Source organism: Gossypium hirsutum, chromosome A13 (genome assembly GCF_007990345.1).
Source record: "Gossypium hirsutum isolate 1008001.06 chromosome A13, Gossypium_hirsutum_v2.1, whole genome shotgun sequence".
Lineage (NCBI taxonomy): Eukaryota > Viridiplantae > Streptophyta > Magnoliopsida > Malvales > Malvaceae > Gossypium > Gossypium hirsutum.
This window is the reverse complement of record NC_053436.1, coordinates 1559265-1631353: the sequence shown is the minus strand read 5'-3', so window position 1 is coordinate 1631353 and position 72089 is coordinate 1559265. Positions and strand designations below refer to the sequence as shown.

The 72089-nt window shown below is 32.1% G+C and overlaps 5 protein-coding genes, 1 long non-coding RNA gene and 2 pseudogenes across 13 annotated transcripts in view; 4 read left to right on the top strand and 4 right to left on the bottom strand.

Moving 5' to 3' along the window:
* LOC107933310 (xanthoxin dehydrogenase) overlaps window positions 1-1782 on the top strand; it is a 2545-nt gene extending 763 nt beyond the window's left edge. The window contains exon 2 of one of the 2 annotated variants that reach the window (XM_016865487.2): window positions 813-1782. In XM_016865487.2, coding sequence (XP_016720976.1) covers window positions 813-1611 — 799 coding nt within the window. In that variant the 3' untranslated portion in view covers window positions 1612-1782. Of the gene's footprint in view, window positions 1-803 lie in introns of both variants that reach the window. The other variant, XM_016865486.2, reaches the window with a different exon arrangement.
* A 684-nt stretch (window positions 1783-2466) lies between these two features.
* On the top strand, window positions 2467-8953 carry LOC107933257 (crossover junction endonuclease MUS81). Of its 5 annotated transcripts, none has more exons than XM_016865431.2 (16): window positions 2467-2900; window positions 3096-3190; window positions 3288-3366; window positions 3830-3916; window positions 4006-4131; window positions 4265-4496; window positions 4737-4869; window positions 4975-5075; window positions 5524-5657; window positions 5756-5813; window positions 6059-6217; window positions 6845-6924; window positions 7112-7183; window positions 7350-7395; window positions 8014-8100; window positions 8522-8953. In XM_016865431.2, the coding sequence occupies exons 1-16, from the start codon at window positions 2707-2709 to the stop codon at window positions 8621-8623; spliced, it is 1785 nt and encodes a 594-aa protein (XP_016720920.1). In that variant the 5' UTR covers window positions 2467-2706; the 3' UTR covers window positions 8624-8953. The 5 variants fall into 5 exon arrangements, with proteins under 5 accessions (XP_016720920.1, XP_040940357.1, XP_016720919.1 ...); XM_041084423.1 differs by having other exon boundaries at window positions 2468-2900; window positions 3096-3184; XM_016865430.2 differs by lacking the exon at window positions 7350-7395 and adding an exon at window positions 7292-7349 and having other exon boundaries at window positions 2468-2900.
* Window positions 8954-9901: 948 nt separating this feature from the next.
* LOC107933266 (probable inactive purple acid phosphatase 27) lies at window positions 9902-24616 on the bottom strand (annotated as a pseudogene).
* Window positions 24617-28705: 4089 nt separating this feature from the next.
* Window positions 28706-29506, bottom strand: LOC121203263 (uncharacterized). Its single transcript, XR_005907347.1, has 2 exons — window positions 29013-29506; window positions 28706-28938 (listed from the first exon to the last, which is right to left on the bottom strand). It is a non-coding gene; the product is annotated as an uncharacterized lncRNA (long non-coding RNA).
* Window positions 29507-37856: 8350 nt separating this feature from the next.
* Window positions 37857-44902, bottom strand: LOC107933267 (probable inactive purple acid phosphatase 1). Of its 3 annotated transcripts, none has more exons than XM_016865442.2 (13): window positions 44417-44902; window positions 43864-43951; window positions 42854-43126; window positions 42156-42279; window positions 41953-42070; window positions 41690-41822; window positions 39666-39853; window positions 39390-39576; window positions 39230-39297; window positions 38986-39064; window positions 38700-38888; window positions 38538-38618; window positions 37857-38116 (listed from the first exon to the last, which is right to left on the bottom strand). In XM_016865442.2, the coding sequence occupies exons 1-13, from the start codon at window positions 44743-44745 to the stop codon at window positions 38060-38062; spliced, it is 1914 nt and encodes a 637-aa protein (XP_016720931.2). In that variant the 5' UTR covers window positions 44746-44902; the 3' UTR covers window positions 37857-38059. The 3 variants fall into 3 exon arrangements, with proteins under 3 accessions (XP_016720931.2, XP_040940355.1, XP_040940356.1); XM_041084421.1 differs by having other exon boundaries at window positions 42171-42279; window positions 44417-44804; XM_041084422.1 differs by lacking the exon at window positions 38538-38618 and having other exon boundaries at window positions 44417-44808.
* A 7455-nt stretch (window positions 44903-52357) lies between these two features.
* Window positions 52358-54290, top strand: LOC107933255 (scarecrow-like protein 3; annotated as a pseudogene).
* On the bottom strand, window positions 53208-54975 carry LOC107933256 (dirigent protein 22). The gene has a single exon (XM_041084420.1). It carries the CDS (start codon window positions 54951-54953, stop codon window positions 54393-54395), a length of 561 nt encoding a protein of 186 aa, XP_040940354.1. The 5' UTR covers window positions 54954-54975; the 3' UTR covers window positions 53208-54392.
* A 4768-nt stretch (window positions 54976-59743) lies between these two features.
* Window positions 59744-65121, top strand: LOC107933305 (glycosyltransferase-like KOBITO 1). Its single transcript, XM_016865479.2, has 11 exons — window positions 59744-60215; window positions 60573-60722; window positions 60870-60922; window positions 61234-61342; window positions 61471-61605; window positions 61748-61792; window positions 61903-62090; window positions 62414-62555; window positions 63604-63650; window positions 63757-63844; window positions 64552-65121. The coding sequence occupies exons 1-11, from the start codon at window positions 59835-59837 to the stop codon at window positions 64831-64833; spliced, it is 1620 nt and encodes a 539-aa protein (XP_016720968.1). The 5' UTR covers window positions 59744-59834; the 3' UTR covers window positions 64834-65121.
* Window positions 65122-72089: the final 6968 nt, after the last annotated feature.

Here is a 72089-nt window from a genome sequence, read left to right as displayed (position 1 = left end):
TAATAACAAATTTAGCCCTTGATGTTTACATATGTTGTTAATTCAGTCTTGATTTTAAAAAATTTAACAACTTTACTCTCAACATTTACGTATTTACAAAAATATTATGCAATAAGTTTGTTAATATCATGACCACATTGATAGGATGTGTAAATTATGGAAGCTAAAATTGTTATTATAACAATCGAATTTATGTAAAATTGACAGAAAAACATTTATATTATCATTAATTGTTCTTAGTTGCTCAATTTTGAAATTGTCAAATTGCTCCAAATTTTTTAGAGGGACCAACTTGCTCAATATAGACATTGAGAGGGATCGGAGAGATCTTTTTACTGAAAAATTTTATCTCTTTCATCCTTTTTTTTTAATTTATTAGGAATTGCTACTCATATTTTACAAAAACGATGAAGTTAGTCTAGTGATTGGTAAACACTTGAACGGTTGATTTTTACTAATCTTTTACATATAAATGGTTGAATTGCAAATTTCTAGATAGAGACGAATTGTCTTTTTGAGGCTAGAAATGAATAAAAGATTTGAGGAGTAAAGTGTATTTTTGCAATTAACTAATTTGTAATTTTCTAAAAATTAAAGGGATTAATAGATAATTTTCTATTTTTCGGGGCCGACAGTCTGCCCCTCTCCTTCACCCCTGGTCGTCTAGACTAATAATTTAGCGAGAAGGTTTAATAGTAATACCCAATTGAACTAATTTCTTATATTTCATAAAATACAAAGAATAAATTCTGAAAATTTGAAAGAGTAAACTTCCCAATTTTTGTATGTTTGGTCCCTTTGAGATTTGACAGATTAGTGGGGAAAGTGGCATTGGTCACTGGTGGAGCAACCGGCATTGGTGAGAGCATTGTGCGTCTATTTCACAAGCATGGTGCCAAAGTCTGCATTGTTGATGTGCAAGACAACCTTGGCCTCCAAGTTTGTCAATCCCTTGGCAACGGCCCCAACGTTTGTTTTTTCCATTGCGACGTGACGATAGAAGAACAAGTTCGGGCCGCGGTCGACTACGCAGTTGAAAAGTTTGGTACACTCGATATCATGGTCAACAATGCCGGGTTATCAGGTCCACCGTATAACGATATCCGCAACTATGACTTATCTGATTTCGAGAAAGTAATGAATGTGAATGTAAAAGGTGTTTTCCTTGGAATGAAACATGCTGCTAGAATTATGATCCCACATGAAAAGGGTTCAATCATTTCAACCTGTAGTGTTTCAGGTGTCATCGGTGGCCTAGGACCTCATGCATATACAGGCTCTAAACATGCTGTTTTAGGCCTTACTAGGAATGTTGCATCTGAGTTAGGCAAATACGGGATACGAGTGAATTGTGTTTCTCCGTATGCCGTCGCAACCGAATTGGCCTTTGCTCACTTGCACGAGGACGAAAGAACTGAAGATGTACGAACCGGTTTTCGTGCTTTCATCGGGAAAAACGCGAACCTGAATGGGGTGGATTTGACTGTGGAGCATGTGGCTAATGCTGTGCTGTTCTTAGCAAGTGATGATGCAGGGTATATAAGTGGAGACAATCTTATGGTTGATGGTGGGTTTACATCTTCCAATCACTCATTGCGTGTCTTCAGATGAGGATTGATGAAAATATGAACCAAAATGAGGCTCATTAGCTTTGGTTCAACTATTACCAGATTGTATTTCCCTTCTATTTTCTCCTGTCACTGGTATGTAATTTGTAACAAAAAACTTCTAATATAATTTTAATTATATCTATATATAAAATATCATATGCTTTAATACAAATATCCAAGATTTTAAAATTACACTTTCCAATTCTTGCAATGAGGTGACATTCTAAAATTGCGTAATATCATCTCTTATTTTTTTTTAAAAATATCTTTTATATTTATTGTTTTTGGATTTTATATCAAAATATTAAATTATTATGTGATGGTGTGGCACAATATGAGTGTCACAATTATCACATCTGGACATAAACCAAGTTTAGGACTGATAAGGGTAAAAAAGTTTAGGGATCAAGTTTGAAAAAATTACAAAATTTAAGAGCTAAATGTTGTTTTATCCCATTTTTAAATATAAAAATCACAAATTTCATAGTCGAACCAAACTGTGCATATTGGTCCGAAATAAGGGATTATGTTTTTAAAAATAATAATTTATTCAATTAAACCAAATTAGTATTGGCCGATTAGACTATTGGTTTAGTTCTAAAAATCTTGTAAGCAACTTAACATAATTTTTTTAATATTTACTTTATATTATCTTTTATCCAAATTTCGTATTATATAAATTTTTTATCAGATACTATTTAACACGAGTTTAAACTGTATTATCCATTACTCGCTCCAATCCATTACTCGCTCCAATAGTATATAAAAGATTACTATATATAAAATAAAGATAAATTAAAATAAATTGGATCAAAATCGAGCTTTTGAGTATGGAAAAATCTCAACCTCATTTTAAGCATAATTTTTTCTTAAACCCAATTCTCAAATTTAATATTTTTCTTAAGCCCAAGCTGATGTTCATTTTTTCAACTACAACGCCGATCGAATAGCCCAGAAATAAGGTGGCGCGATTTTCTGCTCACTTTCAAATCTCTCATATCCCACGCAATCCCCAATTCGAAAAACCTAATAAAATTCTCAAATTTCCCAGAAAAAACACTCATACACAACTGAGGAAAAGAAACCCAGAAAAGAGATGGAGAGAAATAGGCGAGTACTGTGTCCAGAGAATGAGGAATTAGTAAATTACTTGCTGCAAAAGAGGCAAGAGCTGGCCGATAAACCCAAAGGAATAAAAGAAAACACTGACTTGACTCTTTCAAAGGCTTACAACAACATTTGCAATGCTCAGCATCCCATCAAAACACTCAAAGATCTCAATGACATCAAGTATGCATACTCGTTTTCTTTTTCGTCTTCTTTTTTTCATATGATCATTTGCAGTTTTTTAAAGGAATTAAAGTTGATTTCTTTGGGTTGTTTCTTTTTTCCTGGTGTGGGTTTTGGGTGTTTTTCAAAATCAGTACTTGAAATAGTTGGTTTGGTTATTTCTTCACGGTAACCCTTATTCTTTTTTGTGGATAGAGGTGTTGGGAAATGGATTATAGTGCTTATGCGTGGCTATTTCGATAGTGGTTCAGGAAGTTCAGAACCAGAAGAGATAACCAGAAAGGGTACATGTAATTCTGCATTTTTTTTTTCTTCTTTTAGTGTTTTGGTCCTCTTGAATTGTTCAATTTTCTTCCTTTTTTCGGTTCTCATTTGATGCATGTTTAGGTAAAAAAAATAAAGGAAACAGACGTTATTTGCCCCAAAAGAACTCAGTGGCATATGCGTTGTTGATTACATTATACAGGTATTTATTTGGTAAAAGTATTAGGGAGGCCCCTAGTTAGATTGTATTGTACTTTCTCTACTAAAAAAATGTGCAAATTAGTTGCTGCTTTAAATCAAAGAGCAAATAGATCCTTTTTGTTAAAAAATTTCATCCATTTATATTTTTAAAACCTGGCGTGAGTGACTGAATAACAAAAAAGTGACACTTGGCGTGCCCCGTGTACCTTGTGTCTTTTGTTGATGTATAGAGACTAGTTTTTAACAGTAGAAATGAAATTTAACAGTTTGGTCCTTGATTTAGTGTATGAGGATTAATTTGCCCATTTTCTGAGTAGAAGGGGCAAAATACAATCTGACTTCTAGTACATGGGCCTTTGTGGTACTTTTACCATATTTATGTTTACCTTTATGTTAAATGGTTCTGCCTCATGTTTTTTACTATATAGATTTTGACTTATGGGATGGATATGCCTTGTCATTAGGGAGACTGCAGATGGGAATGAATTTATGCATAAGCAAGATCTTATTGATGCTGCCGAAGCAAGTGGGCTTTCACGAGCGCCAATTGCGTATGTTTATTTGAAATTTTGCTTCTCAATACTTTTAGCAATTTTGGAGCTTGATTGGTGGTTTAAAAACTGGATTTATATGTTCTTAGGCCAGAGAAAGGAAAAGGGAAGCCCAGCCAATTCGGAAGTTCTCCTAGGGACTGGTATAGTGGATGGAGCTGCATGTCAATACTGATAAAGAAGGGATTGGTTGTGAAATCAAGTTGTCCAGCAAAGTACGAATTTTTATTTTTTGTCGTTCTGAATGATGCATGAGCCTTTTTGCTTTTAACATATTCTAAACTCTGTTTGGTTGGCCACATGTGATTGTTTTGCTTCTTGTATTAAATGCAAACTTCCTTTTTGCAGATATATGCTAACGCCAGAAGGCAAGGAAGCAGCACGTGAATGTCTCATGAAATCTAAAATGGAAGATCCCCTTGAAAATTTGGTTGATGTGGAAAGGCTTTCTCAACCAGACACACAGGATGCATTTGTTCAGGACTTATGTCATTCTGATTCGGATATAGAAGAGATAAATGAAAGAGCTGCTTTTAAGAGGAAAACATCCATTGATATTCCACTTGATTGTCTTGAAAGGGTATCTGCCAACTCAGATGCTTGTAGATTCTGATTGAAATTCAGTTGATTTACTAAGACTTACAGTTATCATTTCAAGTGTCAGTGTCTTAGACCATTAAGCATCATTAGTTATCTGTGGAAATTAATGCAAATGGAAATCTATGTTCACTCCTTGTGCTCCTGAACTTCCTAGCGTGTACATGAATTCTGTTCTCATAGAGTTTTTGTCCCCCCTGATCTTTTGATTTCCATTTTGTAGTGTACTCGCATGGGGTACTCAAAGGAACAAGTTTTGTCTGCTTTTGCTGAGGTCTCTGAAACTTCCAAGAACAAGGAGATTTCTTCACTTTGGCCAGCGGTCTTGTGTCGCCTTCGAGAAGATCAAGTTTACGGTTAGCTGTTGGCCAATTGAATATTACTTGATAAATAACATAGTGATAATCAATTTCATCTTTGTAAATTGTGGAACATGTTATGATTCTTCTTTAAATGCTCAGGGCAAGAAGCTCATAATGGAGTGCAAAGTTCTTGGATGCAATCAAGTAAAAATGGTGGAGATATGCCGAACTTGTGTACGATGAGAGCCTGTTCTTCCTCTGTATGTGAATTACAATTCATTTCTCTTGCATCTGTTTCTCAGATATGTTATGATGAGGTCTCAAACACTGAGCAAAATTTGTCCTAGAAGGAACAATACTGAAAAATGGGAGAGTAAAAAGAAAATTATTTTGATTAGATAGGTTGCTTGTAATAAGTAGTTCTTCCTTATAATGTGCAAGAGCTGAATGATGATAGTTTCCCATAAAAGATCCACTCAAATTCAAAGAGTTCAGACTGTGTTAAGATGCATGTGCTTTTTAATTTTTGCATGCTTAGCAAGTAATATTAAAGGAAAGGAAAGATAAAAATGAGGTGCTACTAGTAGCAAATGATTGCTTGCTCTCGAAATTTCTTAATGTCGATATAGTTTGTTCTTCTGTAGTTCCAGTTACTGTGTTCCCTGTCATCGTGAGTTCTCTTTATAACTTGCTTGATTATCTATGCAGAGACCAAGTTCAGATAGTCTGAAAGCAGATATGAATGTCTTAAGTGTTCCACCTCTGAGCTTCGGGGAGAAATTCGAGGATACATATGAAGTAATCTTAATATTAGATGATCGAGAGCAATTTACCAGTCAAGGGTTAGTACGCCATATCATTGTCTTTTTAGTGGATGTGAACTTACAAGTTTCAACTTCTTGGGGAAGTGAGTGATGTTAATGTCTCTTGTGGTTAACAGTGCGCGCTCCAAGAAAATGTTAGAGAAGATTTGCTCAGAATTCAAAATTAAAATAGATGTGAGCTTTTATTTCCTTTTTATATCCCTTACTTTCATCTTAATTTTGTAATAAATTGAAGTGAGCAATTCGATGTTAATATTTAAAATTATGCATGTGAGTATTTTTGTTATTAAAAAGCCCGAGTTCTACTAGAATTCTCGATAAACTATTCCTTGCAGTTGAGATATGAATTCTTGTTTATTTGCCAGTTTCACTACATGATATATTAAAATACAGTTATTTACGCAGTGGCTGTTCTCCAGGTTAGAAGGTTGCCTATTGGAGATGGAATTTGGATAGCTCGCCATAAACATCTTTCCAGTGAATATGTTCTAGACTTTATTGTTGAGAGGAAGAAAGTTGCTGATTTACGGTCTTCAATACGGGATAACCGCTACAAGGACCAAAAACTAAGGCTTCTGGTATTCATACTTAAATTCAATATTTCATGATTTCTGTTCTTATAATTAATGGTGATGTTTCTTGCTTGAATTTCACCAATTAGAAATGTTCATGTTAAATACATGTAGATTTGTTTTGGTTTGGATTTATCATCGGGTTCCATCTTTATCGGCTCGTGTAGTATGTTTCTTTATGTTGTGCAAATTTCTTGACATATTGTTGTTCTAGCAACATGGTGCATGTCTACCACATGGTCTTTTTTCATCCAAGTATTGAAACTTTTAAATTATTTAAGGGTTACTAGTTAGACTAGCCTTTTATGGGCTAAATTGAATAAATAAGAAAATGTGGATAAAAATAAGAAAGTATTAAGTGATTATTGATTCCTCAAATTTTCTTTTCACCCTTGGTTTTCAACATAGAGAATTTTTAATATTGTGGTTGTTTGTGCTTATGATATTCACAACAATTCATAGCTACAAATTTACATAGTCCAGTTTCTCCTTTTCTTGTTTAGGCTTTGTGTTTCTAGTTTCGAATACATATATATATATATATATAGACATACATATGAAGTTGCTGTGAGTTTCGGTTTCAACTTAAAAAAAATGCCATCATGACATTTTTTTCCCTTTGCATTTTCTAAGAGATCTGGACTAAAGAAGCTGATATTTCTTGTGGAAGGTGATCCGAATACTTCAGAAGCTGCTGAAAGCATCAAAACAGCGTAAGATTTTTCTCTAGATGTATGCTTTTAGGGATCACTTTATTCTCTTTTGCATCACAAAGGAACTATTTCCATCTTGTTATTCTCTTTGACAACAGAGATCATGCACCAACTAGAAGCCGAATGCTCGGGTGCCAAAGGCTTATATTTCTTGCCTTACACTTTTCTTATTAATTCATTAATTCAGGTGCTTCACAACAGAGATCCTGGAGGGGTTTGATGTTCAGAGAACAAGCGGTTTACTTGATACCCTGAGGAAGTATGCATATCTTACTCGAGCAATAGCTCAATATTATAAGCTGCATCTGCCTGAGGACCATTCTAAATTGTCTGGGGTCTGTCCTCCCTTTAATGAATTTATCAAAAGGTGCCAAGAGCTGGATAAAATGACAGTCAGTGATGTATTTTCCATTCAACTTATGCAGGTATATCTGTTCTTTCATTGACGAACGTTCATTGTTTAGTAATAATGTAAGTCTGGTCATACAACATTCAGGAACTAGCATCATCTTCTCTAATATGGTTATGTTATTCAGCAATAGATTCTGATAATCCTCTTTAGGATGTTGATCTTATGGGTAGTATTAACATCAAAGACCTGGTTTCGTTGTTCAGTTTGGATATGTAGGATTTATATGCTAACCCTGAACCTAGTTCATTTGTGGGCTTAAATAATTATGCTGATGTATCACTTGAATAGGTAAAAGTACCATGGAAGCTCTTGTATTAGGAGTCAGATTGCATTTTGCCTTCTCTAAAAAAAATAGGCAAATTGATCCCTGTACATTAAATCAAAAATCAAATTGGCCCTTTTTGTTAAAAATTTCATCCATTTGTACTGCTAAAGCTTGGTGTGGCTGATTGAATATTCAGATAATGACATGTTGCATGCCACATATACATCAAGTTGATGTATAAGGACTAGTTTTTAATAGTAAAATAGGATGAATTTTTTATCAGAAGAACTAATTTGCTTTTTGATCTAACGTACAAGGGCCCCCATGATACTTTTATCCACTTGAATACACTTTTAAGTACATAAAATATCGATGAAAGATCTTGTTGACATTTTGAATAATTTATTTGCAGGTACCCCAGGTGACTGAGGAGGTTGCCATAGCTGTTGTCGATTTGTATCCAACACTAGTATCACTTGCCAATGCGTACTCTCTTCTTGTGAGTGCCCTTTTTTTGTTTTTGTTTTTATTAAAATGGCTTAATACCTTTTTTGGCTTCTATACTATAGCTAAATTATCACTTTGTACCTCTACTATTAGAGCTAAGAAAACTGCATAAGAGTGACTTCAGTTAGTAGTTTAAAAAGTGGAATTAAGAGAGATTGTTTGGTGCTAGTAGGGTTATAAATGTTAATCAATCATTTAGTGTTGTAAAACACTAGGGGTAACACAGTGGTCTACTTCAGCATTTGGTTTTTTTTGATTGGTTATAGGTCAGTTTTTCAAACTTAACCAACCTGTACTTTAACTGAATAAACCAATAAAATCGGTTAAGATGGTTAAATCGGTTATAACTGATTTTTGTATTTGTTATCTTTTGAGATTCACTGACATTGGTCCATTATTTGTGGTATGGAAAGGAGGGTGATGTATGTGCACAAGAGGAAATGCTTAGGAAGCAAAGTAACAACAAGGTGAGCTCTGTTGCTAGTAAGAATATTTTTCGGTTTATTTGGTGCTGAATGTATTATGTTGTATATTGTAAATCTAAATAAGTTTAGGCTTTTCTTGAATTTCAAAGTGTACAAAATAAGGTTAGTCCTCCATTAATTACTTTGTTGCCATTGCTAAACTGTGTTATGTTAAGTCTCCATTAATCCTGAAATGATTGAACCGAAATTAATTGCTTCGGTTTGGGTTCTTGGTTGGGGTTTTGTTCCAAGGGTTACTAGAAAATGACATTCCTTCTATGTTTCGGGCATGGTTTTTGGAATAAGATCAGATTAGTTGGTTGGACCGAGAAATGATTAGGATATATCGGTCTGGAATAAGAGGTTGGGTCGGTTGACTTATGAACTGATGGATGAATTGATTTTTTTTTTTTTGAGTTTTAGTTGAACTACTCAGAATCAGTAAATTGATAATTTGATCAGTTCAATTCACTCATGCAAACTTTGGTTGTCTTAAACAATTTTTGCCCGTTTCTCTTATAAAAGAAATTGAAAATAATATTTATATTAATTATATTAACAGAGGACATGTAATACAGATTTTAAATAAATGGATATAAGATTAAAATTGAATTAAATAAAGTAATACAAAATATGGAATCGAGTTATAATTTTAGACATGAGAAGAGTTTAAATATGATAAACATGAAAAATAATATAAAAACAAAATAAATATATGAACATATCAAAATTAATATTAAATAAATTAATGTGTAAAATTCCATAAACTTATAATTTTTAGAACTATCATCACGAGGAGTATGTAATATTAAACAATTTTTTTATTTAAATTGAATTATTCTAATAAATATGTAAAATATCTAATGAATTAAGTGATTACATGAGAGTCATATAAAATACAAAATTTCCTCTAATTTAATTAGACAAATTATTGACAATATGAAAGGAAATTAGAGATAATTACCCAAATGTATTATGACACAATTACCCAAATGTATTAATATATACATAAAAACAAATTAATAATAACTTGATTAAAATAACATTTCAATCACTAAATTTTCAAAAGTAACAAATCAGTTATTAACGTTTATGAAAAGTAACAAATCAATTACTAACGTTTTTAGAAAGTAACAAATCAATTACTAACATTTTTGGAAAGTAACAAATCAGTCACTCAAACCTATTTTTTGTTGGAGCTGACGGAATAGTTGATGTGGCCCATTAAGGTGTCACATTGGACATGATCGGATGCCCATTTAATAGGTAATTAATTTCCACTATGTGATCCAAAAAAGAATTAACTTAATGTACCAAAAAAATTTGTTCAGGAGAAGGAAAACGATTGAAATTTTTCGGGAATTGTTGAAGAGATTGAAAATATTCGAAATTGGGGAATTATTGTGCAAATTTTCAACATTGTCGGAATGGTTAATAGAAGAGAACCAATCGAAGGTGTTCCATCGATTGTAACGAGTAAGTTTATTTCGAATTTGAGTTATTTTTGGGTTTAAGGACATAATTTAGGTTTGGTATAGGATTTAATAATAATGTTTCTAATTTGGGTTCATCGTTTTTCGGTTTTAGGGGGATTTGGGTTTAAGATTTTTTGGATTTGTTAGTTCAAATATGTTGGATTCTCCCAAGCCTAACATGGGGTTATGCTTTTATTCTATCAATTGTTTAATTTCTTGGGAACTGCCATGGGTTTATGTTTTTTTGGTGTAAGCTATTAGAATTGGAATTTGTTTAAAAAATTATTAAGGGCCGTAAGCTGTTCGAATTTAATGGGAATGAAACATGTTGTCTTGGTATCCTTTGTTTTGTATGATGAAACAGATTGTGGATGCATGCAAAATTTAGATAGTGCATTGTGTATGTTTGTATTGTATATTTTGCACATGTGTTACTTAGTTATTGTCTGTCATGTGCATGACAGAACTGATTATATTTGTATTAAATTGTTTGGCACGTGAACCTAAGTTGTGGATGCTTGCCAAATAATAGATAGTGATTGGATATTATTTGCCATTAGTGTGTACGAAAAAGCCAAAGACCCCATTGCCTTTATTGTGACTTCTAATGTTAAATTTAAATTTGTTTGACAAGTTTAGTTGATGATGAATTTAATGAGAGTGAAAGAGAAGAAGAACTAAGTGATTTTGATGGATTTGATTGTGCAATAAGTGATTATGTGTTTAATAATGCTGGAATGAATCTATGAAATAGGGTTAGAGTTAATTTAAATGGCTTAAACATGGATGATGTACAATTAGGAGAACTATCTGATAGTGCTAAATCTGAAACATTAAATAATGTACATGAATCTGAAATTTTTAAAAGTTTAGTGATTGAAATATTATTTAAAACTGTGGTATAAAATGGGAGTTTTTGTACCTATTCTTTTTTCTTTCTTTTCTATTCAACTATGACATTTGAAGACCTAACTTCTTTTTTTTCCCTTTAGAAATCCTCAAGGTTTCTTTAGTTTCACATTCTAGTCCTAGAATTCAGCTATTTCATACTATCTGATTTCAAAGTATTTTGCTTTTGGTGATGCGAAAGCTATCCATTACTGTTCTTGTTGAATTCACAAATTGCAAAAGGTGAAGAAATTTATAAATTAGCACCAACCAACAAACAAATAAATAAATGTGTGCTAATATTTAGGTGAATATACTTGAGAGTTTCCTCTATTATAGGAATCTGATTAAATTAGTCCCTCTGCTATTAAATGGATAAAGTGAATCTATGTACTAGTAGAAAAAACCGAATAAGGTCAAATTTAAATAGAGTTAACATTTATTGTTTAATATAATTAATATTTTTAAAATTTTTATGGTTCTGTAAATATTAATTTGATCTAGTCCCTATAATACAAGGACCTTCCAGATATTTTAACCGTAATATTTATGTACCTGTAGCATTAGATCATCCCTTGTTGCATGTGCTCTAACATAACCATATTCACTAATCCTTTTCATACTCCATCCAGCTGCCTGTTCATCAAATATCAATTGCACACCATTATTTTCTTTGGATTTCTAAATCCTCAATGGTCAAATTATGAACTTGGACCTTCTAAATTCCTAAAAATAAAAATATAGGGATTAAATTCTAAATTTGGGAGGATTCAATTTTATGAAATTAAAGTAGAAGATTAAATTCTAAATTTTGAATTAAATTCTAGGGTAAACTACTAAAATAGTCATTTTTGTTTATCTTAGGCTACATTTTAGTCACTTATGTTTGAAATGTTACATTTTAGTTAACATTTTAGTCACTGAGCCGTTAATTACCATTAACGGTTTAACGGTAAGCTGATGTGGCACGTTAAATCATTATTTCAAACAAAAAATTTGGGTTAATTTATATAATCGGTCTTATATTTTTTCGTTTTGAGCCATTTAATTTTTTTTGTTTTATGTTATTTTAACTTTCCTTTTTTTTCTTCTTTATTTTCCATTCTCTTTTGCTTCTCCTTCCTTCTCCATTTTTGTAACGTACTTTTCTATTCAATTTGTTAAAATTAGTCCCTATACTTTTGGTTTTTTTGAACAATTTAATTTTTTCGAGTGAGCCGAGCTTGTGGACTGGTTTTAACAAATGGAAAATATAAAAAAAAACTACGTTAAAAGAAATGTAGAAGAGAGGAAAATAGAGGGAAAAGCAAAAGAGAATGGAAAAAAAAGGAAAGTTAAAAAAGCATAAAATAAAAAAATTAAATTGCTCAAAATGAAAAAAAATTAAATTGCTCAAAATGAAAAAAAATAAGGACCAATTTTATAATTTAACCTAAAATTTTCATAAAAAATGATGATTTAACATACCATATAAACTTTCCATTATACCATTAATGACAATTAACGGCTCTGTTATAACACGATAAGTAAGTGATTAGAATGTAAACTGAGACAAACAAAAATGACTATTTTGATAATTTACCCTAAATTTTATTAGTGCAGATAAGGTTGATTAAAGACCTACAAAGCTTGGGAATTTTTCAAGACTGTATCCAGCCATTCCAACAATAGCATGTACTGGTGCTTTATAGTTACCATTATCATGTGTCTGTCCCATTTTCGTCTTTCCTCGGCATTGCCCAACATTCAGACTTGAAAATCGAACATGTCCTCTCATAGTTATGAACATGTCCGAAAAGAACCAGATCCACCTAGTTCATTCTTCCTCATCATTCACTGCCTAACCTAATAATAAACCAAATTCACAAGAACTTACCTTGTTAGCCAGCAGGACCGGTTCTACGACATTACGGAAAGTAGCATCGACAGTGATTAGACTATTATAGCTGCTATACATTGGCCTGTGCCTGCATTTTGAAAATATCGTTAGCAAATCATTGAATTTGATCGATGAAGGTGTTTTTGATCGGACTGTAACTCACCTGTAAAGATTAACCAAGGTGTTTTCGATCGATCAACTGATTCCATGTCCTTCCTCATCCATTTGTACTATGAAAAATTTTGAAACCATGTCAATTACATGTATATATATACATATAAATGATTGCAATATCATTACCAACCTGTTCAGAATTTTGGGTCCAATCATGTTCTGTTGAAATGACAGTGAAGTGAACACTGCCATGTTCTATGGCATACCATGGCTTATCCTTTGCTGCGGTTGGCATCGGGAAATAAGTCTCGATTCTCCACCGGAGTCCGGAGTCACATAACGAGATCCTGAACCTGCATAATCCCTGAAATACGCGATGTTTAACTTCATCGATATGGTGCTACTACAATAATATATCACAATTAAATTAATTTGGTCAATTTCAAAATTTAAAATTTCATAACTCACCAAACAATAACAATTAAATTTATTTATCATATATAATATATTATTTTCATATATTACTCACTGTTGCGCGGAAGCGTGTGAAAGAGTAAAATTATTGTACTGAAAAATCACACTAAGTTCAATTCCCAGGAAAGAGAGGTGGATCACGAGGATCGCTTACATACCAGATCTTTCCTAGCCAGAATATCCCTCTATCGTAATTTAATAGCACAATAAATCACTACAATGACACTTGCAAAATATGCAGAACAAAAATAAAGAACACTAGAATTTTAACGAGGTTCAGCAAATTTTGCCTACGTCCTCGGGCACTACCAAATATATTTCACTCCAAAAATACAAGTGAAAGTTTACAAATAGGGAGAGAGAACAATTGCCTTAAGTAGAGAATGGCAAGTGTGGGATGAAGAAAGTAAGAAATGGTTAGGCCTATTTATAGTTGAGGTTTAAGGATCAACTTGCAATGTCCCTATACAATTAGGGACCAAAATTGCAATTATCCCATGCCAACTTTTAACCCAACTTGCCAACCAATCTTACTTTCTACTTTCGGTGCCTTTCGGTGCCAACTTTCTGCCACTATTCATCTTTGAAAAGTCAAAGATTGTAGGTATCCAATAATCTCCACCTTGAAGATTTGATTAGGATAATCTTATCTTCACACAATTCTTTCTACCTTTAACAACAATACTTGATAGTGCCTTCTTCAACTGTTAAACTTGCAGGATATTGATCAAGTTCAAACAATGTACGAACTTGGCTGTTGTTACCACCTTGGTCATCATATCTGCGGGATTATCTGCAGTCTTGATCTTCTGAAGACGAATTTTCCCCTCATCAATAATTTCCTGCACAAAATGGAATCGTACGTCGATATGCTTTGTACGTGCATGATAGACGTGATTCTTTGCTAAATGAATAGCACTTTGACTATCACAATACACGTCAATATGCTCCTGAACCAATCCCAAGGTTTTAACCATACCTTGTAACCAAATAGCTTCCTTTACAGCCTCTGTTACAGCCATGTATTCGGCTTCTGTGGTTGACAACGCAACTGTAGACTGTATTGTAGACCTCCAACTTATTGGTCCTCCAGCAAGTGTAAACACATAACCGGTGGTTGACCTTCGTTTGTCCAAATCACCAGCATAGTCAGAATCAACGTACCCAATAACATCTTTACCAAGTGTAATATCCTGCTCGAACAGTAATCCAACGTTCACGGTCTTCAGAATATACCGTAGAATCCATTTCACAGCTTGCTAATGTCCTTTTCCAGGATTATGCATATACCTGCTCACTATACTAACTGCCTGTGAAATGTCAGGTCTTGTACACACCATTGCATACATCAAGCTACCCACTGCATTAGCATACGGAACTTGTAACATTTGTTCTCGTTCCGTATTCGTCGAAGGAGATAGTTGTGCAGAAAGCTTGAAATGAGAAGCCAACGGGGTACTTACAGGTTTGGTCTGCTCGTTCATGCCAAACTGTTGTAGTACTTTCTTCAAATACTGCTTCTGAGACAAGCTAACTCTGCCATGAGCTCTATCTCTACATATTTCCATGCCAAGAATCTTCTTAGCTTCACCTAGATCTTTCATTTCAAACTCGAGATTGAGTTGAGTCTTCAATCTCTCAATCTCAACTTTGCTCTTAGATGCTATCAGCATATCATCAACATATAAGAGCAAGTATATGAAAGTTCCTTCTTGTAGCTTCTGAAAATATACGCAATGATCAAATTTACTTCTTGTGTACCTTTGCCCTTTCATGAACTGATCAAATCGCTTGTACCACTGCCTCGGAGATTGTTTCAATCCATAAAGCGACTTTGTCAGTTTGCAAACCCAATTTTCTTTATCAGCAACATTGAATCCATCAGGCTGAGTCATATAGATTTCCTCTTCCAAATCACCGTGTAAAAATGCTGTCTTCACATCAAGCTGAACTAGTTCAAGATCGTATTGCGCAACCAAGGGTAGCAAAATTCGAATAGACGAATGCTTCACAACTGGAGAAAACACTTCATTGTAGTCTATTCCTTCTTTCTGAGCGTATACCCATTTGCATCCAATTGCCTTCTTTCCCTTGGGCAGTCTCACCAACTCCCAAGTCCTATTTTTATGAAGAGATTGCATTTCTTCATTCATAGCTTGCTTCCACTTTACACCATCAGAGTTACTTATTGCTTCTGTGTAAGTGGAAGGAACATCATCATCTGCAATTGGAAGTGCATAGGCCACCATATCATCAAAGCGAGCAGGCTTACGAATCTCTCTTCTTGGCCTCCTATATGCAATTGAATCTTGTTGCTGTAGAAGTTCTTGGGTCGAAACTTCTTCATCATTTGTTCTTTCAATATTAGCTGGATCATCATTAACCTTTTCAAACTCCACCTGCTGCAAAGTACTACTGGTTTTGTCATCCTTTTGTGAATCCTCGTTCTTCATCATGGTTGATTCATCAAAAGTTACATCTCTACTGAAAACAATCTTCCTTGTATCAGGACACCAGAGACGGTATCCTTTTACACCACCAGTTATACCCATGAATAATGCTTTCTTTGCTCTTGGGTCTAACTTAGATTCTTTTACATGATAATATGCAGTGGAACCAAAAACATGTAAAGAATCATAATCAGTAGCAGGTTTACCAGTCCACATCTCCATAGGAGTTTTTCCATTTATTGCAGCTGATGGCAATCGGTTAATTAGATGGCACGCATATGTAACTGCCTCAGCCCAAAATTCCTTGCCCAATCCAGCATTGGACAACATACATCAAACTTTCTCTAGTATAGTCCGATTCATGCGTTCTGCCACCCCATTCTGCTGTGGTGTATCTCGAACAGTGAAGTGTCGCACAATGCCCTCATCTTGACATACTTGTAGAAATAGATCATTTTTGTACTCAGTACCATTATCTGATCGAAGTCGTTTGACCTTTCGACCTGTCTGAGTCTCCACCATCTTCTTCCACTTCAGAAATGCATCCAAAACTTCATTTTTTCTTTTCATTAGATACACCCATACTTTTCTTGAATAATCATCAAGAAAAGTGACAAAATAGTGCATACCTCCCAAAGAAGCCACTTTGGTAGGTCCCCACACATCACTGTGAACATAGTCCAGAATTCCTTTCGTATTGTGAATTGCTGAACCAAATTTTACCCTCGTCTGCTTGCCCAGAACACAATGTTCACAGAATTCCAATTTGCAAGAATTTGCACCTTTCAACAAGCCTTGCTTCGCCAAAGTCTGCAAAGCTTTTTCACCAGCATGTCCCAATCGCCTATGCCATAACCTGGTAGCCTCTGAATCTGCATCTTTCGCAGAAGCTGTTGATGTTGATCCAATAACTGTACTTCCATTTAAATAGTACAAGTTATTTCTTCTAGTGCCTTTCATCACCGTCAATACCCCAGCTACTACCTTTAGTAATCCATCTCTCAAAGTGATTGTGAGCCCTTTAGATTCTAGGGCCCCTAATGAGATGAGATTTTTCTTCAAGCTAGGTACATAGCGAACATCTGTCAGAACTTGGATTGAGCCGTCATGGTTCTTCAATTTGATTGTACCTACACCCATTGTCTTACAGGCACTATCATTGCCCATAAAAACAACTCCACCTTCTAGTTCTTCAAGACTAGAAAACCAGTCCTTATTAGGACACATATGGTAAGTACATCCCGAATCCAATATCCACTCATCCGTATGACATATCATTGCCATACCAACCAAGCTAAAGTCTGACTCATCATCATGCTCTGCTACACATGTATTAGAAATAGACTTGCCCTTTTGTAACTTAGGACAATTCTTTTTCCAATGCCCTTTCTCACGACAAAAGGCACATTCATCTTTGGCGGGTCTCCCTTTGGACTTACCCCTTCTACCAGGTTTGCTGCTGTGTGAACGACCTCTTACTGTTAAGACTTCTGCAGTTGTATCTCTGTGATCTCTTTTATCTTTTTTTCGAGTCTCAGATCTATACAACGCACTACAGACTGCATCAAATGTGATTGAATCTTTCCCATGAAGCAATGTGGTGGTAAGATGATCATATTCATCAGGAAGGGAATTCAACAACAATAATGCCTTGTCTTCATCTTCAAATTTCTCATCCAAATTTAGCAAGTCTGCTAAAATTTTATTGAATGAGTTCACATGGTCATTCATCGACATACCGGGTGCATACGTGAACCGAAAAAGTTTCTTTTTCATATAAAGCCTATTTTCAAACTTTTCGTTAGAAACTTTTCTTCCAATGTATCCCACAGCTTCTTCGCTGATGTCTCCCTCATGACGGAGTACTTCTGCTCTTTGGCCAAACATAGGCGGATTGTACCACACGCCTGTCTATTGATCTTGGCCCACTCCTTGTCATCCATCTTGTCAGGTTTTTCTTCAAGGGCTATATCCAGCTCTTGCTGACATAAGACATCCAGGATCTCACACTGCCACATACCAAAATTATTGGTACCGTCAAATTTCTCTACTTCAAATTTTGCATTTGTCACAGTAGTCATTGCTGATAACGATGCTGCTGCCATTTTTCTCCTCAATCCCAACTACTGTATACGTGAACAGTACCGTATACGTGAATAGTGCCGTATACGTGAATAGTGCCGTATACGTAATAGTGCCGTATACGTGAATAGTACCATAAACGGTCGTATTCCCCAAGTACGAACCTGGCTCTGATACCAATTGTTGCGCGGAAGCGTGTGAAAGAGTAAAATTATTGTACTGAAAAATCACACTAAGTTCAATTCCCAGGAAAGAGAGGTGGATCATGAGGATCGCTTACATACCAGATCTTTCCTAGCCAGAATATCCCTCTATCGTAATTTAATAGCACAATAAATCACTACAATGACACTTGCAAAATATGCAGAACAAAAATAAAGAACACTAGAATTTTAACGAGGTTCAGCAAATTTTGCCTACGTCCTCGGGCACTACCAAATATATTTCACTCCAAAAATACAAGTGAAAGTTTACAAATAGGGAGAGAGAACAATTGCCTTAAGTAGAGAATGGCAAGTGTGGGATGAAGAAAGTAAGAAATGGTTAGGCCTATTTATAGTTGAGGTTTAAGGATCAACTTGCAATGTCCCTATACAATTAGGGACCAAAATTGCAATTATCCCATGCCAACTTTAACCCAACTTGCCAACCAATCTTACTTTCTACTTTCGGTGCCTTTCGGTGCCAACTTTCTGCCACTATTCATCTTTGAAAAGTCAAAGATTGTAGGTATCCAATAATCTCCACCTTGAAGATTTGATTAGGATAATCTTATCTTCACACAATTCTTTCTACCTTTAACAACAATACTTGATAGTGCCTTCTTCAACTGTTAAACTTGCAGGATATTGATCAAGTTCAAACAATGTACGAACTTGGCTGTTGTTACCACCTTGGTCATCATATCTGCGGGATTATCTGCAGTCTTGATCTTCTGAAGACGAATTTTCCCCTCATCAATAATTTCCTGCACAAAATGGAATCGTACGTCGATATGCTTTGTACGTGCATGATAGACGTGATTCTTTGCTAAATGAATAGCACTTTGACTATCACAATACACGTCAATATGCTCCTGAACCAACCCAAGGTTTTAACCATACCTTGTAACCAAATAGCTTCCTTTACAGCCTCTGTTACAGCCATGTATTCGGCTTCTGTGGTTGACAACGCAACTGTAGACTGTATTGTAGACCTCCAACTTATTGGTCCTCCAGCAAGTGTAAACACATAACCGGTGGTTGACCTTCGTTTGTCCAAATCACCAGCATAGTCAGAATCAACGTACCCAATAACATCTTTACCAAGTGTAATATCCTGCTCGAACAGTAATCCAACGTCACGGTCTTCAGAATATACCGTAGAATCCATTTCACAGCTTGCTAATGTCCTTTTCCAGGATTATGCATATACCTGCTCACTATACTAACTGCCTGTGAAATGTCAGGTCTTGTACACACCATTGCATACATCAAGCTACCCACTGCATTAGCATACGGAACTTGTAACATTTGTTCTCGTTCCGTATTCGTCGAAGGAGATAGTTGTGCAGAAAGCTTGAAATGAGAAGCCAACGGGGTACTTACAGGTTTGGTCTGCTCGTTCATGCCAAACTGTTGTAGTACTTTCTTCAAATACTGCTTCTGAGACAAGCTAACTCTGCCATGAGCTCTATCTCTACATATTTCCATGCCAAGAATCTTCTTAGCTTCACCTAGATCTTTCATTCAAACTCGAGATTGAGTTGAGTCTTCAATCTCTCAATCTCAACTTTGCTCTTAGATGCTATCAGCATATCATCAACATATAAGAGCAAGTATATGAAAGTTCCTTCTTGTAGCTTCTGAAAATATACGCAATGATCAAATTTACTTCTTGTGTACCTTTGCCCTTTCATGAACTGATCAAATCGCTTGTACCACTGCCTCGGAGATTGTTTCAATCCATAAAGCGACTTTGTCAGTTTGCAAACCCAATTTTCTTTATCAGCAACATTGAATCCATCAGGCTGAGTCATATAGATTTCCTCTTCCAAATCACCGTGTAAAAATGCTGTCTTCACATCAAGCTGAACTAGTTCAAGATCGTATTGCGCAACCAAGGGTAGCAAAATTCGAATAGACGAATGCTTCACAACTGGAGAAAACACTTCATTGTAGTCTATTCCTTCTTTCTGAGCGTATACCCATTTGCATCCAATTGCCTTCTTTCCCTTGGGCAGTCTCACCAACTCCCAAGTCCTATTTTTATGAAGAGATTGCATTTCTTCATTCATAGCTTGCTTCCACTTTACACCATCAGAGTTACTTATTGCTTCTGTGTAAGTGGAAGGAACATCATCATCTGCAATTGGAAGTGCATAGGCCACCATATCATCAAAGCGAGCAGGCTTACGAATCTCTCTTCTTGGCCTCCTATATGCAATTGAATCTTGTTGCTGTAGAAGTTCTTGGGTCGAAACTTCTTCATCATTTGTTCTTTCAATATTAGCTGGATCATCATTAACCTTTTCAAACTCCACCTGCTGCAAAGTACTACTGGTTTTGTCATCCTTTTGTGAATCCTCGTTCTTCATCATGGTTGATTCATCAAAAGTTACATCTCTACTGAAAACAATCTTCCTTGTATCAGGACACCAGAGACGGTATCCTTTTACACCACCAGTTATACCCATGAATAATGCTTTCTTTGCTCTTGGGTCTAACTTAGATTCTTTTACATGATAATATGCAGTGGAACCAAAAACATGTAAAGAATCATAATCAGTAGCAGGTTTACCAGTCCACATCTCCATAGGAGTTTTTCCATTTATTGCAGCTGATGGCAATCGGTTAATTAGATGGCACGCATATGTAACTGCCTCAGCCCAAAATTCCTTGCCCAATCCAGCATTGGACAACATACATCAAACTTTCTCTAGTATAGTCCGATTCATGCGTTCTGCCACCCCATTCTGCTGTGGTGTATCTCGAACAGTGAAGTGTCGCACAATGCCCTCATCTTGACATACTTGTAGAAATAGATCATTTTTGTACTCAGTACCATTATCTGATCGAAGTCGTTTGACCTTTCGACCTGTCTGAGTCTCCACCATCTTCTTCCACTTCAGAAATGCATCCAAAACTTCATTTTTTCTTTTCATTAGATACACCCATACTTTTCTTGAATAATCATCAAGAAAAGTGACAAAATAGTGCATACCTCCCAAAGAAGCCACTTTGGTAGGTCCCCACACATCACTGTGAACATAGTCCAGAATTCCTTTCGTATTGTGAATTGCTGAACCAAATTTTACCCTCGTCTGCTTGCCCAGAACACAATGTTCACAGAATTCCAATTTGCAAGAATTTGCACCTTTCAACAAGCCTTGCTTCGCCAAAGTCTGCAAAGCTTTTTCACCAGCATGTCCCAATCGCCTATGCCATAACCTGGTAGCCTCTGAATCTGCATCTTTCGCAGAAGCTGTTGATGTTGATCCAATAACTGTACTTCCATTTAAATAGTACAAGTTATTTCTTCTAGTGCCTTTCATCACCGTCAATACCCCAGCTACTACCTTTAGTAATCCATCTCTCAAAGTGATTGTGAGCCCTTTAGATTCTAGGGCCCCTAATGAGATGAGATTTTTCTTCAAGCTAGGTACATAGCGAACATCTGTCAGAACTTGGATTGAGCCGTCATGGTTCTTCAATTTGATTGTACCTACACCCATTGTCTTACAGGCACTATCATTGCCCATAAAAACAACTCCACCTTCTAGTTCTTCAAGACTAGAAAACCAGTCCTTATTAGGACACATATGGTAAGTACATCCCGAATCCAATATCCACTCATCCGTATGACATATCATTGCCATACCAACCAAGCTAAAGTCTGACTCATCATCATGCTCTGCTACACATGTATTAGAAATAGACTTGCCCTTTTGTAACTTAGGACAATTCTTTTTCCAATGCCCTTTCTCACGACAAAAGGCACATTCATCTTTGGCGGGTCTCCCTTTGGACTTACCCCTTCTACCAGGTTTGCTGCTGTGTGAACGACCTCTTACTGTTAAGACTTCTGCAGTTGTATCTCTGTGATCTCTTTTATCTTTTTTCGAGTCTCAGATCTATACAACGCACTACAGACTGCATCAAATGTGATTGAATCTTTCCCATGAAGCAATGTGGTGGTAAGATGATCATATTCATCAGGAAGGGAATTCAACAACAATAATGCCTTGTCTTCATCTTCAAATTTCTCATCCAAATTTAGCAAGTCTGCTAAAATTTTATTGAATGAGTTCACATGGTCATTCATCGACATACCGGGTGCATACGTGAACCGAAAAAGTTTCTTTTTCATATAAAGCCTATTTTCAAAACTTTTCGTTAGAAACTTTTCTTCCAATGTATCCCACAGCTTCTTCGCTGATGTCTCCCTCATGACGGAGTACTTCTGCTCTTTGGCCAAACATAGGCGGATTGTACCACACGCCTGTCTATTGATCTTGGCCCACTCCTTGTCATCCATCTTGTCAGGTTTTTCTTCAAGGGCTATATCCAGCTCTTGCTGACATAAGACATCCAGGATCTCACACTGCCACATACCAAAATTATTGGTACCGTCAAATTTCTCTACTTCAAATTTTGCATTTGTCACAGTAGTCATTGCTGATAACGATGCTGCTGCCATTTTTCTCCTCAATCCCAACTACTGTATACGTGAACAGTACCGTATACGTGAATAGTGCCGTATACGTGAATAGTGCCGTATACGTAAATAGTGCCGTATACGTGAATAGTACCATAAACGGTCGTATTCCCCAAGTACGAACCTGGCTCTGATACCAATTGTTGCGCGGAAGCGTGTGAAAGAGTAAAATTATTGTACTGAAAAATCACACTAAGTTCAATTCCCAGGAAAGAGAGGTGGATCATGAGGATCGCTTACATACCAGATCTTTCCTAGCCAGAATATCCCTCTATCGTAATTTAATAGCACAATAAATCACTACAATGACACTTGCAAAATATGCAGAACAAAAATAAAGAACACTAGAATTTTAACGAGGTTCAGCAAATTTTGCCTACGTCCTCGGGCACTACCAAATATATTTCACTCCAAAAATACAAGTGAAAGTTTACAAATAGGGAGAGAGAACAATTGCCTTAAGTAGAGAATGGCAAGTGTGGGATGAAGAAAGTAAGAAATGGTTAGGCCTATTTATAGTTGAGGTTTAAGGATCAACTTGCAATGTCCCTATACAATTAGGGACCAAAATTGCAATTATCCCATGCCAACTTTTAACCCAACTTGCCAACCAATCTTACTTTCTACTTTCGGTGCCTTTCGGTGCCAACTTTCTGCCACTATTCATCTTTGAAAAGTCAAAGATTGTAGGTATCCAATACTCACTAAAAATTCAATTAATAAATTAATGACTATCATTTGCATCAATACTGAATTTTCAAAAGTATATAGACTTAGAATAATCTAATTGTAGAATATGAGCTAAGTTTACAACTATACACATGATACGAGACTAGAAATTGAATTTAACTGAACAAATTTAACTTCTACTTTTTGGGGGCCTGAAATTGACTAATTTAAAAAGTACAGGGGCTAATAGCAAAATTTAACCATTAATCATTCACATACCTCTCGTGATTTCCTATCGCTGTCATGTAAGAAACCTTAGAAGCCAAAGGGGTTATAAGGTGAAGGAAATACTCCCATTCAACTAAGAAGCCTGTTGCATAGCTTATGTCCCCAATGTGAAAAATGGAGTCTAAGCTTCCATTTCTCATTTCTTCTACCATTGCTTTTACCACTGATAGAGATCCTGGCTACGTGTCAAAATCTTATAAGCTCATTAGTGCATAATAATATGTTTGGGATTCGAATCTTTACATCTACAATCGGAATATTATGTGAAATTCGATTGTGGCAATGATCACTACCTGAATGTAGTGTTCAATAGCAGCATCAAGTGGAGCTTTTCCCATATCACCGAATACAAGAAATTTGAGCTCATCTGATCCTCCGGCCGGCAGTGTCCGGAATTCAATTTCATCACTCCGTCCAATTGCATCACTGAATCATAGAACATTAGTACAGTTTACTTCACATTTACCTTATACACACAGGACGAAGTTAGAAAATTATTTTAGAGTAAAAATGAATAAATTTTTTTAAATTTTATGAATAACTTATTATTTTTAAGATATCAATGCCACTGTCTACCCCTCCCTCCTCTGTATACGTATGTTCCTTAACTAGAACTTAGTGTAGTCACCTTTAAGAGGAGACATCCAGATTCGAATCCCAGTATCTGCACCCCCTTTTCCCTATCTCGAGATTATATATTTACATTATACCTTCCATATTTGTAGTTGAACATGGTCGAAGGTTGAAGTCCGGTGATGATAGCCGTGTGTACGTAACCAGGGTCATGCCACCCGAAATCCTTGGCAGGACTTGGAATAAAAGTAGAACCTATCCATTGTTACAATCAAATAAAGAAGAAAATATTATTTAAGAAATTAATTTAAGATTAATTAAGTATATGATGATGTTGAAAGTACTAACCACACATATCATCCTGCGAAAAAGTAGTAACTTGTGAAATCTGTGATTTCCCATTCCCATAAATCACTTGTTGAGGCTTCTTATCCCCACTTATCCATGTTAATCTCATCTGCACCGCTAAAACAAAATGCTCAGCTGTGCCCTACTTTGTTACCTTGGACACGAGCTAAGTGTTAAATATATGTTTATATTCAGTTAGTTTAGCCGTCGGCTTAGACGTTAAATGCTAATTCGACGTGATTAGATTACCGAAGTTGCAGATGAATCGATGCTGGAGAGATGACCGTACAAGGGGGCATTGGGATTTGAAAATTTGAAGGGAAGGGTGGTCTTCAAAACGCAAGGGGTGTGGAAGCCACCGGCGGAGAACACAAACTCGATGTCAGTTCTGATGTTAATGACATGGAATATTACGGAGGCACTGCATGTTCTGATTTCGCATTTCCCATTCTTATTATATTTTCTTTAATCTTTCTTCTCACAACTTAGGTACGTTGGATCACTGCTAACATATTTTGCCTGCAATATCCCTCATTCAATGGAGATGTACATTAGTTCGCAAAAGGTTAAAAAAGAGAGTCAGTTTTTAGTAAAAAAAAAAAATTAATTTAGATCATAGTTATCTTAATCGAATTGGGATATCAGTTTGGAGAAAAGTTGAGTTGCGAGCTGATATAAACTAATTGAACCGAGTTAAAAAAATTAGTTGAACTGGTTGTTTTTAATATATATATATTATGATTTGTTAATGATTTATTTAATTTAATTGTCTAGACTAACTGGATTGGTGGTGATCTTACTGATTCGACCATTTTGAAAATCTTGATGGAGATATATATTAGTGATGCAATATAATTGGTTCTTTAATACTGCCGCATAATTTAATTAGTTGAGATGAAAAATGTAAGAGGACTACTCAAGTACCTAAAAGAAAGTGAGTTTTTAAGATTAGGTACTAATTACGTCTAAACAAAAATTTAGCTACCAATTAGATAACAAAAAGTTTAGATATTAAATAGGTAAAAGTTACCAAAATTCCATTGTATACATTAAAGTACATTTTTTATCACAAATTTTTAAAAAAATTAATGCAGACTTTTATGCAGGGTGAATGTAGGGTTGAGCAACAATAATCGAAAATCAACCAAAATCGAGGTGTTTGGATGGTTTATGAAATGCATGTTTAAAATCGCAGTTACTTGAAATCAAATTGGGTTCTATTTTTTATTTAATTTATAATTAAATTTAATTTTTATGATATAAAAATAAAGATTGTATATTTAAAATAGTGAAAATAATTTAAAAGTTCTTGAAAAATTATTATTTTTTAGAAATATTTATGAAAAACTTTTAAAATATTGTTAAATAATATTCAACGTAATAAAATTTCATTTTGTCAAAATAAATTTAAAAATCTAAAATACAAATTAATATAAAAAATTGAGAACCAAATCAAATTATGATGGACGGTTTAAAAAATTTTAAAAACCCGATCGAACTGAATTGATATCACCCGAATTGTAAAAAAGAATTTTCGATTTCAGGCTGAAATAAAATTATAAATTTTGGATGTTAAAGAGCATAATTTTACCTTAGGAAACCTTACTTAGGATTAATAAATTTATAAAAAAGATAAAAATGCAGTATCATATGAATCATAAGATGACCTATTTCTATCTATCTCAATATTTACATATATTTTCATTTAAAATATTATTTATTTTATTTATTTGTATCAATATCTATCAAGTCATTTTGTTTATAGTGGAAAAAGTGTGCTAATATATTAATGGGAAATGGTTATGAAATTTAGTATCAATGAGCAAAGACGTGGTACCAAATCAATAATGAACATTTAAGGTTACAGATAAGTCACATTGTTGAAATCATTTTTTAAAAAATGGGGATCGACTTTATTTTGAAAAGAAAATGAAAATCGGGAGTCGCCACCAATCTTTTTTGTTTAGATGTGATCGGATCATCTAGAAATTTGGTCATTTTAATAAAACATTTCGATTTACTAAAACAACGTTTTTAGTCTACGAAATTTGAGAAAATGGGTTCGGGAGTCGGTTATGCACGAGGAAGAATTAGCACCCTCGTGACGCCCAAAATTGGTACCTAATCGATTAATTAACGTCTTAATGTCGAAAGTTGAAAAGATTTTAAAATAAATTTTAAAATACGATCCTTTTTTATAAATGTTTGGATAACTTGAAATGGACATTAAGATTCTCTTGTTTCGAAGAAATAAAATATCATATCCAACACGTAGGATACGATATTTCAAACCTTCGATACCAAAATCGTCTCGTGATTTTCAAAACTTATACATTGAAATTTTAAAAGGCTATTCGGTTATTTGGGTCAAACGAAACAAATCACAACCCAGCACGTAGGGCACAATCTTTCGAATCCAAAAAAGTGGAATATTGCCTTTATTTAGAACTTTAAAAGGTTATTCGATTATTTGGGTCAAACGAGAAAAATCGAAACCCAGCAAGTAGGGCACTATCTTTCGAATCCCAAAAAACAGAATATTGCCTTTATGTAAAAAAAGATCTTCCTTTTTAATGTATCGTAAAAGTTGTGGTACGATTTGATTATGTTGTGCGAAACGAATTTGTAATATTAGAATGCATACCAAAAAAACGTAATAAACGCAATAACATAAATGACGATAATGAGTGCATAATAATTAATAAAATAAATAAAGGGTTAATGAAAACCATAAGTGAATAAACAAAATTATGTAATAAAGCTAAGGGAGACTCGAATGATAATAATAAAGAAACTAAGTAAGAAAATGGCGAAAAATATTGAATAAAACAAACAAATCATAATGATAAAATAGGAGATAATAATAATAATAGCACATTAATAATAATGTTACGTAGGTAATAATAATAATAAACACAAAAAAAAATAGTGCATATATAAAGATAAATAGTAATAATAATGATAAAGATGAAAGAAAATGGTGATATGAAAATAGGTGAAATACATATACGTGAAGTTAAATTTAAGTGTTTGAAAACGAAAAAATAAAAAAAAATAGTATAGGTAAATATAAAACTTATGATAATAATAGAAATAACAATAATATACATAGTAGTTTCGTAACGAAGGATAATAGTGAGAATAATAATAATAATAATAGTGAAACATCATATACAAGGGTAATACGTATAATCTATTTTTTTTAAAAATATAAAAAGGGGATAAGTAAATTAATGAAGTAATGATGATGGAAAATAACAAAACAATGAATTGATATAAAAGTTTTAAAATATTGTTAAATAATATTCAACGTCATAAAAGTTTATTTTGTCAAAATAAATTTAAAAATCTAAAATACAAATTAATATAAAAAATTGAGAACCAAATCAAATTACGATGGACAGTTTAAAAAATTTTAAAAACCCGATCGAACTGAATTGATACCACTTGAATTGTAAAAAGGAATTTTGGGTTTCGGACTGAAATAAAATTATAAATTTTGGATGTTAAAAGAGCATAATTTTACGTTTGGAAACCTTACTTAGGATTAATAAATTTATAAAAAAGTTAAAAATGCAGTTTTATCATATGAATCATAAGATGACCTATTTCTATTTATCTCAATATTTACATATAATTTTATTTAAAATATTATTAATTTTATTTATTTGTACTAATATCAATCAAGTCATTTTGTTTATAGTGCAAAAAGTGTGCTAATATATTAATGGGAAATGGTTATGAAATTTAGTATCAATGAGCAAAGAAGTGGTACCAAATTAATAATGAGCATTGAAGGTTACAGATAAGTCACATTATAGATGTGAGAGCACGCATAAAATTATCCCCAAATAAAGCCTAGTACTAAGTGTAACACTTCAATTTTCACAACTTAATTGGGAATACATTCAAATTAAATCACCCATAAAATAGAAAAATAATTTAATCTCGTGTGTTAGCTTGATGGTAAAGGTGTTCATTGTCTTAAATATGATCTAGGTTTAAGTCGTACTAATCGCATTGCTATTAGGACTTTGCCCTCCTTTTGACTTTTATAAGTAGAGAAATAGTTGATTTGATATTAAATTTTTAATTGATATCAGTTTCGAGTTCAATTCATATATAATTCATTTTTCTTTCTGGGTAATGTTGAATTTAAAATGATTTTATATAATTTCATATAAAATATAAAAAGACAAAAATATAATCATAGTTATATATTTTATGTGGAGAATCAAACTTGCATTTTGAAACAAAAATTACCAATATCTATATATAGTTGGTAACGTAATACCATGAAAGAAATTAACCAAAATTGGCCAATAATACCATAATTTGCGTGCCTTAACCGGATAATGACAAAGAAGAGGAAGATCACTAAGATCACCAGTTTGTACATAAAATGATTTACTTCCCAAACAACTTCCAATGCTGCATCACATTTAATTGTTTGATATTATTCTCAAATTATGAACATTAGAAATTAAAAAGGGTATATATCTTACTTAGAATGTGAAGGTGAAATCATGGCAATCCAATCAGTTGCCGTAGGAACCAACTCTCCACTAACAATCACTGTCACAAACTCTTCATTTTAGAGAAGGGTAGAACTTTTACCAACATTGATTTGGAGAAAAGGGTTTGGATCTGGGCATTGAAACAATGTCCTATTGATGACATGAAAATCGGACACCGCGGTGTAGTTTCGATGTACCAAGGTTGAGGCGGTGATCGATGGATGTAATCGGTACGAAGAATATAAATGAGGGAAATCCAAGATGAAGATGATGAAGAAAATGATGAGAGGAGAAAAGGGTTTTTCCATTGAAGTGAAACAATGGATTTTTGAGGGTATAAAATGCATGAGTCTGAGAATTGAATTTTAAGGTTAAAATGAAAGGACTAGTAAAGGGTTGACCAGGTGCATAGGCGAATTATAGGGGTTTCTTTTAAAGATGAAAGATCGTGAAAATTGACGAGAGCTTTCAAACGGGTGGGATTGGATTGTGCTTATTTTGTATTCAAGCTCGGATCGAGTTGGATGTGTTGTGACGAATTCAGATAAATTTGAATATTTTAAGTTATAAATATTTTAATTTTAAATGTTATAATTTATTAAATTTTTATAGGTTGACATTACAATTCAAATTTGTCTTATAAATTTTTTTTATATATATTTGATCAAGATATTTAATATAAAATAATTAAAGTATGTAAAATTTATTATTCTATAATATTATATAAATTAACGAAAATATCTTTTATTGTATATTTTGTTGACAATTGAATAAATTTTTATCTTTCTTATTAAATTTATAAACCTAATATTCATATTCTAAAATATTTATTCCAAAACTCAAATATATTATACTAAGCTCAAAACCAAAAAAATATACTCATTATTACCCAAACTCGAAATAAACTAATTATAGTCCAAATCTCATGTCTAAAATAAAAAAGAAATTAGGCTCAGTAACCAAATACAATTTCTAAAAGTTAAAGCCCAATTCAAAATCTAATTTAAAAAATATATATTTTATTAAGATATTAAAATTTTAATAATATTTTATATATTGTTAGTTATAATTACAAATATGTATTTTAATATACTAAATTACACATAACTATTGATGTTATATATTTTATTATAATCAATAATATAATAGTTATTATATTAATACTTATAAAATATATTGGGAGTGTTTGGTAAACAGATTTTTGGGTATTTTTTAGTTGATTTGAGCAAAATTGGAGGATTGAGTAGTCAAACCCTCTAATTGTAATGTTTGGTGAATGGAGATTTGTAAGAGCTTGTCGAGCTAAAATCTCCAAAACAAAAAACGTTGGGATGAACAACTTTTTTCAACAGCTGATTGGGAACGAGATATGTGGAATGACATATCTAACCATATTTGCTCAAAAATTACTCCATTTGCCACATGCTCTCAAACCTAATAAGGGTGCTAAGATATCAATAGCCTCCATTTTCCCATTTTTACTTTCACTGATAAAGTCTAAAGTAAATCTCAAAAAAAAAAAAAGCTCCACTGTGAATCTACAGAAGTCAACATTGTCGCGAGAAATTTTCAATCAAATCCATTCATCTTTAAGAAGTTATATTGAGAGGGCATTTGGTATTTTAAAGGCATGATGGAAGATTTTAGTGAAAATGTCAATATATTCTTCTCAAAATCAAAATAATACATATATTTGTACCCAATACAAGAGATAGATCCAATAAGCCCATCTACCATACAAGGGACAGTAACCCTAGTTCCCATAGAGGGTGTCGTCGCCCATAAGTATTCCCAATAGGGAATAAATGTATATTTCTATTAAAATAATATTATTTATTTAACCCTTATTCAACTAGAATTCTTTTATTTTTCTCTATATAAAGGGACATAGTTCAAGCCATAAACATAGAATATTGAGCATCGCCACTCTTCTGAAAAATGGTAGTAATTTACTCTATGACAAATTATATTTTCTTGAGAGATTAGATTATTGATTTTTGTCCCTATAAAAGGTAATTAATTTTTGCCACTATAAAATTAATAAACTTTTCTTTATGTGCAACTAGTTTGTGAAGTTAGAGTTTACACTCTAAGCAAATCGGAGTTTGAGAATAGCAGAGTAAATCGTGTTGGTCAAAAGTTAGGAAACAAATTAGACCGCCTAACTCAAAACATATGTTCAAATTTGATTAGGGTTTATTATTATAAATAATATAGTCACTCGGTTTTAGAAATTTATAATTTTCATTGTGCAACCAAAAAAAGTGTTTTTAACTAATTTATTTTAAAATGATTCTGAAATTAAATAAAATTGATTTTACAATTAAATGATAAAAATTGTTACAGGCCAATTTTGGCCCACATACCCAAAACCCCTAGCCCACTCAAAATTAAACCCAAAACCCAACCCAAAATCCAATTATATCAACCCAATTAATTAACCCTAGCCCAAACCAACAAAAGAGACAACAAAATCAAAAAAGATTAACCCTAGCCCCCCTAGCATTCGGCGCCGAACCATCTGCCTTTGCCAAGGTTGGCCAACTGCTCCACCTCTTGCAGCACCACCCTTGTCCCATCAGCAAGTTGCACCTGCAAGAAAAAGAAAGGAAGTGACAACAAATAATAAACAAAAAAACCATTTACATGGCTATAAAAGCCAAATTAAAAATCAATGTAAAAGGGGGGGGGGGAATTTTTTTGATAAATACAAGCACGAAATATTCAAAATAGGGATTCAAACATAAAAAACGTAGGGATTCCATACAAAAGGACCAAATCGGAGTATTAAAAGAGGTGGTTTTATCTTATTTTTTCTATTTTTCAATTCTGTTCTTTTCTTCCCTTTTTTTTCTTTTTTTTTTCTTTCGAATCTATTACATAAATATATATATTATTAACAAAAAAACTAAAAATTTTACCTTTTTCAAAAATCCGGCCACCGTACACGGTGGCCGACGACGGTGGCACATGGCGGAGGTACAGCGCCGGAATCTCACCGGAAATCCCCAGGCAGAGAGAGGGCTGAGAGAGAGAGAGAGAGAGAGAGCTTTTTTTGAAGAGAACGAAAGAAAAATGAATTTTTTTACAATTTTTTTTGCTTTTATAACAATATAAAACGACGCCGTTTTGCATTAAAGACCCAGGGCATAAAATGACGTCATTTTGCCCTAGGTAGGACCGACCCGATCCATACCCGCTTAGGATCAGCGTGTTTTTTAACGGAAGGGCTAATTGCGCTTTTAGCCCTTCCGCTTTTCTGATACTTCGCAATTAAGTTTTTATGGATTTTCAATTTGGCCTCATAATTTTTTGCGGTTTTCAATTTAGCCCCCACTGATACGCTACGTTTTGATGGGAAGGAATAATTGTTGTTTGGGTCCTCTTAGGTTACGAGCGTGTTGCATTTTGATCCTTTTTCTTTATTTCTTTTTTAAAAATCGCCCCAAAACTTCATTTTTATTTCAAATTTAGTCCTTTTTTTAGAATAAAGTTTATTTTCATAGTATCTTTGTTATTTTATTTATTTTAAATATTATTTATATTATTCTCATGATTATCACTCTTATTATTACTGTTATTTTTATTCATTTATATTATCAATATATTATTACTATAGCTACTATTATTATTTCTAATATATATTACGTACATAGTTTTAATATTATAATATATTTATATAATATTATTAATAAGTTTTTTAAAATATTATTAGTATTTATATTATATATATTATGCAAATATTCTAATACTATACTATATATATATATATTATATTACTATGTATATATGTTTTTAATATCATATTTTTATATATTGTTATGTATATACTTTAATATTGTTAGTTATATATCTTTTATACTATTGTACGTATATTTCTGATATTATATTGTATATTCCTAACGCCATTATTATTTATATATATATACGTACTTATGTAGTATGTGAATAGTTTTTCTTATATACTATTATCATTTCTAATATAGGTATATATTGTATATATTTTATATATATTATGTACATATTTTTAATGTTTTCATATATATATTTCTTATACTATTCCATGTACGTATTATGATCATCTTATGTACATATTTATTATTAATATATATATTTTCTTCCTTATGTTTTTTATTATTTCTAATGTATTGTATATGTTCATTTTATAAATATTATATACATCTATTATGTATATGCTTTAATATTATTATTATGTATACACTTTCCATTTCTATTATTACATATATTTTAACATATATATATAGCATTATTAGTATTTTTTAATATTAAGTTTACATCACCTTACTTATTATTCTTATATGTTTATATATATGTTCATTCTTATTTCGTGTTTAATAATATTGTCATCATGTTTAATATCGCATACGTTGTTATTGTTTTAATATTATTATCGTAGTTATTATTTGTTTCGACGTATTTCTAACTCTGTCATGTTTTGTTACCTCCCATTTTTGTATCATCTCGCTGTTCACCGCCTTAAATATAACAGCCTAATTTTCAGTGGTGTCGGAACAGTGATTCGAGATCACTAAATCCGACAAATGAGTAGGAAATATTATTAATTTAGTGAGTATAAGTTAAATGTGAAGTTAGGAAAAATTTTGAAATAGTGAATAGTGTACTAAAAATAAATACTAAAATAATTAGAATCGAAAACGACGTATCGAGACCTCGGGAATTTTAAATCGAGCCATAAATATTTTTATAAATATTTATGGAGTGTTAATAAGTTAGTATTAAATTTTCGTCAAGAAATTTTAAAGTTCTGATAGTTAATTGAACAAAAAGGACTAAATTGTATCAAATGCAAAATTGTGGGAAATGATTAAATAACTTAAATGATAAAAGAAAGAGGGTTTAAAAGGAAAATAGACCCAAGGTCTATTTGGGCTGGACGGCAAGAGCATGAAATCAGCAAGAAAATAAGGAGAATTAAGGGCAAAATTGGAAAATTACAAAATTTACTTAATAAAGCTAGGACTAAAGTGGAATTATCTAGATTTATCTTTATTTTTCTGCATTATCATCAGCAAAAATGCCATGGAAGAGTTCCCTCAAGCTGGTTTTTCATATTTTTACTTCAAGTAAGTTCAATTCTTGATTATTTCTTGAAATTTTTGTGTTTTTATGACTTTTACAACTAGGTCCACTTGTTGAATTCATTAGTTTTTGATTCTATGAAAGAAATTGAAAGTTTATATGAATATGTGCTAGAAGTATATGCTGATTTGGCATGGAATTAGAGCTTCAAATTGTTTATATGATGATTTTTTTGAAAGAATTGAATAGAAAGTGAATGTTTGAGACGTAATTGTAAAAGAGTTTGAAGTTAGAGTTTTATGTGGAAATTATGAATTTCAATAGTTATGAAATAACTTATAATGTCTTGGAAAAGTATTAATTGAGAAAATTATCTTAATTGAGGGGTTAATTGAGCAAGGACTGAATTGTATGAATTGTGAAATTTGGGGCAAAATGGAAATCAACATTTTGCATTAAAACTGTCTTGGACAGCAGCAGTAGTCTAAATTTGAAAAATCACCAAAAATTGTATAAATGGAATTATAGGATGAATAAAATATGAAATTAAAGCTTATTGAGTCTAGTTTCTTATAGAAGAAATGATGTAAGCAATGGAATTGTAAATCATGAGATATGATAAATTTTGTGAGACAAGGTCAGAATAATTTCGGGTTCCCCTGTTCTGACTTTTTAAAATCATAAAAAATTGGATAAAAATAATTATGGGATCAAATTTATATGTTTAGAATTCTGAATGAGTCTATTTTCAAGAGAAACAAGCGAGGACATCATTCGAATCCTGTACGAGAAGATAATTAATTTTTAGTGAAGAAGGGTCGGAACTGTCAGACAGCAGAACAGGGGAGACTTAAATGAATAAACTGTATGAATTGGCCCAATAAATAATTATGAAATTTTTATGGTAAGAAGACATATGAGTCTAGTTTCTGGGAAAATTTATGGATCTTAATTTGGAGTTCTGTAGCTCAAGATAAAAATAATTTAGTAACTATGACACAGATGGGCAGCTTGAATATTCACATAAGTAGATAGTGAAAATTATGGATAATGTTACCTACAAGTGTGTTGTTTATACTAAGGATGTGGATGGAGAGGAGGAGGAGGAAAAATATACATATATATATGAATGGCTCGTGTATAAATTGATCACATGTCCGATTATAATCGATAAGTGTTGAATTAGAAATGATATAATGATTTATTTGGAATATTTATTATGAAATTATGATTATCATTATGATACAAAAATTGAACTTGTGAGTTTATATGGCTAAAATTTTAGTGATTATTTGTTAATTTTATGAATTTCATGATGTGTTATTTCATATGTATTGATGATAAAATTGTGAATAATGTAAAAGCATGAAAATTGAATAAATGATCAAATTGAGCATTTCAGTTCAGTGACAAGATGAATTGAAGGAAAAGACCATGGTTGGACCATGGCAACAAGTGATAAGTGATAGCTTCGGCTACACTTATCTGATCAAGAAAAAGTGAAAGTGATAAGTGATAGCTTTGGCTACACTTATCTGATCAATGACAAATGACAAATGAAAAGTGGTAGCTTCGGCTACCTGATCAGTGAAAAGTGGTAGTACCGGCTACCTGATCAGTAAATAGTGGTAGCTTCGGCTACAAATGACAAGTGATTTCCGTACAAGACCATATCTGGGATATGGCATCGATGTGATATATGCTACTGTATAAGACCATAGCTGGGCTATGGCATCGATATGTGATATGTGATTACGTGTAAGACCATAGCTGGGCTATGGCACCGATATCTGAATATGTGTAAGACCATAGCTGGGCTATGGCATCGATATGTGATATGTGATTACGTGTAAGACTATAGCTGGGCTTTGGCACCGATATCTGAATATGTGTAAGACCATAGCTGGGCTATGGCATCATTATGTGAAGATGTGTAAGACCATAGTTGAACTATGGCATCGAGAAAACGAAGTACTCAATTCCGTAAGATGTTCACTAATTTGAAGAAGTTTGGTAAGTATTACATGGAATTATGCGACATAAGGAAATATGAGTTGATGAGACATGAGCATAAAACTTGGTTGATGAATGAGTTCATTTGTGATTATATATTTCTACGCCTTGAGTGTAATATCCGTATGAATTGGTATTCCAAATGAGTTAATGAGAAAACTTCTAGTATGAAATAATCTGAGTTCGAAATGAAATATCATGAAAATGTACTTGAAATACATTGGTATGTCTTGTATATGCTATTTGAATTCATAAATGTAGAAAGTAAATGTATGTGGAAATATGAGATGATGATATCTGTACATGGAATTTATTAATGAATATGTACATCCAAATTTATATGATAGATTTTAGTGAACATTGGAATTGGGCTCAATAAGTGATTTGGCAATTTAAATCATGATTGGTAGGAAGAGTTAATGAATTGCATATTTATGAATTGTTACACGTATTTGTCTGAAATACGAGGAAGTGATGGTAATTGATACATGGAAATATGAAACTATGATATATATAAAAACATGGAATATGTTTGATAAATGTGTTTATTCATAATTATGGAATTATGTACCTCATGTGTGCTATTTGCATAAAGATGATATTTCAAATACTTTGGTGAATAAAGCTTAAATATGAAATAGTATGAAATCGAAACAAATTATTATGAAAATATATTTAAATTATCTGTAAGTGTTTCGTGCTTCTCGATAATGCCTCGTACTCAATGCCGGCGACGGGTACAGGTAGGGGGTGTTACATTAAAGATTTTTATTCATGTTTTTTTTTAATTTCAATAAATAAGGCAATGTACCGATTTAACGTTAAGCCATCGATTTCATCGCTATGTTGGGTGAAATTCGTCGGTTTGTGTTAAAGACGGAACACCCTTCTAAAAAACCGAAAACTAAAAATTCTCATTCCTCAATCAGATCACGATTAAATGTCAAATTAAATTCATACTTTTGAAAATCAAGACAACACAAGTTTAATAAAGATACCAATTTTGGGCGTCGCGAGGGTGCTAATACCTTCCTCGTGCGTAACCGACTCCCGAACCCTATTATTCTTTGGATTTTCGCATAGACCCAAATTTGGCCTTCATTTTTGTTCAAGAATAAATTTTCTTTTCAAAAAGATGATTTATTAGGTGCCCGATCACACCTAGGAAAAAATATCTGTGGCGACTCCTTTTTTTTAAAAATGTAAAGTCGATTTTCAAATTTTCAATAAGTCACCTCAATTAACGATAGAAGGCAAAAAAATTTTACGTCGCTACAAAAAAAAATTACTTTTTTTTAAAAAAAAGATGAAAATATTATTTTTTATTATTAATAGTGGGTTTTAATTTTTATTTTAATATTATAAAATATTGAGGCTAGAGCGATGGTGGAAGGCCTTTTTATAGCTTGGGGAAGAGGTAAGAGAATTGAGGTGAAATGTGATAATGCTTTGTTTGTAAAGTTGTTGTTAGCAGGTGGTAATACTAATAGTAGATTGGTCAAGTTAAGGCTTTTGCATCAGCTTCGGTGTAAGAGATGGGACGTAAGAGTATGTCACATCCCAAGGGAGCATAATGAGAATGCAAATCATGCATATGGTTAAGTGTGTTGTCATTAATAATTAAATTTCACAACTGTTTAAAGAATCTCTAATTTCGATACAAAATTTATTGCTTACTAATTGTACTGTATTGTTTACTTATTTAATGTTAACAAGTTGATATAATCACTTTACCGGGAAAAAAATAAAGCTCGTCTCTTGTCACACTATAAACTCTGCTTAAGAATGTATTAAAATATTTCTTTACATAATACATAATATATATATGTGTCATAAGATATTTTAGGAGTAATTAAACGTACAATCCGTAAATAAATAACATAATGAACAAGATCGTAAACTCCTTTTTATATATATATATATATATATATATATAAATGTTGCCTGAATTGCATCCGCCTTTACTTTTTGGTGATGATGAAGCTGTCGTCAACATTTTTGGTATCGGAATTCACAAACTGCAAACATAAAGAATTATGGAAGAAAATCTTTTAATTAATTTATCTATTTAAAGCCAAAACATCGGTAAAAAGTATTATAGAAGATTATACATTAGAAATTCTCTTGTATTTTTTTTTATTTAAAAAATGAAAAATTAATTTATATATATTAGTTAAAGAATAGATTGGTCATTTCTTTTAAAAATTGAGGTTGCTATTAAAACAATCAGACAATTGTATGTGACATTCCATATGTACCTTATGTTGTTGTCGTATAGAACTAGTTTTTAACAATAAAAATGTTTAAAATTTTTAATTGAATGACCAATTTACTTTTTGATTTAATGTATAAAAATTAATGTACTCATTTTTTAAAAATAAATGAGACTCTTACTACAAAAACCTATATAATAATTAATAAAGGGTGTTAATTATTAACCTCTAATTTCAGCTCATCCTTTGTTGCATGTGCTCTAACATACCCAAATTCAGAAATCCTTACCAAGCTCCAACTAGGTGCCTGCCCATGGATGATTTAATTAACAGATTATAACTATAATTTTTGGCTTAATGTATATATATATATAAATTCTAAACTTACATCATCAGGGAACTTCTCGAGGCTGAAACCAGCCATTCCAACGATAGCTTGGACAGGTGCACTGTAGTTGGTATTATCATATGTGTCGATGCCATTTTTATCTTTTTCGGGAATTGCTAGACATTCTGAATTGTAGATCGAGCACGTTCTCTCATAATTATGTACATGTCCGAAAAGGACCAGATCCACCTAGTGTATAAATCCTCTTATCATCATTTTACAAAATAGGGGAATTCACATCAAACCAGGTTGATGAATAATGAAAGCCATTGGCTTCTAATTTTACCTTGTTATTCAAGAGAAGGGGTTCTACTGTTTCAAGAAATTGATCATCAGCACCTAGAGAACTGTACATTGGCCTGTGCCTACATTTCCCAAACAAAAATTAAACTTATTGAGAATCGAATTATCTGTGCAAGTTTGAAGCGGAAGAATTCACTTAGTTAAAATTCGAGGTTGATATTTTGGTTTGGTCAAACTCAAGAAATTATACACAAAAGACCCAATTTACTACATCATTTTTAACTTACCCAGTAAACACCAACCAAGGTGTTTTTGATCTATCAACCGAAGCCATATCTGTTTTCATCCACTCATACTGTCGAATTTTAATTAGGTTCATAAATTAGAGCAAAAATTAATAACAATTAAGATCAGATTGAAGAAATTAATAATTCGTTTTTTTATTACCTGTTCAGACTTTTCGGTCCAGTCATGTTCTGTCGAAATAACAGTGAAATGAACACTGCCTTGCTCTATTGAATACCATGGCTTATCTTTTGCTGGTGTTGGCATTGGGAAATAGGTCTCATATGGAACCCCACATTCCCCTCCCGAGTCTGGACCTGTGTACCATGACCCTGAATCTGAATAGTCCCTAAAAAGTGTGGGGTATAACAATTGTTCATATTTGTTTTATCTTGATAAACGAATAAAAATAGAATGGTATAAAGGCATGATATTTACCTTTCGTGATTTCCGATTGCTGTCATGTAAGAAACTTTAGAAGCCAAAGGGGTTATAAGGTTGAGGAAGTAATCCCATTCAACTAAGAAGCCAGTTGCATAGCTTATGTCTCCGATGTGAAAAATGGAGTCTACGTTGCCATTTTCAACCTCTTCGGTCATTCCTTTAATCACTGAAATTGATCCTGGCTGAATGTGCCACAAAAACATGAAAATGCTTTAATTTCGACTATGGGTATGAGATATCATCATTCAAAGAGCATCCAAAGTACATGATAAAATATCGGAAAAAATGTATATATCAGTCTTGGATACATACCCTATAAACGTATTGTAGATACTTAGTTTTTTGGTTATTGTTTCAGGAAATTGTGCTACCAAGCGTGGAACAAGTAGCATTATCGTATTACTTAATTCTCTTTTGAAGCAACAACTTTTGTCTAGAATAGTTGTTGTTCTAAACAATTATTGTTCAAGAATAACTATGTTCAAAACAGGACTTCAATTAGAACAACTGTCATCCAATGTAATTGTCATTTGGAACAACTTTTGTTTAGAATAATTACATTATATTCTTGAACAATCGTTGTTTTGAGTAACTTCTATTTAGAACAATTATGTTTTTAAGAAGAGTTATTATTCAGAATAAGCTCTACTAAGAAAAGCATCTACACAAAACAACTTTTGTTTGGAACAACTATGTCGAGAATAATTCACATTTAGAACAAGTAAAAATCATTCTTTTCTAGGAACAACCCTCATCTTGCATTTCAAGATATGTTTTACGGAAGATGTTTCACATGGTACCGCTTCACCAAAGTAAAAGAAGTGGAAATAAATCTAGAATATGGTAGGATTTTTGGGTTGTCTTCACTCTTGAGCTATCTTAATGAGCTTGAGTTTAGCGGATCAGATATGGAGCTAGGTAAGAGGTTTTGTCTTAACATTTTCTTGTAACATTTTCTTCAGAAACATGGTGAATTCTTATTTACTATTCACCATCACCATCACCAACAATATCATTTATTAATTAAAAAAACACCATAAATGTCTTTGTAACTAAAAAATATCATTCGTTACTCCTATTAGCTTTCAGTTTTGTAATTCACATTCTTGAGACACTATAAATAAGAGCCTCTCACAACTACTGAAGGGATTTTTAACATTTTGTCGTTTTGATTCTCAAAAACTATTTCTAAATCTCTTTTAACCGATTCATTCTCTTACCCTTATTTTGTCTAACACCCCTTAAGATGAGAATAGTGTTGTTTCGAGATTTTTCTGTGTTAGGATTTTTAAAGTAAATAAAATAGGAATTATTAGTGTTAGTTGAGAAAGTAGTTAGATACGGAAGAGAATTAAAAAGATTTGTGTATTGAGAGAAAATAATTCGGGGTATAAACTAGATCGTAGGAGTGTAAAAAGTGTTGGGGTGAAAGTAAAAAGTATAGATGACAAAATTGAATTAAAGGGAGAAAGAGGAAGGATTGAAAGAGTAATTATACCAAGAGTATGTCATGAAGTGGAACTAATTACAAACAATATGCAAGCATTTTGCCATCGGCTAGACCGACGTCGTACAAGGATTTTTTATCATGTTCATGAACAAGGTTGGGTGCCTAAGCAAGCACCAAATATTTCTATGCCTATTCAGGCAATTATTCCAAATTGGGGTAATCTAAATGCTAATGAGCCAAATGATTTTATAGAACGATGATATTCTTGAACAAGTTCTACAGCTTCTTGGGCCTTCAAATCAACTTTGAGATATCTGAACTTATGGTCAGTCGCAATTGCCACCCAGAGTTTTGAGGAAGTTCGAAGGTATTCTCCAAGTTACTACTAGAGTAAGCAAATATCTAAGACTCAACTTGGGTAATATTAACAAACATGGCAAATTTTTTGAACCCATGATACAAAAACTAAGTCCAAACTTGCGACTTGGAAGTCTAAACTTTAAAAAAAAATCTTCATTCAGAGTGAGACGATTCAGAATCCATAAAACGGTTTTAAGTTTTATCATACCTGGATGTAATGCTCAGCTGAAGAATCAAGAGGAGCCTTTCCCATATCACCAAAAACAATAAATTTGAGTTCATCCGATCCTCCGGCGGGTGGCGTCCGAAATTGAATTTCAGCACTCCACCCAACTGCATCACTGAATCATACAACATAAGGCTATTTGGTTACCAATTGAAACCCCTGAACATTTCTTTCATGAATACAAAACAAAAAGGAAGAAATCCAACATTATAAGATCTATTTGTGGCTATAGCCTATATATATACCTTCCATATTTGTAGTTGAAGGTGCTTGAAGGTTGCAATCCTGACATAACTGCAGTGTGAATGTAACCAGGATCATGCCATCCAAAATCTTTTGCTGGACTTGGTACCACAATGGAACCTACACCATTTCAGAATTATGATATATTTTAACCTAAAAAAAGTCAAAAATACTACCTAAAAAATCAAGTTCTTATGAATAGTACCAAGCCGAAACTCACTGCACATATCAGCTGCTGAAAATGTTGTAACTTCTGATGTTTGTGATTTTCCATCTCCATATTGTACTTGTTGAGGTTCCTTATCTCCACTAACCCATGTTAATCTCATCTACAACGAAAGTGATAGGCAAAGTAATTAACAATCAAGTGAAGCTTTTCATAATTGAACTAGTATTCAAATAAGTCAGATCATCAGTTTAATCAGTTTATCCGATTTGTTCAATTTGATTGGATAAACTATTAAAAAATAAAGAAAATTGGTTCAATTGATCCAACCTGTCAATCTGAATGATTCAATTGGTTCACAAGTCAATCAATCTAATCCCTTATTTCGAACCAATCCAAAATCAAACCCTTTTTTTTCATCAAATTACATTTTTATACCTTATAAAATGTTAATGTACTCAAACTCAAATATAAGTGTTAAGTACAAGTATATGTTCAATATATGTGAACAATTTTTTTTTCTAAGCTTTTCTATGTATTTAGAAATTTTTCTAAAAATTCATATATATATATAAATACTCATCTTATATTAAAGGCAGATAGGGGTCTTGACCCTCTCAAAAATAATAAAATTATAAATTAATATATGATAAAATTACATTCTGACTTCCTAAAAAGGAAAAAAATTTCTTTTCAACCGTTATAAAGTGAAGAAATTAAAATTTTCTTTTCCATACCGATGTGGCAGTGGAATCTATGCTGGAGAGATGTCCATGCAGGGGTGAATTGGGATTTGAAAATTTCAACGGCACGTCGGTTTTTGTCAAAATGCAAGGCGTGCTGAACCCGCCGGCGAAGAACACGAACTCGATGTTGGTCCTAATGTTAACGACATGGAAAGACAAGGAGCCAGCGCAAGTCCTAACCTCGCAGTCGCCGTTATTACCATATTTCTGGCATTTTTGGTTCTTACAACTTAGGTAGCTCGGATCACTGGTCACATACTTTGCCTGCACCAACCACAATTTCCAACTGCATCTTTTTCTTACGTTTACAATATAGTTGTCTAATATATTTACGATTTTGAAAAAAAAAAATCGAAACCCTAGGCAGTTCAATCATTTAAAAAGAAATTTAAATATTAATGAATAATAATTAGAACCCTATCATTTTCGAAATTGAGCAACTACACATTAATATTTTTGTCACTTGTACATATCTTTTATTAGTATAATAACAAATTTAGTTCTCAAAGTTTACTCATTTTGTCAATTTTATCTTGATTTAATAAATTTAGCTCACAATATTTACATATTCTACCAATTTGATCCTGATTTAACAAAATTAACCCACAAAATTTACACATTTTGTCAACATTTACATAGAATATATAAACATCGAGGACTAAATTTATTATTGCACCAATTAAAATTATGTACAATTGAGAAGAAAAAAATTAAACCATGATTAATTATCTTTAATTGTTCACTTCTAAAATTAATAAGAATTAAATTGCACAGAAGTATTTTCATAAAAAAATATATTTACAAAAATATTAGAATGAAATGAACCAAATCACAATAAAATAATCCAATTTTTTTGTTCAAAAATCCTCAATGAATAAAAAAAACATGATTTTTCGAGTTTTTAATTATTTTCAATAGATTCAATCAGACAATTCAGTACAATTTTTACAACCATGTATTCACACGTATGAATAATATAAACAAATGATGAGCAGAAATACCTTAACAGGATAGTGGCAGAGAAGAGGAAGAATACTTGTGTCACCAGTCTGTAAATAATAAGCTTCACTTCCAAGACAAGTAGTCACACTATATATATATACACACACAGGTAAAAGTTTTATAGAGATTTTTATACTATTAATCAGATTGTATTTTGCTCCCTTTATTTAAAAAGTGGGTAAATTAGTCCCTATATGTTAGATCAAAGAGTAAACTGATCATTCTATTAAAAATTTTATCTATTTCTACTATTAAAAATATTTCTTGGCTGACAGAATAACAAAATAGTTACACGTGACATACAGGGACTGGTTTTTAACAATAGAAATAGATAGAATTTAACACAAGGACCAATTTACTCTTTGATCTAATGTGTAAGGATTAATTTATCTATTTTTTAATAGAGAGGCCAAAATGCAATCTGACTCTAGGACAATAACCTCCATGATACTTTTACCATATACACATGAAAAAACAAAGCAATACATGAGACTTCAAAAAGAAAAAAAAAAGATTGAAATTTGGGAAGACAATGGAAAAGTGTAAAATTACTTTGAAAATGAAGGTGAGACCATAGCAACCCAATCACCATCCGAAGGTACCAAAACCCCACTAACATTCACAGTGATGAACTGTTCATCAGAGAGGTCACCTTGGGTGGTAACATTGATTTGGAGATAAGGGTTAAGATCAGGGCATTGAAACAAAGCTCTTCGGTTCAGCACACGAAAATCAGATATCGCGGTGTCGTTGCTGTGAAGGAACGTGGAATCGGCCACCGATGGCCGCAATTCAAACGAAGAGGAAGGGAAAGCAAGGGAAAGTATGAGTAGGATGAAGGATAGTTTGTGTACATGATGTGTTGTTGCACGTTGTTCCATTGGGAGAAGAAATGGTGCAATTTTGGTGATAGTAAGGTAGACAAATTAAAAAAGATTATAAGACTTTGGGGTTGCTTCATTGTTGATTATCTTAATTTTCTTTCTTTGTTTTTGTCATTTGAGAGGTTTGGAAATTTGGATGGAAAAGATATATGGCTTAATGATAAATTTAGTTCTTAATATTTATAATTTTTTTAATTTGATCCTTATTTATTTTAGTTAAATTTGATCTTCAATTTTTTAGAAAAAATTCGAATTTAACTATCAACCTTTCAAAAAAAGTCAAATTGCTCTATTTTTAACTAAAATACAGGTTAAAACATTAATTTTTTTAAACATGCTGCTCACATGATAATTCATGTGTATTTCATGCTTTTTTTTAAAAAAAAATTTATAATTTTTGAATTATTTAATGACATAGCATATAAGACAAATAATATCATGTTAAAATAAAGTACACATAAGCTGTCACGTGGGTTACCTTGCAAATATTATTAAAAATAACTTTTAGTCTACATTTCCATTTAGAAAAACTGTTCGACTCTTTTGAAAAATTAATAGTCAAATTTAGCTCAAAAGAAAAATAAGGTCCAAATTGATAAAAACATAAATATTAAAAGCCTTTTATTTATGAGACAATATTAGGCATCTGTGAGGAGCATATTTTTTACGTGCAAGGAAGAAATAGGTTTCATGACAGAAACATTGTTACATTGATACTAAAGAGGAGGCTTTCGTTAACTGTCATTCGTTTTGTTGTCCTAATATTCCTTTTATGATTTTTCTTTTTTGGCCAAACTATTCCTTGTATAATTTACATTTAGATCCTATTATTTTATATGATTTCCTTTTAGGTCCTATTCCTTATATGGTTTAATTTTCCTTGTTTGTAACTTTTGTTTCCATTCTAGATTTACGTACAACTCATTGACATTTGTAATGTTGTGCTGAAAATACTATGGTAAGAGATTGCATTATTTTAAGAAATTATATAAAAAAATTCTAGGAAAATGGAATATAATGATTTTGTTTTAAATTTTCATGTCAATAGCTTTTAGTAGAGAATGGATAGATTTTAAGAAGTAAAATAGGTAACTTTTTGTTAAAAATATTGGATAAAACTTGAATTCTTCATGGGTAATGTTACTTATTCAGGTCCGAAGTGTATTCAGAATTTTAGAGGGTTTGAACGAAAATAAAGTTAAATGAATAGGTTTGGACAAAAAATTAAGCTTATTTAAAATATGGGACAAGCTCAGTCTTGAACATTCAAGGCTTGAGCTCGACCTCACCTATTGTTATGTTTTAAATTTATAATAATATATAATACCGAGGAAGGATTGTATGAAATTGTGATTACACGTCATCTATATCCTTTTCCAATAGGCGAATGAAAAATCAGATTTTTCTTCTTGATTTTCAACTTTTTTTTTTCCTGAAAAAATTTCAAATCCAATTGAAAATGCTAAAAATAATTAAAAAAATTCGCTGTTTCATATAATCCCTAATAAACTTAGGTTAGCCATTTACAAATATAGATGGACTTAGGTAAAATTTTAGACTCATATTTTGGGTCGGATTGAACTTGGGTAAGCATAAAGTGTTAATATCATGATTAAACTCGACCCAAACTCGAACCAACTTGACCCATGAATACCCTTATACCCCTAGATAAAACTATAATTATGATCTATTTGGGTAGTTTTTTTAGGACAAGTTGGTAAAGGTGAAGCTTTTCAGTATTGAATATTCAAGTTCGAGATTCACCATATGCGATTAAATATGTGAGTTTCCGAATATCTCTATGAGTTATGGTCATATGTGGGTATTAGTACTGTTTTATTTGTGTTATAATAGTTTAATTCTACATTTAAAAGTTATACGAACATGTATATTTATATTTATATTGTACTTGTAAGCCAAACAGTAGTTTTGCTAAAGAGTTGGTGATTTTTCATTTTTCATTTTTGAAAATAAAGAATTCTTAAATATGTCTATTATATGAACATTAATTTAATTTGTAATTAATGTGTGGCTAAAATTTTTGAAATTATAAATTTATTTTATTTTGTTGTGTTATGTGCTCATCAATTGAATTATAATGTCCACCGAACATCTTATAAAGTTTGAGAGTGGTTATGGGGTGGCCCAAAACAAAAGATTACACCATTTTCGTAAGGGGGTCTCATTTAGTGAGCCCCAACACGGATTTCATTGCATACCCTCTTTTTATCACTTAGAATTGGACTTATTTGAAGGGTTTAAGCGCGCATCAACCAAAGAGTGAATACTGGGGAAGTCATTGCCTTTCCTATTAAATTGTTGGCAAAGCTCTAGTCTCTTCAACAAAGTTATCCCCATGGTTGTTTCAACCGGACCGATCAGATTGATTGGACTGGTTAGATTGAGAACTGATTGAAGCATTAGTTCAGAGAAATGTATTGAACTGATTGATTCGGGTACCGGTACAAACCAATTAAATCAATCAAAAGACTTGTTGAACTAGACAATTGAATCAATTGAACTAAATTTTTTAAACATTTTTTATTTAATCGAGTTTGATTTTCAAAATTTTAATTATCACCCTTTTTGGAAAGTGCTCATATTAGTGGTTTAAATCCCATCATTCTCCATCCCGATATTCAATACTATATTTGTAAAAAAAGTACTCATATTATATATGAGGTTAATGTTTTAGGTTGGTTTACATTCTGCGTAAGTTATATGTGAGTTGTCTTTAATTTTTTTTTTGATTTAAAATGTAATGTTTAATCAATTAAAAAATTTCTTAAAATACTTATAACTAAAAAAATTCAGTAAATTTACAAAAAAAAAACGAAAAATCATGCTTGAATCCAATAGCATAAACACACACCCAATAGAGAAACATTCTCAAAACAAGACACCCTAACAAGGTAAAAGCATCCCCACACAAACCATGAGTCAAATGAAACAAGACATCATATGTTTTACTATTTATTATATATTATTTTTAAATATACATATGTATTCTAAATACGTTATTCTCACGTACATATGTATATGATAGAATTTCTAATTATTATTATTTATGTAACTTTTCATTAGAAAACTATCTATTCTTTTTTTTAAAATATATTATTATTTTTTAAAATGTAAAATTTATTATGAAATCATTTTAATAGTATAAAATCTATATATTATATTTGTATCACTTTTTTTGTCGAAAACAGAGTATTCGCCACCGTTAATAGTGACTATTTCTTTCGTCACAGGTACTTTCTGAAGAGATTTTTTTGTTGAAAAATCAGTTCAACTTCAGAAAGTACCTGTGACGAGAGAAATGATTGATCATAAATTATATTCCATTCTTATGGGTGAAAATTGAACCTCCAACCTCATAATTAGATGATGAGCAACCACGACCCATCAAGACTAAAATTTATATCACTTTAATCAATATGTAAAGCTAATAAAATATGGTGGAGTTGAACTGAATTTTAGAGGAAACTTTTGTTATATTCCAAGTTATAACTTATCGACGGAAACACCATTGAAAGGATGCTTAGCCCCAAAAAGTACAAAATGTAGTCTTGAAAGCATCCCCACATAAATTACACCGTAAAAATCGATTGCCCATTCAAGACAATAAGCTAATATTTTTCTCGTCCAAAATGACATTTTTGTTTTTCTTTCCAATTAAGATACATGTTATAATGCATGCATATATATATACATATATATATATATATATCTAAATCTTAAATGAAAATTTTAAAGAAATAAAATGTTCCTACATAATTCTTAAAAGGAACAACTAAAAATAATATAAAAGTGAAGTGTGAACGATAAAACTTACATAAAAACTTTGAAAATCTTGAAATTAAGATTTTTTTTTAAATATCTATTTTTACAAATTTTATTTTAAATATAACATATAAGATATGATGCGTTAGCTAAATTAATGATTCTAGTAACGAAAAGACTTAACTAATATATCTTAGATAGTTTAGATATGTAGTTAGAATGATTTGAAGTTTAAGAACCAATTTAGAATGAATGTCATAATTTGGGGATGTTTGGAAGAAGTGATCGTAAATTTATTTCCCATATATTTGGACTAAGTTTAAATTTTAAAGTCTATCCTTATTGGGAAAGTTTTACCTAAATATCACTCAAAAGATTAATTTTTTTTAATGTAGAACGGATGAAGACCTATCTAATATATATTTATACAAATATATATATATATATATATATATATATAAACTGTGTAGCATAAGTTCTGTCTTTCAAAGATTAGATGATATCTAAACCTTGAAAACATCCATCATTTCATGTTTTTTTCTACATTGGATTTAATGTGGTTTTGTTTGATTCTAACTACTCCCCTCCTACTCCCATAAGAATACAAACCAAAATAGATACAAGGAAGAAGGAGAATACATATATTAATGTTTGAAATCTGATTTTGTATGCTTAAAATATTAAAAAAAATTTAGATTTAGTTCATATTCTCTATGGATCATTTTAAGTTTTTATATTTTTCGAATTTTGAAATTTAAGTCTTAACGCAAATGATAATTGTTAATTCATTAACTGAATTTTTAGTGAGTAATGAAAATAACAAGCTGATATGACATTACACATATGATAATATTTTTGTCCCATCAGATTTTGAAAATAACAGAACTTATCTAAATGAATTTAACAATTATTGTTTGGTAAAGACTGAAATCTTAAATTTTAAAAAATATAACAACTAAAAAATGCTAAAAAAAATACCAATTATACTTGATTTGGAGTTATGTTGAAAATTAGATTTAGATGCATATTAAATTAATCTAATCGAAAATTAATAGTTTATGCAATGTAATAAATACTATTTAAAAATCGATTTTTTTTTCATGTGGATAAAATAAATTTCAACAGATAAAATCAATATGAATATAATTATATATTTATAAAGGGTTAATATACTATTTGGTACCTAAGTTTTTTCAAGTTGATTCTTGAGTATATTCATCCCAATTATGTACTTAAGTTTGACTTCATTGTTCAATTTGATACCTAAGTTTTTTTTTTGTTTCTATTAAGTACCTATATTTTTTTGTTGGAGTAAACATGTCAAACATTCATTTGACCACATGATGTCATTTGGACTGGAAACCAAATTAAACATTGAAGTCAAATTTAGTACCTTCAGGTACTAAATTGAGACAAAAAAACATTCAAGTACTAAATTAAAGACTAAAGCCAAACTTAAGTATCAAATGGTGTTTTAACCCATTGTATTGAGTGTCAAAGTCTATTCAAAGAATGTATACTAGGGAGAGCATCTGATTTTTTGGTCTGTTAGGTCGGTTTTTTCCGACTTAATTGATCATAATCTACAAAAACCAATCCGATCAAATTAGAGCTCAAGAATCGATGTAACTAAACCAACTTTAAGTCTATTAGTGCAGTTGGTGAATTGACTTGATTGAGTTATTTGTAATTGGATTTTTTTTTATCAAACCGACTTTACTAACCATAAATTACATAAACCAATCCAACCAAACTAACCAAATCAACTTTAGGTTGGTCAGTTCGATTGATTAACCGACTTAATTGGGTTATTTTTTATTTAGTTATTGGCTTGAAATATTCTTATTATATAAATTATAAATGCATTTTAAATAATTAAAGATTAAATTAAGTTGATCTTTTAGTCGGATTGATTTGAAAATTCAAAAAGTAATAATCAACCGAAATAACTAATAAAACAGAATCCAAAATCTAAAAACTATCCAAATTACCTAAACAAAAATCGATTAAGGGTCAGTTTAACATTACTTTTCAAAAGCACTTTTGGGATAAAAACTTTTTTTTGAACTTTTCAAATGTGCTTTTGGAAAAAGTAAAAGCTAAAATTTCAACTTTTACTCAAAAATGTTTTTGAAAAACAATGCTAAACTGATCCTAAAACGAATTAGTTGGTTTAATTAGTTTAAACCGAAAAACGCTCTCCCAAGTTGAAAAGAACAAAGACATAAAATTGCTGGCCACTACCACAACCTCCACAACTAAGACCATAAAAACAAAGGACAAAAAGAATAACAACAAAATCACAAGAATTAAAATAAAGGAAAGTGGGCATCACATTGTCCACTAAGAAGATTGAGCTAATCTAAGTACATGATGTGGTAAATCACTAAGCCATGATTATGTGGCATAATTTGTATCCTTCATTACATTCTAAACCAACAATTTTATTACCTTTTTTTTTCTTTTTTGAAGATAACAAGGAATAATGCAAAGATATTCCAACACAAACCCCAAAGACTTAACACCATCCTTAAATTAATTAAAATTTTAAAAATATGCTTTTTGGGTTTTTTTGGCTTTTCTTAAAACTTGCGTGTCTCTTTGTCTTAATGCAAGAAGAAAAAGCCCCAAGTGGATATTGCTAACCTTTTGGGTTTGAAAAAGAGAACAAATAGAGTTGATTTGGAGGCACATGTAAATTTGGACTAGGGCTTTGCATTTCCCACTATCACCCACTAAGCAACAACTAAGGTTGTTGTTTTGTTTTGGTAGGGCATGTTTGGATTTGTGTTGTGTTTGAGTATGATACCATTTTTTGCCCCCTTTTAATCCCCTATCCACCTCACATCTTTACAAAAATAAATCAACTTGTGAGGTTTTTAGAATTCGACTTGTTCATCAGATTATCGAATTTTGATTTAACTTAATCGAATTTTGATTTAACTTATTCAATCAGTTCGATTAGTTATTTGGTTCAATTAAATAAATTATTAAGTATCAAAAAGTTTTAATATATATATTAGAAGTAGAGAAAACCAATTCAATTAGTTTTTTTAACCTAATTTGGGGATCGATTCTACATCAATATCTCGATCGTATCCGATTCTAAAATTAGAGTTACTAAGAAGATTCATTCTATGTTTAAGATATTTTGTATTTATATAAATAGCAATATATTAATCACTTATATTTCATATAAATTTTGATATATTGCGTATTTTATTTTTATTTTTGGGTTAAATAATGACATTGGTCCTTATACTATGTGTAAGTAATGGGTTTAGTTCCTATACTCTAATTTGATCTATTTTAGTCCTTATACTTTTCAAATTTTGAATTTTACTATTAATCTTGCATTATGCGTAAAATTGTATATTTAGTCCATATTTTCTAATCGGATCATCCTTGCTCCTTATATGAATTTCAAATTTTCAATTTTGATACAAACAAATAACAGATTTTTTTTGTAATATGTAAAAATAATAAGTTGACACAACTTTACACATGTGATAATATATTTGCCACATTTAAATTTGAAAATAACAAAAGTCAATGAATTTAATAGCTGCCATTTGATCGTCACTGCAATTTTAAAATTTGAAAAAGTATAAAAACTAAAATTGTTCAAATTAAAATATAAAGACTAAATATATAATTTATGGAGAATACATGGACTAATAGCATAATTTAAATAAGAGAGAAGGGGTGGGGGAGGGATTATCTTAATGATTTAGTATGTGTTCCAAGAAATTCCATTTTCTTTTGAACCCTCCAAAAAAGACAAACAAAAACAATGAAGACAAAAACAGCCTCTTGTGGGTGTTGCCAAAGAAGTCATGAAAAAGTCCTTCAAGACAAATAGCTTTAAATCCAACTGACTCGTTTTCCAACTAAAACCTTACACCACTAAACCAAACCCCCTTGCCTTTTGAGTAACCAAACTGTTCTACGTTTCAATGGTCTTGTTTTCCAAATTTCCTTAAAAGGGTCTTCAAAGATTTTCATGAATTTCAACACCCATTTCCCAGTTTTAATCCATTCCTCCATTTGAGCACTTCTTTTCCTCAGGTAATTTAATTCCCTCTCTCAGTTCCCCATATATATATTCCTGCTTAATTTAGTACTGTTTCTGCAACTTTCAAGTTTGAATTGATTGATTTGGGATCAAAATTGTTTAGATATAAGCTTAGTTTAATTGTTGAAAATGGCAGGAATGGTTCCAGAGGGACAATCTTTTGTAACTTCATCACCCTTACAGTTCATCCCTTGGATGTCATTTTCACCTGGTTTAGGATCCCCATTTCCATGGCTGAGGGAGCTCAAATCAGAAGAAAGGGGTTTATATTTGATCCATCTTCTCGTCTCGTGTGCGAACCACGTCGCTGCCGGTAGTCTCGAGAATGCGAATATCGGGTTAGAACAAATATCCCATCTTGCCTCGACTGATGGAGATACGATGCAGAGAATTGCTGCTTACTTCAATGAAGCACTTGCTTATAGGATGCTTAAAGCATGGCCGGGTCTTTACAAAGCGTTGAATTCGACTAAAATCTCATTAGTATCGGAGGAAATTCATGTTCAGAAACTGTTCTTTGAGTTATGTCCTTTTTGAAGCTTGCATATGTTATCACAAACCAAGCTATTGTAGAAGCTATGGAAGGGGAGAAAATGGTGCATATTATTGATTTTAATTGCTTTGAGCCTGCACAATGGATTAATCTTTTTCAAACTTTTAATGCTAGACCAGAAGGGCCACCTCATTTGAGAATTACAGGTGTGCATGAACAAAAAGAAGTGTTAGATCATATGGCACGTCGATTGACCGAAGAAGCCCAAAAATGGGACATTCCGTTTCAGTTTAATCCGGTTGTTTGTAACTTAGAGAATCTTGATCTCGAAAGTTTGCGTGTTAAGACCGGTGAAGCTCTTGCGGTTAGTTCCGTCCTTCAGCTTCATTCACTCTTGGTTACGGATGATGAGATGCATAAATGGAAAGTTAACTCTCCATCCATGTCTAAGATCGATCCGTCACACCGAGTCTTGCAGATGAACCAACGTACTTTAGGTGAATGGCTTAAGAAAGAGCCGGTCCATGCATATAGCCCCAGTTCAGACTTGGCATCACCATCACCGTTGTCCCCGCTTTCTCTAGCACCAGCACCGAAAATGGGGAGCTTTCTAACCGCTCTTCGTGCGTTGTCACCAAAACTTATAGTCATAACCGAGCAGGAATCCAACAATAGTGGCTCTACTTTAATGGAGAGGGTAATGGAAGCATTGAATTTCTATGCTGCCCTCTTCGATTGCTTAGAGTCTACGGTATCAAGAGCACCGTTAGAACGAAAAAAGGTCGAGAAGATGCTTTTCGGAGAGGAAATCAAGAATATTATAGCTTGTGAAGGTGTCGAGAGAAAGGAGAGACACGAGAAGCTCGAGAAATGGATTCTGAGACTTGAGTTGGCCGGTTTTGGTAGAGTACCTTTAAGCTACCATGGCATGCTGCAGGCAGGTAGATTGTTGCAGACCAATAATTATGATGGTTATAAAATCAAAGAAGAGAATGGATGTTTGGTTATTTGTTGGCAAGAAAGACCTCTATATTCAATTTCAGCATGGAGGTTTAGGCCTTATGATTAATATTTTTAGCTTTTTACCCATTTTTGTGTGTGCGCGCGCTTGTTTCTGTAAACAATTTCATGTTTTTTCTTTCTCTGTAATCTCATAGTCTTCTTATGAAAAGTTCCACTAAAGTTCAAGCATATATAAGTCTCATTTCCTTGACAGATAAAGTTGTAAGATTAAAGTCTCGGTCCGTGACACAAGTAGACATCAATTTCACAAGCACCTATAGCATAAATTATTCAGTAGTGTACAACAGAAACATTATATTCAACTATAGCGTCTCCTTTCTGGTTAGACCAAACTGTTTTAGCCAAAGCATAGCCTCGAGCAAACCGGAAAATTCCGGTACCTCCGACAACCGGCATTTCCCTAACATGATGAAAAATTTCATTCCTTCCAAGGATGCTAAGTGCACTCCCATTGTAAGTTCCTTCAAAGAAAGCGAAATTCATGACCATAAGCAATCCGACATCATGTTGAGAAGCCAAAGCGTAAATCCCTTGAGCTCTCCCGACGAGTTTCGAACTCGACTCGGGTTTTTCAGTCAATGGATCATCTGCCATGAAAGTGATACCAAATGAACCACCTGCTGACCTGTTATGTGGCTTGATGATTTGCATGGCTGTTGGGTGTTTGCCACTTATAGTGTCATGGAAATAGAAATGGAGATGGGTCATTTTCTCCATGCGTTTTGTGGATGTTACAATGGATTGAATCGAGAATTCTCCATTGATTGTAATGAAGAAAGGTGAGAAGAGGGAGAAGGTGATGAGGAAAGTTTGAGAAACAAAGGAAGCCATTTTTGGATCAGATTTCAGCTGCAATGGAATAGTGATTAGCTTCCCAAAAGTGGGTATTTATAAGTTAATGAAAACTTGTATTTCTTTTCCTATTTTGGGAAAATTAAGCACAAAAAGAAGCAAAATAATGCAAAGGTCAATTTCTATTATTAGTCCTTGTATTATTTTTAAGTTGCGGAATTAGTTCATGCACTCTAATTTGGTCCGTTAATCCTATTTTTTTTAATTTTGAAATTTTAATCTTAACAAAAATTGTAGCTATCAAATCTTTTAGGTTATATTCTACTTGGTTAAAATATGTCATAAGTTCTTATGCTCTTTGAAAATTTGGAATTTAGTCCATGTACTTTTATTTTCAATAATTTAATCAATTTTCTTTTTAGATTTCAAAATTCAAGTCTAATTGTTAATATTGTTATTTTTTTCGTTAAATTTATTAGGGCGACATTTTGCAAAAAAAAGCCTTGATAGCCATGTAACTAAAAAAATGACGTTATAATGAACCTAAATTTAACAAAAAAGAAAAAGAAAAAGAACAAGCAAGGTTAGCACTTGGACATGGATTTTGAAATTTGAAAAAATAGAGGGACTAAATTCTTAAAAATAAAAAGTAGAGGTATTAAATTTCAAATTTTTGAAGAGTAGAGGGATTTATGACATATTTTAATCATTCTACTATTGGTCTCATACTATGCTAACAATGTAAGTTGTGGATTTAGTTCATTTTCTTGAATTTTATCATTTATAATCTTTATACCTTACATAACGTTTATGATAAAATGTTTGCAATATAAAATTTTAAAAAGGCATAATGACTTTTTTGGCCTTCCAACTTTACAAAAAAAGTTATTTTAGCCCTCCTTTTAACCCTTAACTTGCATTTTTTGTCAAATCACCCCAAAATAGATGGATAAGTTAACTTTGTTAATTTTGTTAATGTGGCATACACGTTGATTACCACGTAGATGACATTTTGACATTTAATTATTTTTTTAATTTTAAAAATATGTTTTATATTTTTTTAATAATTTTAATGATTTTTTTATTTTTTAAAATAGTTTTTATAATTTTTTTGAACTTTTAAATTTTAAAAAATTAATTAAATACTGACATGTTATCCACGTATAACGCAACAGCAACAAAATTAAAATATCATTAAATTTTTTATTTATTTTGGGATGATTTGACAAAAAACATAAGTTTAAGGGCTAAAAGAGGCAGAAATTAAATGGAGAGTTAAAACGAATGTTATTTATAAAGTTAGAGGATAAAATAAGTCATTATGCCTTTAAAAATAACAAGATTTGACTCGTTGGCTTTAATTTGAGAACAATTATCACGTTCATGCCCTAATGTAAGAGTAATTGTCAAAAAATAAAAGGTTCAAGCGCCATGTGGAAACAATTACCAGTTTAGACCTCAATTTAAGAACAATTACCAAGTTTAAAGCTTAACTTAAACTAAAACCAAATTCAAACCTCACTACGAAAAAAAATGTCAAATTCAAGCACCAAATAGTGATTTAACCCATATTTGATGTTAATTTAATTACTTGTAAACTTTTATGTGTTATAAATTTTCTACTTTTTGTTTCTTCATAGTGAAAGACTAGTAATCATGTATGCACATACACAGCCTTTCCAAAGCACGCTTGCTTCCTTTACAAACAACGGCTTCACACTGTCACCAATCCACAGCAGCTTTCCTTTACTTTTCTCTCACGTTTCCGAGTTGGCTGCACAAGTTTGCTTTTGCTCATAATCATGTATGTGCTGCTCTAATATTTTAGTATAATTGGTTTTACATATAAATTTCAAAACCCCTTTATATGTGTTCTTTAATGTGCGTATATTTTATAAACGTATCATGTTTAATATTATTAAGTCTTAATGTAACAATCAAAATGTTGTTGTTATTCAACTATTGTATGATTATATTGTAATTAGGTGCTACAATATGAATGAATCAGGCATAATTATAGCATAGTTACATTTTTTTAGATTTTAGTTTGAAAATTTTCTTCAAGAGGTTGGCGTATTATGGTCCTTTGTACCCGAACATCAAGTACAGACACATGGTAAAAAAAACCCTTAATTATTAGTCTGTAGGATTTGGCAATGGACGTAATGATAGTGCTGAGAGCCATTGGTAAGGTTTTTTTAGATATCTGGTGTTCATTTAGAGTTATTGTAGTGATCGATCATCTAAGCTCGATCGTTGGAGAAAGGGGGGGTTTATAGAGGGCTTGGGGCTGCTTTGGGTGTTATCGTGTAATGGCCTTGTCACTTAGACTTTAGGAATGGAATGACAAGAAGTGGGGCTAAGGGAGGTTTGAATTGAGGAATGTGTCAATTTGTTACACGAGGTGGTGTGGCTTCGCCATTTGGCTCGAGTCAAGATAGAAGATGAGTTTTCGTTGCCCACAACCTGGATGGACCTTTCTTCTAAGCGCTATGCTTATGCGATCTTGCTATGGATGTTAAGGGTATTAAGTAATTTGAGCAAAATAGGTATGGATAAGCTTTACGAATTGATGAGCTACTAATAGTAAATCAGTTTTTAAGGTTCTGCCATGAAAGAGAAGTCTGAATGGCGTACTACCAAATGATTTGCCCTACTATAAGGAACATTCTTATTTGCCACTGTAGCCTAGTCCCATAAATGGATGATTGATATGTTGTAAGAATCCTTTAGCTAGGATGATGTTTAGGGAAGTCCCAGTAGAATGTCATGTAAGCTTACAAATCTCTAGACCTTCAATTGTTGGTGAATAAGGTGGCTCAAATGAGGCTTTAAAGGAATACCCTGGTAAGTTTGTGACAGTTTGCCCAATCGTTGCTGACATTATGTTCTTGAATTTGTTACTCTTTTTACTAAAAGTATTGTTTTGCCTTTAGAGAGTGCTTGCTTCTTGGCGGTTGTAAACCTGAGTGTTGTCCTAGAGAACACAGTTTTAAAGATGTTTTGGTTGCTCATGCTGAGAGGCTACAATCCGAGGTTAATAAGAGGAGAAGGCATTTCTCTAGTGGTGGAAAAAGGGATCAAAGGGAAGAATTTCCCTTGGTTTCTCATACGGAAGCACTAGCTCCTCCAACCCCACTAAGTATGGCCTTTCCAAGAGGATTGGGTTTGCAGACCATCTCTCTCTTGGTTGCTTCTTTATTTACGAGCAACAAAGAGAAATAGGTCGTAGTTGAGGGTTATGAGGATATTGTCATCAAGTAAATTTATTCTCATATTATCGCGAACTTCAGTCACAAGAGAATACTCCAATGTTATTGCATTTTAAGTAACATCTCCTTATTTGGATCTCATTTTAAAACTAAATACCTTAATTTCAATGAGACAAAAAATTTAACGATGTAATAAATCTTTTAGAACTCGGCACCCATGAATAGAAGGCCATACTTAGTGGGGTTGGAGGAGCTAGTGCTTCCGTATGAGAAACCAAGGGAAATTCTTCCCTTTGATCCCTTTTTCCACCACTAGAGGACCCGTATTAAATATATATCTAACACAAGCTTTAGTCATATCTCCATTTATATCATATTCAACTTTTATGTTAAAAGAAAATTAACTAATTTAATACCTTTAAATTTGAAGTATAAAAAGTACTAATAAAATTAATGTGAATAATTAAAAGTTATTAATGTGAGAGTTAAAGGATAACATCATCATTAAAATGGCGAGATGATAATGAAAAATATATAATGTGCATAAGAAATCATCACATAAATTTTTAAAGGATAAATTATATAATGGTGACCTAATTTTCATAAATTTTACAATATGGGCACTTTCATATATATATTTCTATCATTTTAGTCATTGTTGTTACGTACTTTTAACATTTTAGTCGCCCATCATTAATTTGCAATTATAAGCACTCGTTTAGTCACTCATTTTATCTTTTTTATTTCTTTTATTTTTTAGTACGGGGAAAAACCTGAGCTTTTATCGAGAAAATCTGTGTTAGAAAAATCAATTTATCTTTTTTAATTTCATTTATTTTTTCTTTTTAAAATTAATTTTAGTTTTTTCTCAAGAAAATGGAAAGGGAAAAACCTAGGATTTTACATGGAATTACTTGGATTTTTATAAGAAAAACTTTAGTTTTTATGGGAAAATTGATTTATCTTTAGTCATTTTTAGGTAATTTGACAAATAGCGCAAATTTGAGGGTTAAAAGAGGTAAAAAATTAAATTGATGACTAAAATGACCTTTTTTTTGTAAAGTTTGAGGGCCAAATAAGTCATTATACCTTTAATAAACTACATAACCGATTTGGCTATAATAATTGATTCAATCGAAATTAGCAAAACCGATGTAAAAGTATCATGGAAGCTCCTCTATTACAAGTCTATTCAAGGAATGAGCAAATTAATCATTATATATTAGACTCACCATTTTGTTAAAATTTCAACCATATCTACTATATATCATGATGATGTAGAAGTAGGCGTTGCATGTACATATATGTATCTATTTAATCGAGTTGATATTTTTAATTAATCAAGTAGATGAGTCATATTTTATTAATTTTTAATAATTTTTTATGAGTCAAATAATTATTAAAAAAGTTAAATGTTTCCTTTTAGTATTTTTATTTTTTTAATAATTGCTAACTATACACTTGACAGATTACGTGTTATTATCGGATTATTTCGTTAATTAAGTTTAGCATTATAAGTAAAAATGGATAGAAATTTTAATGGAAAAATTATTTTACTTTGAGTAATTTACCCAGTTTTAATAAAAATATTTGGAAATTAATTTGAAAAAAAATTATATTTGGAAATTTTAGATTTTATTTTACACTTGAAAAGTCCTTTCCTTGATCTCCCTCTTCATTTGTTACTGTCTCCACCATAGCCATCACAATGCCCAGCCACCACCATCACCACCGCTCTACGCCGCTGCTGTCCGCCACGGCAGCTTCCTCCTCTTCCTCCCAATCCTTCGTCTCTAAGCTCCTGCTCCTCTTAACACTCCTCCCTCTCTCTTTAGCTGCCTTAGCTTTCGTCCTCCAGTGGCGCGGAGGGGGTGTATCCGATCCCACCATCGCCACATCCGCCGCCTATTCACGATGGGCACCACGTGGGTCCCACCACGAGATCTTCCCTGGCATGGAGACTTTCTCATCTCTCTCTCCCAAATCGCATTCTTCTTCGGATTGCATCAATCTCGGTCGTACCTCTTCTCATTCTCTCCCTTACTATGGGGACTGGAAATTTGGTTTTGAAGCTAATTTAAGGCCAAAGGTAACCCTCCCCCCTTTTTGTGGATGATCTGAACCTTGCTTTTATGGTGATCTATTTTGTTGGCTGTACTTTTTTTTACAAAAAAATTCAAAATGTTATCTGGGTTCTGGTAATTAATATTTGATGGATATTGCTTAACTGCTGTAGTTTCAGCTTGAGATCTTGTTATATGGGATTAGATCCGTACCGTTTTCTGGACTTTAGATCAAAACAATATTATTGTTTTTACCCATTGATTCATTATGTTTGGAAGACCTAAATCAAGTTCATACCTTGTTTCTTTTAGCTGATTTTTCCTCTATAGGCAACTGAAGCGATTGTTTATGAGACTCAGCAATTTTGCTTTTGAAATGGCAGATTTGTATTACAACAAGTACATCAGCTGGCTTGGAGCAGATTTTACCATGGATGTTTTATCATAGAGTTCTTGGTGTCACAAACTTTTTCCTCTTTGTGGAAGGGCATGCTGCTTCTCCTAATGTTTCTAAAGTTTTGGAGTCTCTTCCCGTGAGTTTACAAAGTCTTTGGCCTTCTCTGAATTAGTTTTTCTCTGCTTTTTTTTTTCATATATAAGTAGAACTATTCCACTTGATTTAGCAGTGGTTGTTGTTGGTCTGAATTGCTTATAGAATGTGTTATGATTTTACCCTTCAGGGAGTAAAAGTTGTATACAGAACAAAAGAGCTTGAGGAGCAGCAGGCTAAAAGGTCAATTAGCTTTTTCCCTTCTATGATTGAAATACATCTCATAGATTCTAAAGCTTAAGTGAGAGCATGGTTGTCTTGTCTCAATATTTCTTCCTGTTAGCTATAATATGGAGGTTGCTGCTGATAAGTTGTCTTTGTTTTGAATTTATTTGATACTTTCTTTCATATATTTGTGTGCATGCATTTGTGTTTACTTCATTCTGTTTCTTTTCCATTTCTCTAGGGACAATTCCCTTTCTCTGTTCTTTATTTTACTGTCAGAGTTTGTTTACTTGATTTTTATTCTTTTTCCATTTTTCTGTGGTTATCAGCCGGATCTGGAATGAAACATGGTTGTCGAGTTTCTTTTACAAGCCTTGCAATTATGAACTATTTGTGAAGCAGTCTCTCAATATGGAAATGGCCATTGTCATGGCAAGGGTATGCTCTATAAACAATTCTATTTCCATGAATGGAAATTTTTTGTTGATTGTAATTATTAGCACAGTAGTCTCGGCTCTTGAGCTTATTCTGATAAGTTCTTTCCCTTTTGCTTTCTGAAATATAAGGATGCCAGAATGGAGTGGATACTGCATCTTGATACTGATGAGCTAATACACCCAGCTGGTGCAAGTGAATATTCTTTGAGGCAGTTGCTACTTGATGTACCTAGCAATGTTGATATGGTCATATTTCCTAACTATGTAAGTGGCAGTATATAGATTAATGAGAAAAGTTATCAATAAGGGAGCTTGGAACTGGCGGTTATGATTTGATATCTTGTTTTTCATTTGGATTCCTGGTCTCTGATGTTTGATAGTGGAATTTTTCTTCCTTTTTGTTTAGGAGAGCAGCGTTGAACGAGATGATATCAAAGATCCTTTTACTGAGGTAAATTGTCACTTGTCCTCTTTTGTTGTTTTCATTAGTTCAGTAAATTGAATGGCTGAAGTTAAGATTTGGAGTTTCATAAGTGGCTTATGTTTCTTTTCATACAACAGGTGTCAATGTTCAAGAAGAACTATGACCATCTACCAAAGGACACATACTTTGGCATGTATAAAGAATCAACTCGTGGTAATCCAAATTATTTCTTGACTTATGGGAATGGGAAAGCAGCTGCCCGCATTCAGGATCATCTTCGTCCAAATGGTGCTCACAGATGGCACAATTATATGAAAACCCCAAAGTATGATGACTCTCTGTACTCTGAGAAAATCATGGTCAGATAACCTGACCAAAAATGCACATATCTCATAAATTCTTATGTGATTCAATATACATACTTGCATAGAGCATGAAGGATGGGGAAGGTAGTGTTTGGGGCCTTGGTGTTGGGGGACGGGGCCAGCTTGTTCATTGGCAGTGAGAGCATTTTTATGTTGGCATCATATCATGGATAAGCATATCTTAATTGAAACTGTGTAACTTGTGAGAATGGAACTGCTTATATTTGTATAATTTTCGGTGTACATACAAATGGTTCTGAACATAACTATTTTTTCCTTCAAGTGAAATCAAATTGGAGGAGGCTGCTGTTCTACACTACACTTATGCCAAATTTTCGGACCTTACATCTAGACGTGACCGGTGTGGCTGCAAGCCTACCAAGGATGACGTCAAGAGATGCTTCATGTTGGAATTTGATAGAGCTGTAAGTTTGGTACCTTCTATTATTTTTGTATATTTGTATATATACACTCTTGATAGCTTTACTACTGCTATTTATGAGTTGTGGCAAGTATTAGAATATGGGAAATGCAGTAAGCCTCAGGACATATGAACTAGATGTTTACCATTGAAATAAGAACTTTTGGCCATGATATCCATATTTGTTTTCTTCTTTGAGAAATTTGGAGAGCCTAAAATAAAAGGAAAGACTATTATAGACATGGATCTAGGTTGCTAGAAGCTTTGAAGATCGGTTTAATAATTGACATTGATAAAACGGGGAGCAATATTAGGAGTATGTTTGATAGGGTCCCAAGCGATTCATAAGGCAATATTTTGATGCATCTGTTTTATGGTAATGTTCCTCTGAGGTAGTGGACAGCCAAGTAGTTAGCATTATATGACTTGAGTGAGCACCATTTTGGTTCTTGATTTAATGGAATCCTGAGTTGCCCAGTTGTTTCCTTTTTTCCCTTGTTCTTAGAGCATGGACTGGTAAAAGTACCATGGAAGCCCTTGTATTAGGAGTCAGATTGCATTTTGCCCCTTTGACTTAAAAAATGGGCAAATTAGCCCTTGTACGTTAGATCAAAGAGCAAACTAGTCATTTTTGTTAAAAATTTCATTCATTTCTTCTGGTAAAAATTGTCATTGCTGACAGAATAACTAGATAGTTACACATGACTTGCCACATATACCTCTTTCTGACATACAATGAACCATTTTTAACAGTAAAAATGGATGAAATTGTTAAAAGGAGGATCAATTTGCTCTTTGATCTAATATACAGGGACTAATTTGCGCATTTTTTAAATAGAGGGGACAAAATGCAATCCAACTCTTAGTACAAAGGCCTCCATGTTACTTTTACCAGCATGGACCAGATGTTTTGGGGTGAATTTGTGGTTTATGTCATTATATGGTTCGACTGCTCTCTGATGTATAATCGTGCTTGGTATTATTGCTTGTTTTGGATATCAATTCCTTCTAACTGTTATTTGATTATCTAATGTAAGTGTTATTTGTTGCAGGCATTTATAATTGCTTCAACACAAACAGAGGAAGAGATGCTTAACTGGTATATGATCCAATTGAGGGTCTTTTTCTTTTTAATTGTCCTTTTCGACTTGTTTATGGTGGGTGGATGTGCTGATGTTGAAATATATTGGCTTTGGTTATTGTAGGTATCGTGAACGTGTCGTGTGGGGTGACAAAGACCTAAGGCTTAAACTCTTGAGAAAGGGGATTTTAACTCGCATATATGCTCCAATGGTAAGGCCAATTATTCGACATTTGTGAAAATTATATATGGCATGAAACCAAAACTGTTTTTATAAGCATTCATATTTAGATTTCAGTTTGAAATGATGTAAGCGTTGTGAGACTAGGAACTTGTCTATTTAGCTACTTGAGTGGATTAATTGTTGGTGAAAGTATGTATCAGGTCTTTCTATTATAGGAACTAGTTCAAAGTAGTCTCTATTTAAATGGATCAATTTAGTTCTTGTCCTAGTAAAAAGAATCAAATAAGTCTAAATTTTAACAGAATTACCATTTATTGTTTTGAAAATGACATGAACTTTTTTTTTCCATTTGCAGTTGAACTCCAAATAAAATATTCCATTTGCTTAAGTATAAAAGCTTCAAAAATATTGACCCTGTTAAATAGTAAATGACATTTTTTAAACAGTAAATGTTGAAATCTGCTAAAATTTGGCTTTATTTGATTCTTTGTACGGGACAAAATTGATCCATTTAAAAGTATAGGGACTAATTTGAACCAGTCCCTATAATAGAGGGACCTGTCAAATACTTTCACCATTAATCGTCTAGGAACTGTGTGGAATTTACTATCTTCAGATTCTCGTTACAGTTCAAAATATGTTTTCAATTTGTTTTTGCTCTTTGATTATGTTTTCAAATTTCCCATCCCTGGCTGTTCCTCTTCTCTTCCTATTAATGCTCTCTTGCTATCTCAGGCCGTAATCCAGGGGCTAAGAGAGTCCGGTGTCTTCAGCTCTGTTATTGCAAACACCCCCACTACTATTTCAAAGGACAAGTTTTTAGCATCCATTGATAGTAGTAACTCATCAAGAGTCGTTTCCCCCACGACTCACGCATCAAGAAAGATTGGTAGAAGCAGACAGCAACAAACATCTGCTAGGAAGGTGCTGGAAATTGAAACTAATGCAACTGATGAAGCAGCAGCTGTTCCGCCATTGTCACCCCCTGCGTGGACAATGACTACCTTCGAGCAATGATGGAGTGGCTGATTTCGATGACTCTTTACAATCTCTTACTTCAGACGGTTTATTATATCTTTTGCTTCAAACGCAAGGAATCACTGACACAAGCAAAAGAGCAGGTACGCAATGTCTTGTTTGTTGTGTATAGTTAATAGTTCTACAGATTTCTGCTCTGCCATTGAATGTTTGAAGTGAGAATTGGTAGCAAAATATTCTGTAATTCATGATATTGTTGTTTTGACTGATACTACAGAATTACAAGTCATTTATAATAATATATATAAATAGATTTCAGCTTCTCAAGACTTGAGTCATGGTCATGAAATTATAACAATGACTCATATTATAATTTATAAAATTCTAACCAATACTTGAAATTATAATAAAAAGTTAATTGCACCAGACATCCCAAAACTGTGATTATTCTTTGAACTTCAAAACATTTTAAACTGTGATTACTATAATTTATTTGGATTCTCAGATGATGCTACTTTAATAAACGATGCAGACTTTGATTCAAACATAACTAGTGAATATTCCATTCTTGGGATGCTTTTGATGATCAAGATGTTCATCTTCATGATTTTTTATGGTGTGAATGAGATGCAAGATGATCATAACAATAATTTAGAATTAAGCCCAATTAAAAGAATGCGATTCACAAGCATTGATGAATTGTTCTACTTTTGTCAAGTGCATGTCAAGTTGAAGAGATCATTGTGTAAAAAACAATTATGCTTTGTTTAGCTTTGTAGTAAAGGTGACAAATCTAATGATAGAGCAAGAAAATTTATTGCCTTGCAAGAGTCAATTTGTATTGGATGGTGACGGTACGACATAATCCTAAACAAGACAGACATCGGTTAATGAGATGGTGTGTGATTAAGCTGTTAACACACTATCTACTTATAAACTAAAAGAAAAAAATCATTTTTTTTACGTTGGGTCAACTCACTTGAGTTCCTCGGGAGCTAATTAAATTAGTTCTACTATTAAATAAATTAATTTAATCTTTGTACTATTAAAAAAGAATTAAATACGGTCAAATTATAATATAATTAACATTTATTGTATAAAAAATATTATTTACTGTTTCATAGAGTTAATATTTTTAAATTTTTTGGTTTTTTAAACGAGGTTTTTTGTTGGAATTAAATTGTAATTGAAGAAAAAAGTTTCAAGATATTTTTTATACAGTAAATGTTAAATCTGTTATAATGTAAACTTATTTGATTTTTTTTAATAGTATAAGGACTAAATTGATTTATTTAATAATAGAGGAATTAAATTAATTCAATTCCTATAACATAGGGACTTCTAAAATATTTTTAACATAAATTTTGATATAAGTCCAATATATGCATGGGCCTTCCATACCTGGAGTGTAAAAGGGGCCATTAACAGAACCCACAATATCACACCACTTTGAGCTTCACTTAAAATATTTATGCTAATTGAATTAAGATTTAATCATAATTAACTTCACATAATTTAAAATAATTTATATAATTTATATTTATTTAATTCAAATATCGTATTTTAAATTATACTATCTACATTAGATTATATGCATCAATATTTATATATACTATCCTAAAAATCTTAATTGAATTAATATTTAGTTCGATATCAACATAATTAAGAATTTATTGAAAAAATTAATTTCTTATATTAGTGACTAATATTTTCAAGAATTTTTTCTTTTAATTTTTTATATACGATATCTTTAAATAAATTAATTTAAATTAGTATTAAAAAAATCACCTTTTTGGAAAATATCACTTTTGCTAGCAATTGCTCTTTGTAAAAAAATTGATTGAAGTTTAGCTCGACTAACATTATTGTTATTGTAGTATCTTAAAAGCCATAAGTTCAAATGTATTTAAGCATGCAATATTCTTTTTCTTTAAGATAGAGATTATTTCTAATTAAAAATCTAAAATAAATTTTAAACATAAATATTTTTAAAACTAAATTATATTTCTCCCACTTATAATTATCTTTTAAAAATTATTATTAATTTTAAAATAAACATTTTTATATAATTTATTTTTCATTCTTAATAATAATTTAGTGTTACAAATATTAATGAATTGCAGGGGGTATCACCCAAAAGAAATTGCAAATATTGGACTAATTAACTAAGGATATTTGCTTTGTCAATTATTAAAGTAGAATCTATGACTGCCCAGTGATTATCATCTTCAGAATTTAAATAAGTTTTTTATTCAACATTAAAAAATTATTAGATTAATTTACTATTCGGAATTTGAATTAGGTAATTATTTTTATATTAGGATTTAATTTTTTATTGGTCTAAGTTAACTTTTGAACTTAACAACCCTTCCCACATATTGAGATTTGAACTTTTTTATGGTTTAAATTAGTTCATATTATTTCCTTAAAAAAAGGTTGATAATTAACAAGTTCAAGGACTAGTTTAGACAAAAATATGTTCAAATCCCAAGAACAAGAACCAAATTCAGACCTCAAATAATAAATTAACCCTTGTATACTCGGAAGGAAGAACATTTGAAATCATTGAATTGTTGATCCTCATAACTTAAATTAAATCAAATAGCTTAATCAAATCATTTATCACTTTTAATTTAAAGAAGTGAAAACAATATCTATATTTATTTTACGGTTCATCATCGAGATGAATAATAAAAGTAAAAAAGGATGGAAATGGAATAAAGTCAAAGATGAGCACTTTGAAATTTTACATTTGTAAAGCTCCAAACTGCGCTACTATTTTCACTTTCAATGAAAGAGAAAATGTCTACACCACCAAGGAGCTGTAACATTCATGGTCCTTATTTTTCCTGCTTTGGTCAATATTGGACTTAAACCTAACCCACCAATCACCCAAATCTATTTGTTGCACATACATTTTGGAACCATTTTACACACATATATATGTTGCCGACATAATGAAAAGTAGGAAGAACACGTTCACAAGTTATTGAAAACGTACAACATTCTCTTCTTTGAAGGTGTCAAAAGTGTTTGAGACAATTTTATTCAATCCTTCACTAAATTATTTTGGAAAAGGACTTGTTTGGGTTTTCTTTCTTTGGTTAACTTGTAGTTGAGGGTCAGGGCATTATATTTATCCAGATTAAATGAGATTGTTAGTAAGATGCGGATTTTAATATTTATTAAGATATTAATAAATATTTAACCAATTGAATTAACTTATGTAGCTAAATTATTAGCATTTTGAGTCCTAAAAAAATGACATATTTTTGGTGATTTTTTGGTGTGCTTTTTATGGGTCAATTTTATATTCCATATGATTAATTATCTTTGTTAGTATTGAGAGCATGAAGAAGGAATCCTTCACAAAATTATTATGGAAAAGGGCCTATTATAGTTGAGAGTTAGGGTATTCATTCGATTCCATAAAAGGTCAAAATTAATACTTACAAATATTTATTAAACGAGTCTGTTAATGAATACTCAATCAACTGAATCAACCCATAATGATAATTTATTAATGTTTTGGGTCCTACAAAATGTTATTGGGGGGAGGGGAGAAGCATATAATTCACAGGTGTGTTATAATGAGTCAATTTTAATGTGCCATATGGGTCACCTAGCCTTGTGTTAGATAGCCTATGGTTAGTCAAGCATTAGTCAATTGACTACTTGGATGACACAATTATTGCATTAAGAAGAAGAAGTTAAGGATGGATATGTTGTTGGCAGCATTGAAATATTCCTTGCTTGCTTGTCTTAGTCTCTCACTTCACCTTGTTTTTGTTGGTTTTCATGTGGATTTAATCCAAAGGGGACCATGCTTTCCACTACAAAACCCCCCATGAAGCATCTACTTATGCGGCCTCAACCCTTTTGAAGGAGTTTTTCCAACTACTGGACCAAGTTCTTTTCTTCATATTCTTTGACTTGACCATCACATTGAAAGCAATAGGACCCATATTCCACCTCAACAATTTTATTTCAAAGAATATATATTTATATTGACACAATCATTTTATACACAAACTGCAAATCAAACGATGATACTTCTTCTAAAAACGTAAATAATTTATTTAAAAAAATTAATTTAGTGACAATACACCAAATATTAATTTTTAAAGCATCTTTTATATATATATATATATATATATATATACACATGCTACATGTTAATTGAAACTCACTCACTTGTTAGCTGACAAATATATATGCATAATCACATAATTATGTCTTTAGCCATATTTGTTGTCGACCTTGCTGTTTTCAGTCAAATTGAGAAAAAAAAATTGACATAAAGTAGAGAGATAACTTGATTAAACAGCTTACATGAATGTGTCTATATATATTGATATTGGAAAAATATATATCAAATATTGTAATTAGTTTTTTTTTGTACTTTACTCAATTGAGGAAATATTTTTTAAATTTTAATTTTTGTAAAAAGTTTGAGCAACTCAAACTATTATGATTTAATTTTTTAAAAATAAAATTAATAATTAATAATAAAATATAATTTTATTTTCAATAAAATATATTAAAAATTGATAAAGTAAATAACAAGATACTTATCTAAGAATATATTCAATTTATTTTATTTCTTTTAAAACTATATACTTTTCTTTACAAATTTTAGTTTACTCAACTTTTACTAGGGTTGCCAATGGAGTGGAGCAGAAGCAGATATTTTCAAATTCACTATTACTCCATAATTGGTACACTATGTCCTTTCACTGACGCTGCTCGATTATGGATGTGTAATATTGAAAATATTTACCTCCATGGATGTTGGATACAACTATCCTCACCTTGCTTGACCAATTTAATTTTTGCTGGCTATTTTTAATATTTTCAATCTTTTTAATGACAAGTAAGGCTCTGTTTATTATTGAGGTTGAAAAGTGCTTTTCAGCTTTTCAACTCAAACCATGATTTCAAACCGAAAGCAATGGTAAAAGAGGAGCTTTTCAAATAAAACCATGTTTTTACATTGGGATTTTAATCAAAGCCAAAAATCCTAAATTTTTAGCTTTTGCAAAAGTGCTTTTGGATAAAATTATTTTCTTATCCTTGTTGAAGAAGTGCAAGATATCTTCCACTTTACAACATTATGTCTAAAATGAACATTTTATTTTTAAAAAATACTTTTGGCAGTAATGGTAAACACTGCAAACTTATCAAAAGTATTTTTCCACCGCATTTTTCAAAAGCAAATTTAAATTTCAATGGTAAACTACCCCTAAATATTTAAACATAATTCTTCAAAAATAGTTAACCACAAAATACATAGGTTTGTGTTGAGTCAATTTTTTAGCGTGCTTGGACCAGTGCCAACTGGTTGTGGTACTGCCTGCTCAGAAAACTTGTCATGTTTAAGTTGGTAAATTTTGACAACAAAATTTATTGGGTCATGATTCCTGTTGTTACTTTGGACGATTGCCAGCCTATCGTTGATATCCAAACTACACATACAACATATCTTGGAGATTGGTTTGGATTTGAATCGAAGCAATCAATATCCCAAGTTTAGTGAATCGGATCAAATTGACTAACTGGACTAACAGTCATCGCACTGGATCCAAGTAGAATAGATCCTAAATCCGTTTATAGATTTATTCACTTGTGACGTTCATGGTGTGTCATGCCTTAATCCTGAGTGGATGATGAACTATATATGCGTGACTCATATACTTTGATGTACGTAAAAGCCTAAGTTCGAATAGATAATGAATCGAAAGCTGGTGCGTTGGATATATGACTTCTACAGTATGTAGCATCATTCACAACAGTGAAATTCATAGCCTAAGACATGGGTAAATGATATCCTCTCATTGGCGTTACATGATAAATGAAAAGTGAATGTAGCCAACGGTCATTTGCCTTTATGATGAATGACTTAATTACTATTTTATAGTAGTTGAATGTTCATGAAGAAAGATGTGATGGTTTCCATGAGAAAAAATAGGATCATATTGGGAGAACGGATGTATCCCAAAGAAAGTAAGGGAAACCTATGAGGGTAACACACTTATGACAAGGTCATTGGACGAGCATTAATCGAGTAGCTTTCGTAATGGTATGCAATTGGGGAGAGCTTAGTCACAATACTATACTGGAATAATTTCATGACTAAATGAGTTTATAATTAATAGGTGAAAAGCTGAAACTTAATTATAAATCATTTAAGCCCTAATCACACATGTTCAATCAGTCCTCCGCTATCTCATTGAAAACCATAAATGAATTATATGTTGAATCAAATGAACAGAGATGGATAGAAATGATAATGTTAGAAAATTGAGTTACATTTGAAAATGAATGTGGTTTCTCACTTACTATGGAAATGACCCAAGAATTAATTTAGGTTTTTCAAGTTATTATTTAATTAATTGAATTTCTAAAATAGAATTAAATTAATTGGTCATTGTGAATCCGTTGAATGTTGAAATTGATATATTTCTCATAGATTCTTTTACGGTAAAGTTGTCATAATTTTAACAGAATTAAAATTGGGTTGAGAAAATTATTTAATGGGAAAATTAATTAATTTAATAAATAATGTATATTTTGGAAAATAGAAAAATATGTACTGGGTTGGATTAAATTATAAGGTGTTGAGTTAAAAGTCCAGGAAGCACATATAATTGGACCCAATATAGAAAATGTCTGAATCCCCATCATAATACTTACGAGGGGAGGCATACCCTATTAGTCACCCCTCTCTCCTACTTCAACCAGGTTATTAGTTTTTTTCTATTAAATATGTATTAAATGCATTCTACTAATTCAGCTAGGGTTTTACTTTTTCTCCTTATAAATAGATGGCATCGATAAGGCTAAAAACAACAATAAGATATACAAAACTTTTGAGATATTGTTTTTTTTCCCCAAAATAGTGAGAATTTATTTATAAGTATAAATTATATTTTTTGGAAATAACAATTCTACCAGCATCTATAAGAGAGAGATTTACTTTCCTATTAAAAGTAAGAAAATTATTTTTGGTTGTGTTTGATTCGTAATTGTTTGAGCCCTCATTCAAAACAGTTCTTGGTACGAGAATAGCAAAGAAAACCATTCAGTTAAAAGCTGGGAATGTCTAGGATCTGTCTCGTTCAAAGCACAAGTACTATATTAGGAAAAATTATATTGCTATAAATATCACAATCGACTCAATTTTCAAAATTTTTTATTTTTTCATTGTGCAAGAAAATTGTTTTTGAACCGGATTTTTTCCAACATACCTGCCCTGTCTACACCACTGAAACTAACAAGACTCATGTTGGTATCCT

Bases quoted from the DNA above. Each gene is read 5' to 3' on its own strand.
- LOC107933256 (XM_041084420.1), bottom strand. From the start codon at position 54,953: ATGGCTTCCTTTGTTTCTCAAACTTTCCTCATCACCTTCTCCCTCTTC.
- LOC107933267 (XM_016865442.2), bottom strand. From the start codon at position 44,745: ATGGAACAACGTGCAACAACACATCATGTACACAAACTATCCTTCATC. The intron at 43,127-43,863 runs GTATTTCTGCTC...TGGTTGGTGCAG, and splicing joins TCTGCCACTATCCTGTTAAG to GCAAAGTATGTGACCAGTGA. The intron at 41,823-41,952 runs GTATATATATAG...TGTATGATTCAG, and splicing joins TTCAACTACAAATATGGAAG to TGATGCAGTTGGGTGGAGTG.
- LOC107933305 (XM_016865479.2), top strand. From the start codon at position 59,835: ATGCCCAGCCACCACCATCACCACCGCTCTACGCCGCTGCTGTCCGCC. The intron at 60,723-60,869 runs GTGAGTTTACAA...TTTACCCTTCAG, and splicing joins AAGTTTTGGAGTCTCTTCCC to GGAGTAAAAGTTGTATACAG. The intron at 61,343-61,470 runs GTATGCTCTATA...CTGAAATATAAG, and splicing joins TGGCCATTGTCATGGCAAGG to GATGCCAGAATGGAGTGGAT.
- LOC107933257 (XM_016865428.2), top strand. From the start codon at position 2,707: ATGGAGAGAAATAGGCGAGTACTGTGTCCAGAGAATGAGGAATTAGTA. The intron at 5,658-5,755 runs GTTAGTACGCCA...TGTGGTTAACAG, and splicing joins GAGCAATTTACCAGTCAAGG to TGCGCGCTCCAAGAAAATGT. The intron at 7,350-8,013 runs GTATATCTGTTC...ATTTATTTGCAG, and splicing joins TTTCCATTCAACTTATGCAG to GTACCCCAGGTGACTGAGGA.